Source organism: Helianthus annuus, chromosome 15, assembly GCF_002127325.2.
Source record: "Helianthus annuus cultivar XRQ/B chromosome 15, HanXRQr2.0-SUNRISE, whole genome shotgun sequence".
Taxonomy (NCBI): Eukaryota; Viridiplantae; Streptophyta; class Magnoliopsida; order Asterales; family Asteraceae; genus Helianthus; species Helianthus annuus.
In genome coordinates this window covers 168,960,645-169,032,733 of record NC_035447.2, presented here as the reverse complement: position 1 = coordinate 169,032,733, position 72,089 = coordinate 168,960,645, and the positions used below count along the sequence as shown (strand labels likewise).

General features: G+C 36.7%; 2 protein-coding genes and 2 long non-coding RNA genes across 4 annotated transcripts; 3 read left to right on the top strand and 1 right to left on the bottom strand.

Annotated features, from left to right (window-relative positions):
• The first annotated feature begins 43,363 nt into the window (after positions 1-43,363).
• Positions 43,364-45,986, top strand: LOC110910735. The gene is made up of 3 exons (XR_002576428.2): positions 43,364-43,522; positions 44,185-44,275; positions 45,778-45,986. It is a non-coding gene; the product is annotated as an uncharacterized LOC110910735 (long non-coding RNA).
• A 3,104-nt stretch (positions 45,987-49,090) lies between these two features.
• On the top strand, positions 49,091-51,713 carry LOC110912811. The gene is made up of 3 exons (XR_002578167.2): positions 49,091-49,249; positions 49,912-50,002; positions 51,505-51,713. It is a non-coding gene; the product is annotated as an uncharacterized LOC110912811 (long non-coding RNA).
• A 32-nt stretch (positions 51,714-51,745) lies between these two features.
• LOC110912810 (transposon Ty3-I Gag-Pol polyprotein) lies at positions 51,746-54,484 on the bottom strand. Its single transcript, XM_035984514.1, has 2 exons — positions 52,572-54,484; positions 51,746-52,505 (listed from the first exon to the last, which is right to left on the bottom strand). Exons 1-2 carry the CDS (start codon positions 54,482-54,484, stop codon positions 51,746-51,748), a joined length of 2,673 nt encoding a protein of 890 aa, XP_035840407.1.
• Positions 54,485-67,380: 12,896 nt separating this feature from the next.
• Positions 67,381-71,176, top strand: LOC110912807 (beta-carotene hydroxylase 2, chloroplastic). Its single transcript, XM_022157623.2, has 7 exons — positions 67,381-68,084; positions 68,156-68,215; positions 68,911-68,982; positions 69,393-69,527; positions 69,893-70,018; positions 70,717-70,773; positions 70,857-71,176. The coding sequence occupies exons 1-7, from the start codon at positions 67,614-67,616 to the stop codon at positions 70,932-70,934; spliced, it is 999 nt and encodes a 332-aa protein (XP_022013315.1). The 5' UTR covers positions 67,381-67,613; the 3' UTR covers positions 70,935-71,176.
• The last annotated feature ends 913 nt before the right edge of the window (positions 71,177-72,089 follow it).

The following is a 72,089-nucleotide window of genomic DNA, read 5'->3' as shown; positions in this document are numbered from 1 at the left end:
AGAACGATTACAAGAATACAAGGTTTTCAAAAATAGAATTTCAAGCAATGGTTTCTAAATAGGGAAATTATGAAAACGCAGGGCGTTACAATGTTAACGGGTGTTATTAGGCTAAAGGGTATGGAGAGCCTCATCCCCAAGGGGATGGGCCGCCACGTAGGCTCGGCTTGGAGGGGATGGACCTAGGGGGGATGGGGGATGAGCCCCTTTATATATATATATATATATATATATATATATATATATATATATATATATATATATATATATATATATATATAGAGAGAGAGAGAGAGAGAGAAAGTATAATGTACTTCAAGGCTTAACCTACATTAACATACATGACAAAAAATATAACGTGCGTTATTATCATAGAACGTGCGTGATTATAGTCCCATGCGTGATATAGAACATAGTTCATAAATGTAAAGAGAGTATAAAATATCTATTGGTCATGTGTGTTATACTTTGTGAAAGAAGGGAAATGCTACTCTTGTTTTAAAAAAAGATTTACATACGTTGAACATGGTTGGTTCTTATGAAGTTTCCTTGCCCACACATTTTAAATTAAATTGACGTATTGAATAATGGTTGAAAAGGTTCTAGAAGTAAATGAGTTTGCATCGTTTTAAATGATCTTGCGTTAAAGAGGAAATTCGAAATTTTGAGATTTTTGTGACTGCGTTGATTCTTAAGAAAAGGATTTTGGTATACGATCTTAGTGATTGTTGAAAAAGCGTCTTTAATAAAACACTTTACTGATTTTGAAAGAAATTTTAGTAAATGATCGAATAGCATTGGTAGTATTTGGTAGGTGTGCGTGAAAAAGTTGGTTTGATTCCCAATTGAAAATAGAAAATCTCTAGTTTAAGGACATAAGATGAGCCCTTTTCAATAGTTACGTTGAATACAAAATTTCGTGGGCAATGGATTTATTAAACCAACTAGGTTGATAAGTAGTATTTCGTAAATTTTGAAAATCGAGGAATAAGCGTTTATGGCAAAGGTTAAGAATTTTGTGTGTGTGAGCTATATAAAAAAATAGATTGTAGAATAAGGAATTCGTTCATATAATACAATGCACGTTGAAATAAATAGAGATTTGGCTAATGATAAACGATTTAGATATAAATGTGATCATGTTTACGTAACATAGTCCATTAAGGAAAATATTGGTAACGATCACCTAGGTAAGGGAATCACCCCTAATTCGTTGGCGAGGTCGTTGTAAGATGAGAAAAGGAACGGAGATAGTCGTCAAGGTAAGGGAATCACTCCCATCTTGATGATATGTCTCCATTTATTGTTACAAGGGGTATAAATAAAATTATGTGAAATCATGTATGTAAATAATGTATAAATGTATGATAAAGTATTTGTACGATATATGCGTAAAAGTGAAATTTCAAAAATAATTCGAATTCAAAAAGAGGGAATAGGTGAGACTTGGTCAATGTTTGTTTAAGAAAATGAAATCGATCACATAGCATAAAGGGTCACATAGCATAAAGGGTTCAAGCTTGATTTACATAGCATAAAAGGTTAAGACATCTCATATAGCATAATCATGAGTTTCACATAGCCTAACATGAATAAATGAAAGCATCATAAAATTTAGTTTGTTCACGAGAGGGATTATTATTGTTTGCGATTGCGATAACGTGCAAAATGATTAAAACGACATTTGAAAATGAACGAACGTTCAAGTATAAAATCACGTATAAATTGAGATACATAAAAGAGAGGCTCAATGAAACATTGGATTGTTTCGGGTAGAGAAACGTCGACTATTCCAAAGTGGGTCGAAAGTTCTTTCGAATTAGAGATATTGTGCTTTGGCTTATAAGTAAGATACTCTCGTCGAGAAGCGATTAACGGTATCTTACCCTTCCGGTTACTACACATCTCTAAATGATTGAAACCTTCGGGACTTTGGCGAGAATAAAAATCGAGGAATGGGACTTAATCGACGAGATGCGGGTTTCACCCCTAACTTGACGATTTCGTACCCTAAATGTGGTTGGTACTCGTCGATCAAAAATAAAATTTTGACACTTTGACGAGGGTCCACTAGAGTTGAAATGGAAATTACCATTAAGTTGTGGATGTCACTCCTAGCTTAATGGTGAAATTTCGTGCAAAATAGATTAAAGGTAGGATGAGGGTCGTTTACCAAATTGTGGGTTTCACGCCTATTTTGGTAAATTCTTCTCGTTGATGTTACAAGAGTATAAAAATAGCATAAGTGTATTTGTGTTAGCCTTAGGGAAGGCACATAAATTTAATCAAAAGTATAGCTAGGAAGCATGCATGGTAGAGTACAAAAGTTTTAAACAACAAATAAGAGGCAAAATTTTCCTAGAACTATAGATTAGGGCAAAAGCATGGCAATTTTCCTAATTCCCTAGAGTTATGGCTCTGATACCAATCTGTCACACCCCAACCAATGGCGGAAACATCGGGATGAGACGAACAAACTGCTCAAAACATCATAACACTATGTGACAATATTAATTTAATTCAAAATTTCATTTCAAGACTAAATTTCATACAAGATTCAAATAAAAATAGCAACATTGTTTCAAATTGTAACATAACAACAAAGATAGATTAATCTAGGTGTGTATCTAGTCCACCCTAAATCTTGTTTCGTCTTGCATATCACCTCAATAATTAACCTGCAACAAGTATTAAAATAGAGTTCAATGCAAAAGCAAAGGCGAGTATACAAGTTTGACTACATAGCATAATAGAATAAAAACTCATATCCAACATGTTACATAGCGAATAAATTTACTAGCGATGCAATTTTGGCGTACTATATGATCAAACCCAAGAATACAACGCATAAAATAGCCTAATCCCAATAGTTTAGCGGGGTGGTAATGTTTAACTTAACAATACCCAATAGAATAGCGGGCGGGGCGTTAATCATATAGCGCTATAATTGTTAAGGTGGGCTAGCAAAGTTAATGAGCATATAACGTTCCAAATCGTTCATAGAGCATACAAGCATAGCAAATATTCACAATAGTTTCATGTCACGTTCATAGATAGAGTATGTTTTGTTTAAGCATAAAAGTTGTTTTGAATAGGTATACATGTTGCATCCCAAAGTGTAAAGGGGAAAAAGGGATCGAATATACTCACGGTTTACAAGTCTTGACTTGAAGATCCGAGAGTAAGCTTGGTGGATGATTTAGCTTGGAGCACCTAGTCCTTCTACACGAGGAAACGTAGGTGTGTGAGTTTGGCGTTTACGGAAGATTAGGAATATGGAATAACTTAGCATAAAGAAAATATATATGTATGTAAAAATAATCATCTTTTAAACCTTATAACCATCATATGACACTAGGTAACCACTATGGTTATTTAATGTTTTTCATGGGTAGTATACCCATTAGAATCATATTAAGGTTTAGGTCTTGGATGATGTTCTACTTCTTTAACATGTAAACATAAGTTTAACATCAAAGGTTCGAATGAGTATGTGCTTATACTTAGGTTAAACATTACATATTATTTAGGTCCAATATTCAAGTAGGAGGTAGAAGAATAAATCTCCATTTAGGCACCTCTAGTTACAAGGATGTCATGTATGGGGTAGGAAGACTAAGCTTTCATTTAGGCACCCCTTTGATGTTCACCACTTCACTTGATGTAAAGACAACCAAGGAGGGTCACGAACTAAGGTTTATACAAGTATGTAAAATAAACTAAACTAATAGAAATCATCAAATCATGTGAGGATTGTATGTTTGGACAACCCAAGTTGTTCCATAATCACTCATGCATCAAAGTCTAAGTTTGACATGACTTGTGGGTTAAAACCCTAAACAAAACACCAAGTTTATGAGGTTTAATCCTCTGATTTTTAAGTGTCTCAACCTTGTTTTTAAGCTTAACCAACCACGAGAAGTGTTGTAAGCATTAAGACATAGGTGTGAGATGAGTAGGCTCAAGTTTGATAAGAAATAACAAGTTGTTGATTAATAATAAACAAAACAGAAAGCTTCAGTCCATTTTAGGGCAAATCCAAGCATGATTCTTCCAAGGAAAAACCAAGGATTCAAACCCAATGACATAACAAAGCAATATGAAGAAGAACCAAGTGATTTGGTTGAGAAATGAGCAAGTTACACTCACTTTTGTGAAGATACAAGAATCTGTCTAAAACTCAGATTTACTGCAGATTAAGAGTGATTTTGTGAAGATTAGAGAGTTGTGAAAGTGTCAAATGGGTTGGAGAAGGTGGGTATTTATAATGGAGGAGTTATAAGATGATTGGAGGTGATTAGAGGTGGATTAAAGGTGATTGGGTGGGTTAGATTAATGGGATTTCGTGCATGCAGCTCAAAGAAACACACATTCTGCCGAAACAGGGGCCTAGCGTGACGCCTAGGGCCTTGGCGTCACGCGGCGCCTCACTTTTGATAAGTTCCATTTTGTTGCACTTTGGTCCCTGTAGTTTCTTGTTTGATTTATTTTGATGCCTTTTTGATAGTTTAGGGACTTGTTTGGTCATAAAGGCATAGTATAAGGTGAAATCAAGTACGACGATCATAATCAAAGTATAATTAAGCGTATAAATGTCATAACTAAGTATCGTTCTCGTTCAAAACACGTTCAATGCATAAGTTTAGTTTAATTACAAGTTTAGCACATAGTTTCCAAGAATAACATTCAAGCACAAATTGATTCACCAATCGAACATACGAGCATAATTAGAGTGTGTACAACATAAATGTAACAAAATACAAGTTTCATTAATGATCCAAGTCTCGGTTTAACAATGATTACAAGGAAAGAACGATTACAAGAATACAAGGTTTCCAAAAATAGAATTTCAAGCAATGGTTTCTAAATAGGGAAATTATGAAAACGCAGGGCGTTACAATGTTAACGGGTGTTATTAGGCTAAAGGGTATGGAGAGCCTCATCCCCAAGGGGATGGGCCGCCACGTAGGCTCGGCTTGGAGGGGATGGACCTAGGGGGATGGGGGATGAGCCCCTTTATATATATATATATATATATATATATATATATATATATATATATATATATATATATATATATAGAGAGAGAGAGAGAGAGAGAGAGAGAGATAAAGTATAATGTACTTCAAGGCTTAACCTACATTAACATACATGACAAAAAATATAACGTGCGTTATTATCATAGAACGTGCGTGATTATTGTCCCATGCGTGATTATGTGGTCCCATGCGTGATTATGTGGTCCCATGCGTGATTATACCCCTGATCCAACGGTTACCATTGTCTCCTACGTGATGTATGATAAGGCTTTTTGTATGTTAACCTTACTATATATATATATATATATATATATATATATATATATAGGGAGCCACTAAAATGAAAACCACCCCGAGTTGTAAGAACCGCGAGAACTACACCCCACGGCTGGGCGTTCACCATGATTTTTTTTACAACTAGATGTGTGTATTATAAACACAGCCGTAAAAAAAAATTTAAACGCCGCGGCCGAGGGGGTAGTTTTTTACACCACAAGTTTGGTGAAAAAAAAAAAGAAAAAAGAAAAAAATTAAAAACACCAAACTTGTGGTGTAAAAAACTACCCCCTCGGCCGCGGCGTTTAAAATTTTTTTTTTTTTACGGCTGTGTTTATAATACACACATCTAGTTGCAAAAAAAAATCATGGTGAACGCCCACCCGTGGGGTGTAGTTCTCGCGGTTCTTACAACTCGAGGTGGTTTTCATTCTAGCAGCCCCTATATATATATATATATATATATATATATATATATATATATATATATATGTATGTATAGATGTGTGTGTGTTAGGAGAGAGGAGAAAGGCACGGCACATCCGGCTGTGGGGAGCCGATGTTGCCGAGCCGACCCTATGGGGGCGGTGTGGGGGACCGGCGCCGGTCCTAGCCGGGCCTCAGCCGGCCCCCATACCCTTCAGTCTTAAAATCTCCACTGGTTAACATGTTAACTTAAACGAAAAGAATAAGAAATTAATGTTATTTATCATCAATGTTTATTATTGCTAAAAAGTTAATGAAATATTATTATTATTATTATTTATTTTATATATAATTTAAGTATTTAATATTAGAATAATTAAAAAAATAGCGAGTGAAGTAGAGTTAACAAGGTTAAATCATTTCCTTAAGACGAGGTGTAGTAAAAAAAGGAAAAAAAAAAAAACGGGTGATATGATGCTTATATGAAGTTTAAGAATGGTTAAGGTATACTTCGTTGCCTAATCGAAAGTTTAATAAAGTCTGGAATTGTTAATAAAGTCGGGTCATGTCAGAAATCACACCTCTAGTTTTATATATTTTATTATTTTATTGAAAAATATTATATCATAAACTCTCGAACATTTTTTTGTATTTAATATTTGTATTATATTGATATATATATATTTTATAAACTGTTTTTTTTTTTTTTTTAAATTGCAACACACTCTGAACAATTGTGTTGTTCTACTATTTTACACATTACACAATATTGTCACATGTCCAGCTTTGTAATGATTTTTCTATTACGAAAATTAGGGTGCTGTAATCCTATTTTACAAGGTCTCCATTTAAGTTAACTAATTATGTAATAAAATCAAAATACGGTACCACCTAGTCGCTTTATGTAGTTTTATATCATTCAATCCTTAGTCAATTTCACTCTTATATTGTACTTTAAAATGTAACAGTTTTAGTCAATTTCACTCTTATATTGTACTTTCATATGCATCATATTGTACTTTCATATGTATCAGTTTATACTTTTGTAAAAAAAAATATAGAACTTAATCATGTTTATTCAATAATAATACAATCGCATTAGTAAAACTTACTTATAGGAGTAGTTTATCTTTGAAGATGATGATTAAGCCTTGATTTCAGATATGGTACCTTGTTTTGATGGATCACCTTAGACTATAGGGTGTGGTCATGACCACCATGACCCTTCACATCAGCGTCATGTCACCCAACTCTAATCCATCATCTAATACCAATACCTTAAAGGTGTGGTCATGACCTAAACCACTCATGGCCGGCTCAACCGTTTTAGAGACCCAAAGCGAACCAGAGATCTGGAGCCTACTAAATAAGGTTCTTTTTGTTGGGCTTGTACCAATTGGATTTTGGGCTTCGTATTTAAAAATAACATACGAAAAAAGCGGCCTAACAATGTCTCGAACCATCGCCTTACTTGTAGATAGAGAGAAAGTTTACCACTAAATCAACCTACCATTTTATGTTTACACACCTTAATTTAAATATATATACAAAAACTAGTAGTCTTTTTTAAATTTGGGGTCTTTCTTAAATGGTGGCCCAAAGCCCTTGCTTGGGTTTACTTACCCTTGGGCTGGCCCTGAAACCACTATCTCCTTACTTATTTTAATTTATTTTTAAAGGAATCGGAAATCTTTGAAAATGGGAAAGAGGATCGTGGTTGCCGTGGTTTAACCCACGCGAACCATTGTAGATTAGGCAAGGAGACGGTGTAGCCTTCCATTCATGGTCCTACGTGGAGAATCATGTCCTAACCCACGCCCCACGCCCCTCACCCTTCAACCTTAGAGAGAATTGTCCATGGTCTTTTTAAGGAATTTTTCTACTATTGATCAATACCAAAGATCAATCAATGATAATCATGAATGGTGATCGATATGAAAATTCTATGCATTTTCTTATTAAAAGGTACTTAAATGGAAATTTTAATTGTCTCGTTGAACTAATGAATATTTACAATTACTACCATCAACTAATTGTCGGAGACTAGTTACGTTATATTGATAATGCACTCAAACGATCCGTAAGGCCACATTAACGTTCTAACATTAAAATCCATGTCTATTACTATTCAATCACATCTTGATGTGCAAAACCTTCTATACAATTTTATTTAAAAGCTTAGATTATTATCGAGAAAAATTAATTTCTTACCATCATATTTAAAACACTACATGTTTTAGAAAGGTAAACAAATTGGACACAAAGTGTCTTTATTAGTTAACCTAACCCAACATCTTTTCGATTCGTGCAACCGGTTAATTTGGCCAAAGCTACACGAGATAAACCAGGGGCGCAGCTTTCAAGAGGCCGGGGTTTGGGGGGGGGGGGGTGCGGGACCCCCCAACTTTTCGCTCAGTAGTGTTATGCATGTACGTTTCGTATAGATTTTTTTAGATACATACGTTTTCGACCCCTCCCAAATATTAGGTCCGGTGACTTTCGACCCCCGGTGGAAATTTTCAAGCTTCGTCACCGGATAAAACCACAACCGTTGCGGTTTAATTCCAAACAAAATGAATATACAAAACGCTTTACAAGCCATGAGCTAGTCGTTAATATTCTTTTTTTATATATTCTCCGTTATTCAATAGGTGTGTTACGTGTTCATTTGTGTCATATTCATTACCTAAAAAGGCCATATATATCAAGACCGTTTTACTTAAATAATGGCCAATATTTAATGTAGCATAGTACTTGATAGAAAACAAAGTGGCCTATGAGGTAACTTGTTACCTAACAATTTCATAAACTTTTATTGGTAGTTAGGCATGGATGTGCAATATACACGTTTTTACCCATATTATAGAATTTTATTTTTTAAGATATTAACAACACTATCCTAATTTACTTTTTGATATGATATATATTTGGTTATTTTATTTCATATTATTTTTGTAATTTTATCACACTACGTGGTTAATTACATGGTTAACGGTTTTATATTGGTTTTGAAAACCAAACCGATCTTTAAACATACCTCGAGCCTGTCATTTAGTCTTAGAACACAAAATATATATTAAACGGAAAAAATATATATAATGTAACTTTGAGAGGTCTAGAAATTGAGCCCTTCACTTTGAATGGGAAAACATCTCACATCCGTTGAAAACCTAACCTACAATGATATTTCATTCGATTCAATGCTATCTCGTGCTATTGTTCATCTGACGGATACCTAACCTTCACTTAAACACGAAACGGCTTCTTGGTTCAATCATGACCATATGGTCTATTGACTATCGACTTAATTGGAAGAAGCTAAACAATGAGTCATGTGATTGCCCGTTTTATTAGTTTAAATGGTGTCTCGGTTGATTTCCAGTTTAAATAGAATGCTTTTAACACATAAAAAACACCAGAGAGAATTCTTATTTTTGTGAATAAGGTCTTTTTAATGCTATGAAATTATATTTTGTGAATGTGCTTGCTAATTATATACTTGTATTGAAAATGATGTTTGAAGTATAAGAATGTTATGGCCAATGCGTGTTGGAAGCATTATAGATTAAGAGACAAAAAGCAAAAAGGTCGTGAAATGAAATGAAATTCCACACACAATTAACTAAAGAGACGTGTCCATTTTTTGTAGCATTGATAACCTATCCTAATCTCTCTTTTGACTAATCAAATAAAAATATAATAAAAAAATGTCAAAAGAAAACCTTTGACCCAATTTTGTATCCATGGTTAATTATATTATATTATATTATTATTTAATAGATCACTGTTTAAATTTGAATGAAAATCACGGTTTAAATTTGAATGGTTAATTATAAAAAATGTCTTTTATAAGATTTTGGTATTAGCGTGCGAGACGTAGTATATAGTATTATAGATATATTTTAGAGTTTTCTTTAACCATTAAGTAATTATCTTAAAGTATATAAGAGAAATTTTATTTAAGTGGGTGACCTGCCAGACTAACATGATGGTGTGTGAAGATGTTCTATGTGGTGACACCTCCTCCGCATGCATTCATTCATCGTACCGGTCTAATTCTATCCATAAGTTTCTTTGAGGGGAGGGGGATGGTTTGGTTTTATAAAAGAACCATATAATAAACAACACCAATTAAATTTAAGATGTGTAGAGTGTCTTGGGGTTCTTGAAAACACCTTTGGTTTGGAAAAGAGTAAAATACACGGATAGTCCCTTTGATTTTGTAAAATAACACGTATAGTTTTCAACTTTTAGAAATTACACCGGTTCTTCCTCTGATTTGACAGTTTGTTACTCTGATAGCCTCTGGAGTGGATGGAGGTTAGTTTTCTCAGTTAAGTGGATGTGAAATGACAAAACTACCCTTACTATTAAATATAATAACTTAAGCATTAAAAGAAATATATATCTTTTTATTATTTATTTAATCAAGTGGGGTCCATAATCCGTATCTTCGTCAACCCAACCCAACCCACCCATATCCCCTCCTTTGCCGACAGACCCACCCCACCCTCCTCTGCATACATATCTAGGGAGAGAGAGACAATGTCGCCGACAGAGTGGAAACCGCCAATCAACACTCTTCTCCAGTCTGAGTCGCCGACATCGTCTCGGAAACCGCTAAACGATCCAAAGTAGGGGTGTGAATTTCTGACACAACCCGAAAACCCGACACGAACCTAACACGAAATTCGCGGGTTTAGGTTTAGTTCTAAACGGATTCGGGTCAGTTTCAGGTTGAACCCGCGAACCCGTTTAGGTTAACGGGTCGGGTTTGGGTCAACCTGGTCGGATTGGCGGGTTGACCCGTTTAACACATTTATACTATATTATATCTTTTTACAATATAGTTTATGTCATAAATTAAATGAGGTGTGTATTTTATGCCATGATCAAGAAATTAACATAGATTTTATAATTTAAATATGATATTATTATATACATTTGTGGTTTTAAGTAAATTTTAATTTTAATATATTAATTTCCGAAAAAATAAAAAAATATTTGGGTTGAACGGGTCGTGTTCGGGTCAACCCACGAACTTCAGGTTTGTTTGATTGATTATCATGACATGAACAAGTTTTGCTGGTCATCTATGAGCTCATAGTTTGATTATCATGCATGGGTACAACTATTTCATAAGGCTGCACGGTGTGGGCTTCGGCCTTAGACCGTCCCCCACCGGTGCCGCACCTCCACCCATCTCCCCCCCCCCCCGGGCATCCAAATCGTCGGGATCTTGCAGTTCAAGCCGGTCCACTACAGGACAAACTCCCCTCACACACACATATACATACAAGCTGGGCTCTATAGAAAACTCTATCTTTTTTTAGAAAACTATGCAAACCCATTGTCATCCATTGATTACCTTTCATCTAACTTGATCAATGGCTCTCATAATTTTGGTAACAATTATATTTAAAAGAAATCTTATAATACACATTAGTAAGGGAGAAGGGCATTTAAGGCACTGAAAATCTGACTTTTCTCTTACAACTTTATTTCTCTTACACACACATGTTATCTCGTGTGAAAGAGAAAATGTTTGAAGATTGTTGTTTTAGAGAGAGAACGACGGCAGGATGAAGGTTTTTAGAGAGATGATTTTTTTTGTTTTAGAGAGAGAAACAACAATCTTCATCATGTTCATCTATACACCAAGAACACACATACAAGTGTGTGAGAGAGAAGAAGTTTGAAGTATGTTGTTTTAGAGAGAGAACGATGACACACGCACGAGTGTGTGTGTGAGAAGAAGGTTTGAAGATCTTCTTCATGTTCATCGGACGGTTATAGATCCGGTAAGTGTTCTTGAAATATCATTTCACACTTGATTTTTTGTTGAAATGGTTATTAATATGTTTTTGTGTGCTGAAAGTGTTTTAGTAATGGTTGTTAATATGATTTTGTATTTAAATAAATCAAAAACTTTAGGATGAGATTTTGAACGGGTTTTTTTGTTGGTTTGGTTGCTTGTTAGGGGCTTTTGATCTTAACAATAGCTGTTTTTTGTTGGTTTGGGTTGCTTGTTTGGGCTTTTGATCTGAACAGTAGTTGTTTGGTTGCTTGATTCACAGACTCAGGCCCATAACATATGTTAAGCCCCCCTGTTAGAATGTTATATAACATGTGTTGATTTACAGAAACAAACCCATAAAGATATTCAATTGACAAGCTGGATAGATGTAGGCGAAGTTAATGCGTGTTCTAGTAATGGTTAATGTTCATGTATTTTAAATAAATCCAAAACTTTAGGATGAGATTTTGAACGGGTTTTTTTGTTGGTTTGGTTGCTTGTTTGGGGCTTTTGATCTTAACAATAATTGTTTTTTTGTTGGGTTGCTTGATTTACAGAGACAGACCCATAACATGTGTTAAGCACCTGTTAGAATGATATATAACGTGTGTTGATTTACAGAAACAGATCCATAAAAGATATTCAATTGACAAGCTGGATGGATGTAGGCGACATTAATGCGAGGACACTGAATAAGTCACATCCTTTGGAAAAGAAGTCTTCGTTCATTTATAACATGTGTTGGTGTTCATGCTGTAACAGAACACCATGATGTAACCTGACATGTGTTCATGTATAACATGTGTTAAGCCCCTGTTAGAATGATATATAACGTGTGTTAACCTTTTGTTAATTAAAAAAAACAAGTAATATCTATTTTATTTTTGTTGATGTTTAAAATATCCGATAATGTGGATACTGAGCGTAAAACTTGTACAAGTAATAAATGTACAAGTTAGTATGTAACGTGTAATATGTAACGAGCCATTTATGGTAACACATGTACCGGTAATTTTGGAATATATAATATGAAACGGGTCATTTGTTTTGCACATTTTGGAATGTATAACATGTGTTAAGCCTCTGTTATAATCTTTTTGTAACCTGACATGTATTCATGTATAAGCTAGTGGTTGACAAAACACCATGGATGTGTATATAATGATCTAACATGTGTTACAATTTGTCTGTTCGGAACATGTAATTGCTTAACATGTGACAAGGGTGAAAACAGTCGACGGGGGCGATGAGTTTAATGGTGAGCTTAGTTAATATCGTAATCTTGTAGTAACCCCACTTGTACAATATCGTAATCTTGTTGTAACCCCACTTGTATACATATGATAACATGTAAGCATCCATTATAACCCTACTTGTATTCATGTATATGAAAGTGGTTTGCAAAACACCATGATGTGCATATACTGATCGTAACCCGTGTACAAGTTAATATGGAACATACAAGTTAATATTGTAACACCATATACCTGGGATAACATGTGTTAAGCCTCTGTTATAATCTTGGTTTAACCCAACATGGTGTCATGTATAAGCTAGTGGTTTCCAAAACACCATGATTTGTATATACATACTGTAACATGTGTAACGTGTGTTAAGCCTCTATTATAACGTGTGTTAAGACTTCCAGAATGGATGCATAAACTCCAATAGTAACTTAATAACAACATAGTATACCTGATATAACGTCTGTTAAGCCTCTTTTATAACGTGTGTTAAGACTTCCAGAATGTGTTAAGTCCATACCGTTTTAACATCATGTACTAGACAAAACAATAAGAGTCTCACATTATTACTAGTAAACGAAAATACATAGCACTAAGAAAATGGTGGAGCTTCCTTTGACAGTCTGCCTTAGCTTTTCAGCGGCTACCTTTGCTGCCTTAGCTTTTCAGCGGCTGCCCTTGCTTGTTTGGGTTGGTCTTGAAACGGTTTGTAAACATGTGTTTTCATGTCACACGTAACACGTGTTACGTTATACATGGGTTTCATGTCACATGTGACACATGCATGTCTGAGAAGTTCAAGCTATAACACGTGTTAGTTGTGTTGTGCTGTAACATAAACATGGTCATGATCCTTGAGCATCTGATCCACGTTTGACGAAACCAACGGTCCCGAAAATTGGATCTTAGTTCCCTTGTATCCATCAGCGTCCTAATAACAAAAAGATAAGATAACCGTTAAGTCGTTAATCAAACATAAATATTAACACATTCATAGCCAGATTTTTTTTTTCTCAAATAACATCACAAAAACAGTTACTATTCAGATCAAAAGCCCCAAACAAAGCAACCAAACAAACAAAAAACAGTTACTATTCAGATCAAAAGCCCAAACAAGCAACCAAACCAATCACAACTTTTTAACACAAAAATAAAAACCTGCGAATTACATAAACGTTTACCCCTTTTAAGAACCATTTTAACAAAAAAAAATCATGTTTCATCTCTAAAACAACCATTACACAAAAACCTATTAACAACCATTTTAACAAAAACATCAAGTGTGAAATGATTTTTAAAATAAAATACTCAAGAGATTATTGTTTCTCTCTCTCTCTAAAACATCAACTTTCTCTCTCTAAAACACTTACCAGATCTAGAACCATGTGATGAACACGATGAAGATCTTCAAACTTGCTTCTCTCTATGTGTTCTTGGTGTTCTTGATAAACATGATGAAGATTGTAGAGCAAACCTGGAACATTATCTTCATTGTAGAACACATCATCGTTGTCAAATGAAGATGTTTTGGGTTTTCATGGTCGAGCACATCAGAGTATCCTCCATCTTCCTTTAGATCTACCAATGTTGATGGATGCTCCATAGTGCATTAATGGCGGATCTAGGGTGAAATGAGTGGTTTAAGAAGATTAACATATTTTGAAAAAAAAACTGGTTAATCTAAATCTAATAAAAAACTCCCATTAATGCCACATGGCATTTTCTTATTCAAAATTTCAATTAATGCCACATGGCATTTTCTTATACAAATCACTAATAATAATATGATTATTTAATAAATATCTAATTCTAATTAATGATTATTATTAATAATATTATGCTATTGATATTTATATTAATTAAAATTCAAGATTAATAATTAAAAAAATACTTAAAGTTTTTATTAAAATAATATTTTAACTTTTCTTTTAACGGCGGTTATCTATAATTTTAAAACCTATGATTTTAATACTTTTTAAAATGAATAATTATGCTTAAATTTTTTTCATATGATCTATAATTTTCATATTCCACATATTAGTTGTGGTTTCCGATTTATTGTATTTTACAATAATTTATGCTTTAGGTGAGTACTATGAACTACTCAGTTCAATCACATATTTGTAATAGAATTTTTGTTTCTCTTTTACTGGAAAACGTTTGAATCTTATTTATCATTCTTTTTAGGTTGTAACGGGTTAATGTCAAAACGGGTGATTTTTTACGGGTCAAAAGGATATGAGTCATGTTAGGCAAACGTTTCAACAACTTTTGTGCATTCTATTTTTTTATATATAGACATTTTGTAATGTTTGATGTATTGTTAATGACTAATGAAAACATATTATCAAAAGTATGACATATGATTTCTTTCTAATAAAACAATAGCATTCAAACACTTTTGACACATTTTGTCATTTCAATTTTTTGTTTTTTTAAATGAAATATGTTACTCAGTTGAATCTTTTCGATAAAATACGACTTTAATTGACCGTTTGCGCTATCATATATAAAATGTAATTTATGTTCTATGATGTATTTAGAGATTTATAATATATACATATATATACAAACAGCCCGTGTAATACGCGGGTCTATAGTCTAGTTTGAAATAAAGTAAAGAAAATGGAGGATGATAGGTGTGAATGATGTGATGGGTGATAGTGTCAAATCAGGTTGGTCAAAATATCTTGGGAGTGGGGTATGAATATGTAAATTTACCATTGTGCCCTCAAAAGCTAAAAAAGATATGAAGGTGGCTGGGACACGTGGCAACATGTAGGCCATTAGATGGGTTTGCAAAGTTTTTTAAAAATCAAAGGTTTTCTATGGAGCATTACCCTATATATATATATATATATACACACACACACAGAAACGGGATTGGGAGAAAACACTCAAAAGTGTGAGAACAGTGAGAACGCTTCCTGGCCCAACACATGTCACGCCGGTTAGAAAAGGGCGGAGGGGCTTTTTTGTCCTTTCATCTTCTGTTTTTCCAGTTCCGCTTTTCCCAATATTGTTTTAATTATTGGTTTTTAAGATTTTTTGCGTTAACCAAATTCAATAATTAATGGCGTTTTAATGGTTTCATTGTACCAACATTTTAGCGTTTATGGCGTTTATTCACATCGTATGCCATTGGAACCCAGGGGGCAAGAAATCTATTTCAATGACGTTTTTCAAGGGGTTTAAACAAGATGGCCTATTGTTCTATTATTTTTTATAAACATTTTGGCGTTTGTGGTATCTTAGCGTTTTACTATTGTTAAATTATATTTAAACCACAGGAAAAAAAAATACAATGGAAGAAAATAAAGTAAAAATCCTAATCGGATCTCTTTTCACTATCATCAGTCTCTCTCTTCTTTAATAGTACAAGATCTGTCACCAAATATATGGCGTTTTATGTAAAACTTAACAAACCCATCGGTTTGATTTTTTTGCCTGCTCGTCTGTTGAACTGGCTTTTTTGTGGATGTTTAGGGACATAGATCTATGGCGTGTGAGTGGGTTTTTCGCTTTTTCTTTATCTGGATCTTCATCTTTATAATCAACCCACTCTTCAGTGTCATTGATCTTTTCTCCTCATCCAAACCTTCTTCAAGAACAAAAAAAATACAAAATGTCATATGACTGGCATCAGTATCTTTTTCTTGAAATTTTGTCCATCTCATGCAGCAAAATCTTTCCGAGTTACTCCCCTCTGATAACAATTCATTCAGTTTATTTTTGGCGTTTTACAGTGAGTGGTATTTAGTAGTATTGGCGTTTGTTTTTTTAGGCGAGATTTTACTATAATTAAGTTTGGCGTTTTATATCTAATGGCGTTTTACTTAGTATGGTCTGTGATTTTTGTTTTTGGCGTTTTATTTCATGAGATGGCGTTTTGTGTGGAGTAGTCAAAAGACCCTTTTACCCTTAATGAAGCGCGTCCACGTAATAAAATTGATGTTTTTTACGAAAACGCCACCACGCCAATCTAGTCCATAGATTGTTTTGATCGGACGATCGATAAGCGTTCTCACCGTTCTCACACTTTCTACCGTTTTCTCTAAATCCTGACCCTATATATATACACACACACACACACATATATATATATATATATATATATATATATATATATATATATATACACATATAGGGTTGAGTTCATTTCAGAACTTTCAGAACTCCTAATAAACAATCATTTTATATATAAGTTTTTGTATTTAGGTTCTTTTTATCATCTATTATATGTATTTCTTTGATTACATACATGTTAAAAGTAGTTTACGTATGTTTAATTGCCAAAATTATATATATGTGTCATAACTAATTACATATATGTAAAAAACTAGTTTACTTAGGTGTAATTATAAAATTACATATAAAAAATGATAAAATTACTCGTAACATGTATGTAATCGTAAAAATACACATAATAAATGATAAAATTATCCTAAACATAAAAAAAATATAAATAAAAAGATTGTTTATTAGGAGTTCTGCGAGTTCTGTAAATATTTATGGTTCTGAAATGATTCTGGCCCTACACACACACACACACACACACATATATATATATATATATATATACATATATATTAGGCCCATCCCCCATTTCCTTACCTCCATCCTCTTTGCCCGATCCTCACACCTGATCTACGTGGCGGATCATCCTCCAAGGGAGGACCATCACCATACCGCATAGCCTAAGTAGATGCCTTCATATTAAAGGCCGATTAACCCCGCTGCGAAGCGCGGACGGAAAAAGTTGTTCTTTTGTTTTTTTAATATTGATTGTTTTTTATCAAGTTTTCGTGCTTCTCACGAAATATATGGGTTTTCAAGATAACTTTTCCCTTCCCTGGTTCTTAGTTAATATTAAACTAGTTGATGCCCCGCCCGCGTTGCGGGGCGATGGCCGAATAATTCTCAACCAATTAAAAAAACAGTACTATAGTTTTGTTAGAAAGGAAAACTAAAACGATGAAAAGATCGTAATTTTTTGTCACACCCCAACCGATGGCGGAAACATCGGGATGAGACGAAGTGTGTATAGATTGCTAGAGACTTCATAAAACTATGTGACAATATTTAATTAAACTCAAATTTCATTGCAATTGCTAAATTGTCATACAACATATAAAATGGAAATAACAACATTGTTCAATTTCAACATAACATCAAAAGATAGATAGATTAAAGGTGTGTATCTAGTCCATCCTAAACTTGTTTCATCAATCATCCATACTTCATTAATCAACCTGCAACATGTATTAAAATAGAGTTTCAATGCAAAGGCAATGAGCGAGTATACAAGTTTGTTTACATAGCATAATAGAATAAAAGGCTCAAATCCAACATGATTCGTAATATGTGAATTACTAGCATGCAATTTTGGCATACACTATGATCAAACCCAAGAATCCAACGCATAAAATAACCTAATCCCAATTGATAGCGGGATGGTAAATGTTTAACTTAACAATACCCCAAGTTTAACGGGCGGTGCGTAAATCCTATAGCGCTATAATTGTTAAGGTGGGCTAGCAAAGTTAATGAGCATATACGTTCCAAATCGTTCAAATAGAGCATACAAGAATCATAAGTAAAGCACATTAGTTTCATGTTTGTACAAGGATTGAGTATGTTTAGTTTAGTTTAAAGATGTTTGCATAATTATACATGTTGCATCCCAAAGTGTAAAGGGGAAAAAGGGATCGAGTATACTCACGGTGGTTGCAAGCTTTCCTACTTGAAATCCCGCGAGCGAGTTTGGTGGATGGATTAAGTTGGAGCACCTAGTCCTTCTACACAAGGAAACGTAGGTGTGTGAGTTTGGCGTTCAACGGAAGATTATAAATTTGGAGTTTAACATAACATAAAGTATGATATCAAAATAATCATCTTTAACAGATACTCTTATATGCCACTACGTAACCACTAGGGTTATATTGTATTTCATGGGTAGTATGCCCATTAGAATCATACTTGGAGTGTTAAGTCTTAGATGGTATTCTACTACCTTAACATATAAACACAAGTTTAATATTAAAGGTTCGAATGAGTGTATATATATATATATATATATATATTTAAGTTAAGTATTACATATTATTAAGTTCAATAATTCAAGTAGGAGGTAGAAGATTAAGATCTTCGTTTAGGCACCTCGAGTTATTCATGGATGTCATGTATGGGGTAGGAAGAACATGCTTCCATTTAGGGACCCCTTGAACGTTCACCACTTCACTTGATGTAAAGACAACCAAGGAGGGTCAAGAACTAGGATTAATACAAGTATGTAAATAATCTAAACTAAAAGAAATCATCAAATCATGTGAGGATTTTATGTTGGAACAACCCAAGTTGTTCCACAATCACTCATTCATCAAAGTCTAAGCTTGACATGACTTGTGGGTTAAATACCCTAACAAAACAGAAAGTTTATGAGGTTTAATCCTCTGATTTAAGTGTCTCGACCATGTTTTTAAGCTTAACCAACCATAAGAGAGGTTGTAAGCATTAGGACATTGGTGTGAGATGTGTTAGACACAAGTTGGATGAGAAATAACAAGTTGTTGATTAATAATAAACAAAACAGAAAGTTTCAGTCCATTTTAGGGCAAATCCAAGCATGATTCTTCCAAGGAAAAACCAAGGATTCAAACCCAAGGACATAACAAAGCAATAGGAAGAAGAACCAAGTGATTTGGTTGAGAAATAAGTAAGTTACACTCACTTTTGTAAGTCTTCACGAATCTGTCCAAAACTCAGATTCTCAGCTGATTAGAGAGTAGTTTCGTGAAGATTTAGGAGTTGTGAAAGTGTCAAATGGGTTGGAGAAGGTGGGTATTTATAATGGAAGAGTTAGAAGGTGATTGGAGGTGATTAGAGGTGGATTAAAGGTGATTGGGTGGGTTAGATTAATGGGATTTCGTGCACAACAGCTCAAGAAAACACAATCTGCCGAAACAAGGGCCTCGCGTGACGCGAGGGTCCTAGGCGTCATGCGGCGGGTATGGGTCTCCCAACTTTCGTTTTGTTACACTTTAGTCCCTGAAGTTTGTATTTGGTTCCTTTAGGTGCAAACTTGAGAGTTTAGGGACTTGTTTTGATATAAAAGCATAGTATAAGGTGTAGTTAAGCATGGTGATCATAACCAAAGTATATTTAAGCGTATAAATGTCATAACCAAGTATCATTCTCATTCAAAACACGTTCAAGGCATAAGTTTAGTTTAATTTCAAGTTTAGCACATAGTTTCCAAGAATAACGATTAGACATTGATTGATTCACGAAGTCGAACATACGAGCATACATAGAGTGTGTATAACATAAATGTAACAAAATACAAGCTTCATTAATGATCCAAGTCTTGGTTTGATAATGATTACAAAGAAAGGAACGATTACAAGAACACAAAGTTTCCAAAAATAGAAATACGAACAAAACTTTCTATAAATGGAAAGTACAAAAGAGCAGGGCGTTACAGTCTCCCCTCCTTTAGGAAATTTCGTCCCGAAATTTAGGAAGATGTAGGGAAAAGATGAGGATACTTCGACTTCATATCCTTTTTGAGTTCCCAAGTAAATTCGGCGCCACGTTTTCCTTCCCATCTAACCTTGACGATAGGAATTTTACTGCGCCTTAATAACTTGACTTCTTGTTCTACGATTTCCACCGGCTTTTCCACAAAATGCATAGTATCGTTGATTTGAAGATCTTTGAGAGGAACTTGAAGTCCTTCATCAGCGAGACATTTCTTTAGGTTAGAGACGTGGAACGTTGGATGAACGTTGTTGAGCTCTTGAGGTAAATCGAGTCGATAAGCCACTTTACCAATCCTTTCGAGTATCTTGAAAGGACCAACATAGCGAGGGGCAAGTTTTCCCTTTTTACCAAAACGAACCACTCCTTTCCAAGGGGACACTTTGAGTAGGACAAGGTCCCCAACGTTGAATTCCATTGGTTTGCGTCCTTTGTCAGCATAGCTCTTTTGACGACTTCGAGCCTTGAGTAGATTGTCACGGATTTGAAGAATCTTATCCGTTGCTTCTTGTATGATCTCAGGGCTAGTAAAATGTTTGTCACCAATCTCGTGCCAGCTTAAAGGAGATCGGAATTTGCGACCATACAATGCCTCGAAAGGAGCCATTTGAATACTGGAGTGATAGCTATTGTTGTACGAGAACTCGATCAAAGGTAAATGCACATCCCAACTACCACCAAAGTCGATGACACAAGAACGGAGCATGTCCTCTAGGGTTTGAATAGTACGTTCAGTCTGTCCATCCGATTGAGGATGAAAGGCCGTACTGAGATTTAAATGAGTACCCATAGCGGACTGAAAAGTTTGCCAGAGACGCGAAGTGAATCGACCATCACGATCAGAAATGATGTCGAGGGGAACACCATGATGGCGTATGACTTCATTGGTATAGATACGAGCAAGTCGTTCAACCTTGAAATCCTCGCGAACGGGAATGAATTGAGCGGACTTAGTCAAACGATCAATAACTACCCAAATGCTATCGTAACCAGAAGGTGTACGTGGGAGTTTAGTTATGAAGTCCATCGCAATGCTATCCCATTTCCAAACGGGAATTTCAGGTTGTTCGAGTAGGCCAGAAGGTCGTTGATGCTCGGCTTTGACTTTCGAACAGGTAAGACATTTGGAAACGTACACAGCAATGTCTTTCTTCATACCGGGCCACCAGTAGGATGTACGTAGATTATGGTACATCTTGTCAGCGCCAGGATGAATTGAGTACTTAGATTTGTGTGCTACGTTCATGATGAGGTCACGAAGATTGTCACGATCTGGTATCCAGACACGATCACAACAATAGAGGAGACCATCAGGTTTCGAAGCGAGTTGACTTTCAGATGCTCCACGTATTTCTACAGCCATGGAACCTTCATTGATAGATGAGTACTGCGCTTCACGAATGCGATTGTGATGATCGCTCAAGATATGAAAACAACGAATGACATCTACATGAGCCTTACGACTAAGTGCATCGGCCACGATATTCGCCTTACCAGGGTGGTAGCGAATCTCGCAGTCGTAGTCGTTGAGTAATTCCACCCAACGTCGCTGACGCATATTGAGTTCTTTTTGGTCAAAGATGTGTTGTAGGCTCTTATGGTCAGTGAAAACCACACACTTCGTACCATATAGGTAGTGTCGCCAAATCTTTAACGCAAAAACAACTGCGCCAAGCTCGAGGTCATGGGTAGTATAATTCTTCTCATGTATTTTAAGTTGGCGAGAGGCGTAAGCGATGACTTTGTCTCGTTGCATGAGCACACAACCAAGACCACGATTTGAGGCATCGCAATACACCACGAAATCATCATTCCCATCAGGAAGAGCGAGGATAGGAGCGTTGCAAAGCAAGTCCTTGAGAGTTTGAAAAGATTCCTCTTGCTCAGGACCCCAAGCAAAAGTTTTCTCCTTTTGAGTCAACGAAGTGAGAGGAACGGTGATTTTTGAAAAGTTCGAGATGAATCGACGGTAATAACCCGCCAATCCTAAGAATGAACGGATTTCAGAAGGAGATTTAGGCGCGGTCCAATTCTTCACGGCTTCGATTTTTGAAGGGTCGACATGGATTCCTTTTTCACTAACAACGTGCCCAAGGAACTGAACTTCCTTGATCCAAAACTCGCATTTAGAGAACTTAGCGTATAAACGTTCAGTACGCAAGAGTTCGAGTATAAGGCGGAGATGACGCTCATGATCGGCTCGAGATTTAGAATAAATGAGAATATCATCAATGAAGACGATCACGAAGCGATTCAAGTAAGGCTTACAAATACGATTCATGAGATCCATGAACACAGCGGGTGCGTTGGTCAAACCAAAAGGCATAACCACGAACTCGTAATGTCCATAGCGAGTGCGAAAAGCGGTTTTGGGAACGTCCTCTTCGAGGACTCGAAGTTGGTGATAACCAGAACGAAGATCGATTTTGGAGAAACAGGTAGCGCCTTGAAGTTGGTCAAAGAGATCGTCGATACGTGGAAGAGGATAACGATTCTTAACGGTGAGTTTGTTGAGCTCACGATAGTCGATACACATGCGGAAAGAACCATCTTTCTTTTTAACGAAAAGCACAGGAGCACCCCAAGGAGAGGTACTTGGACGAATGAAACCCTTATTGAGTAGTTCTTGAAGTTGAGAAGACAATTCTTGCATCTCGGAAGGTGCAAGACGATAAGGAGCCTTGGCAACAGGAGTCGCACCAGGTACGAGGTCAATACGAAAATCAACAGATCGAGGAGGAGGAGGACCGGGTAGATCTTCAGGAAAGACGTCAGGGAAGTCGCGCACCACTGGTGTCACGGCCCCTGACCCGGTTTGACCCGTTTCAGGAGCCGCGGGACAGAAAATCCCGTGGTATTTATATTTACAGCGGAAGTCTTAACAGGATCGTTTTTAAACTTGAAACTTTTGCCCGAGTATTATTTATTTACATTTCATGATAAATCCCGTAAATATCATAATTTCATTATTTTACAAACATGTTTATTTAATTGAGCCACTATTTCAAGCTTGATGGTGCTCCATAGCACGTGTACTGAAATCACAGTAGGTCACCTGAAACATGTTGTAAAAAGGTTTTCTCAGCGGGGAAATACTGAGTGAATCATTCATTTTGATAAAAACGACACATAGTTATAAATTACAGCATAAGAGCGATTACTATGGCAGTATCTTAATTAATATCTGGTCTTGCCACCCGTGTGACGATGGTCATACCACTATTGGGTCCAGTCACCCAATTAGTGAAGTTTTGTCACTGTTAGGTCTTATTAGCCTAACCCATGTTAGGGCTTATTGCCTAACGGTGAGAAATTAGTAATGTGCACAATACCCCACTAACCAGCGGTCAAGATAACCACGACTTAATCCCTGTAATTATAACATTTTGAAAATAATTTGAGGTATTGTAAAACAGTTGAGAAAAAGAGAATGACTCACATTGCAGATTTAACGGGTAAGGTATAAGCCTACTGATTAGCCTTGATTAAACCTAATTTAATAATAATGCACACACAATAGGTTAGTAACTAATTCAGCAGTTACGTCAATTCACGAGATCAAACCCTCACAATGATTAACAAGTGCAATACTTAATAATTCAATCGGATTCACAACGAATAACAGAGCATAGTCCGAATCCGAACAGCACTCAGATATTCAAGTTGAAATCACGACGAATAATCAAAGTATTAGCTCAATTTGAGCAGCAGTCAAACAATCGTTGGATAGTTATAATCGATTGGACGTTGAATCGTAATAGCGATCGAGTTATTACCCTGATTGCGGCAGCACCTTGTGATTGTGTGTGTTGTGAACTGATTTGTGTATAACTCGACGTACGTTCAGAGAATTTCCGTCGTTTCAAGCACAGAAATCAAGTGCCAATGTCTGCTATTTATACACGAATTTGGAATCGCTTACGGACCGTAAGCCTAACCCTTTAAGGTCCGTAAAGGGTATAAACCGACTATAGGTTGCCACGCGTGGGACTAGCCTAGCTGAGTCAATGAAATTGACCAATCAGATCTACACAACGTTTAATTTGGATAAACGTCTAACTAGGGTTTACCCCCCTCGAGTTTTAGGGGCCCTGATCCTGATTCCGATTTTCCTGAAAATTTTAGGGCTAGTGCAGATTTAATTGGGTGTCTCAATTAGAGTTTTCTTATTGACTAATTATCATCATAGTTATTGATTTTAGTGACAGTTGTTACATCCTCCCCACCTTAGGAAAAATCTCGTCCTCGAGATTTACTGAAATAGATGAGGGTATTTTCACCTTATTTCTGATTCTAGCTTTTACGTGTATTCTGGTCCTCTTTTGGCTGTGAAAAGCACTTAGTTGTTTTGTGCTTTGAAAAACTTGATCTTCTTATCTTATTTGTAATAGATTCCCTATTATTTTAAAAATTGCCATTTACCTCTTTACCTTGGAGAGGTACTACCAGGGATTTGTCTGATAGACATTTCTTAAGGTTGGATACATGAAACACATCATGTACTCCTGCTAACTATTCTGGTAGTTGTAAACGATAAGCTACTGGTCCTAATCGTTGGATCACTGGGAATGGTTCAACATCTCTTGGACTCAGTTTTCCTTTCTTATCAAATTGTACCACTCCTTTCCAAGGAGATACTTTTAAGAGTACTTTATCTCCTACTTGAGACTCCAACGGCTTTCGTATAACTCTTCTAACTGTCTTCAACCTTTCCTTTGTGATACTAAATATGACAGTCGTAGTCACTTAGGTTGTTCAAATATGTATCTTAAATTCTTATGACCCGTATGGATAGTAAACTTATTTCCATACAGATAATGTTTCCTAATCTTAAGGGTAACTTATGGCTTCTAAGTTTAGGTTTACAAGTGGTATGGCTTTCTTCGTGCTTTTGCAATTGTCTTGATGCATACACAATTACCTTTTTGCGTTGCATTATCATACATCTAAATTCTAGCTTTGAAACATCACCGTATACTTTAAAAACTTCTGTTTCTTCTGGTGAGGCTAGAATTGGAACCTTATGCTTACAGGCTTCTCCTGGTTTAGGGTCTCATTTAATCTTGACTGTTTTAGCTTAGTTAGGGATATATCTATCTGAGAATATTCCTAATAAACTGCCTATAGCATCTGTGTTAATTTACAGAATTCCTAATTTCTCTTTAGGAATTGCGGAATTTTCTATTTAGTAATTTGCCGCTATCTTAGCAGGATCTAAGTGAATTCATTCATGATTCATCATGTGTCCTAATTTTATCTTTGCTTCTCGCAAAATCTTATTTAATCTAACGGAGTTTCCATCTATCGTTTTAACTGTAAAAGTCTGCCTACGGTTGGTTAAGGGTAATTTAAGGGCTTGGCAGAATGAAGTATTTATAAAACTTTGGTTTGCACCAGAGTCAAATAATACTTGCATAAACGTTAGTGAACTAAAACGTACCAACTATGACGTCAGGAATTAGTTCAGCTTCCTGAGTAGTTAATTGAAAAGCTCTTGCGTTTTTCTTGGTAGTCCCTTCTGCAGTCTTTTCGTTTGCTGGATTGCCTAATTTTGGGCAGCTTGTTCTGAAGTGTCCGGGTTCTCCACAATTGTAGCAAGTTATTGCCTTCTTTTTCCTGCAATCCTCTTCTTGATGTCCTGGAATTTTGCAGTAATTGCAGCATCCTCTGCATTTTCCAAAATGCTTCCCTTTGCAGGTATTGCAAAATGGAATAGTGGAAAATCGCCCGTTTTCTCTTTTCTTGAAATTGTTATTAGTGCTCATATGAAATTCTTGGGAAATTTTCTGGGCTAAATCCTTCCTCCTATTTTCTTCCCGAGTGCGTACCAATCCGTCAGTTAGAGTGTTAGCTAATTCTACCGCATCGTCAATCGTGCGGGGTCTCGCAGCTTTGACAATGTCACGAATCTCACTAATCAAACCCCAGATATAGCGAGAGATAAGTACCGGTTCTGGCGAAGCCAAAGTAGGTACAATTCTGGCATACTCAAAGAATTTTGAAGTATACCCTCGACAATCTACATCTACCATTCGGTGACTTAAAAACTTATTCGCCATCTGCTCTTTTTCATATTCGGGACAGAATTTTCTTTCTATTATTTGCTTAAATTCTTCCCAACTCATGGCATAGGCCACGTCACTTCCTTTAGCTTGTAACACTGTATTCCACCATTCTAACGCTTCTTCCTTGAAAAGGTGTGAAGCGTACATAACCTTATCTTCCTCAACACATTTACTTATTCTGATCACTGCCTCGGTTTTCTCTAACCAACGCAGTGCCGCAGTTGCCCCTTCATTGCCTGCGAACTCTACGGGTTTACAGGCAAGGAACTCCTTGTAAGTGCAACCAGGCGTTGCAGCTTTCTTTTTCTTAGAGAGCAGAGCTTGTCGTAATTCCTCATCATGATTAACATGATTATTGCCTCCGTTTACGCTATTACTGAAGTTATTTTCAGAAATACGTTTGCTAGGAACGATTTGCTGTGGTTCTATTGGGTTTTTAACAGCAGCAACGATTGCTGGAATAGCGTTGGCTATCCCTTGAGCTATCATTGTTGGAATAGTGTTAGCTATTCCTTGAGCAACAATATTTTCTATATCCTGCCTAGTCATATATTGATCTCCTGATTGTTGCTCGGATTGATTGACCTCGTTGACAGGTTCATTATTAGTGTTTTCCATTGGATAACTAATTTATAGATAAATAATTAGTATAGAAGTAATTTCAACGTCACCCTTAATTGCACATAATTACGTAAACAGCCAAAAGTTGTAAATTTTCTAAAATTTTCATGGTATTATGCTTCTATATACAACCGTCCCAGTACTTATTTTACACATACTAATTTTACTATTTACTATTATACAATCATTTTTATAAATCTCCTATCTTTTTGTCAAATGATATTCTAGTAATGGTGTTTCCTCTGATCGTATTTCCAGGGGATCTGTTTCTCAATCTCTTGGATCCTATTCCCAACATTTATTAATTCTTTAGTCAAAATGGCGGAGTCTAGCTATATTCTCGGTTACTTATTGGTGGATTTGGTTCTGGATCGTACTGAGGAAAAAGCTTATAGGGATAGTTTTGAATCTGTATTTCATTAGTCAACCATTCGTCTATTCCTAAAGGTTGCGAGTGGATCGAAGGGTTTGAAATAACTGGTTCTACATCTATTACTAGTTGTTTTTCATTAATAGACTTGATAGAATTATAATCTGTCAATGAAAAATCAAATTCTTCCTGGGATGGTAACCCCTCAATTTGCCTAGAGCTTTCCCCGATTTCTATTTTCTTAGGTGTGGGTTTTTCGAGAGGTACAGCGTTAAATTCTATAGGTTCTTCTCTTTCTGCTATATATCTATTGAAATCTCTAGAAACTTCTATTCTTACTGGATAGAGATTTAAATTCTGAAGTGCATCAGACAAGTCACTCATGCTGTTTAACATAACATAGTTACTAAGTCAGAAGTTATAACAAATTAGAAAATTTTGAAATATCATTTACAACTAAAATTTGAAATACCCTAGGTTTTATTTGTAAGTTTATTTACTTACTGAATAAGACTTCTAGACTATGAATAATAAAGGTACTAAAACTTTGGTCTAATTTATTTAAAATTTGTATTAATTGCTATGTTGGCTAGCATATAAAGATCTGCCCTATGCTGTATATAATTAGTCAGATAATAAAACACATAATCATCAAATAACAATTAGAAATTCCTAAGTATTTTTCAATTATTTTAATAGGCTAAAATCAATAGTAAGCTTAAATCAGTGGCTTGATCAGTGGCTCTGATACCACCTTTTTCTGTCACGGCCCCTGACCCGGTTTGACCCGTTTCAGGAGCCGCGGGACAGAAAATCCCGTGGTATTTATATTTACAGCGGAAATCTTAACAGGATCGTTTTTAAACTTGAAAATTTTGCCCGAGTATTATTTATTTACATTTCAGGATAAATCCCGTAAATATCATAATTTCATTATTTTACAAACATGTTAATTTAATTGAGCCACTATTTCAAGCTTGATGGTGCTCCGTAGCACGTGTACTGAAATCACAGTAGGTCACCTGAAACATGTTGTAAAAAGGTTTTGTCAGCGGGGAAATAATGAGTGAATCATTCATTTTGATAAAAACGACACATAGTTATAAATTACAGCATAAGAGCGATAACTATGGCAGTATCTTAATTAATATCTGGTCTTGCCACCCGTGTGACGATGGTCATACCACTATTGGGTCCAGTCACCCAATTAGTGACGTTTTGTCACTGTTAGGTCTTATTAGCCTAACCCATGTTAGGGCTTATTGCCTAACGGTGAGAAATTAGTAATGTGCACAATACCCACTAACCAGTGGTCAAGATAACCACGACTTAATCCCTGTAATTATAACATTTTGAAAATAATTTGAGGTATTGTAAAACAGTTGAGAAAAAGAGAATGACTCACATTGCAGATTTAACGGGCAAGGTATAAGCCTACTGATTAGCCTTGATTAAACCTAATTTAATAATAATGCACACACAATAGGTTAGTAACTAATTCAGCAGTTACGTCAATTCACGAGATCAAACCCTCACAATGATTAACAAGTGCAATACTTAATAATTCAATCGGATTCACAACGAATAACAGAGCATAGTCCGAATTCGAACAGCACTCAGATATTCAAGTTGAAATCACGACGAATAATCAAAGTATTAGCTCAATTTGAGCAGCACTCAGACAATCGTTGGATAGTTATAATCGATCGGACGTTGAATCGTAATAGCGATCGAGTTATTGCCCTGATTGCGGCAGCACCTTGTGATTGTGTGTGTTGTCAACTGATTTGTGTATAACTCGACGTACGTTCAGAGAATTTCCGTCGTTTCAAGCACAGAAATCAAGTGCCAATGTCTGCTATTTATACACGAATTTGGAATCGCTTACGGACCGTAAGCCTAACCCTTTACGGTCCGTAAAGGGTATAAACCGACTATAGGTTGCCACGCGTGGGACTAGCCTAGCTGAGTCAATGAAATTGACCAATCAGATCTACACAACGTTTAATTTGGATAAACGTCTAACTAGGGTTTACCCCCCTCGAGTTTTAGGGGCCCTGATCCTGATTCCGATTTTCCTGAAAATTTTAGGGCTGGTGCAGATTTAATTGGGTGTCTCAATTAGAGTTTTCTTATTGACTAATTATCGTCATAGTTATTGATTTTAGTGACAGTTGTTACAACTGGAACATCACTTAAACTTTTTCCCTTGCCCTTTTCTTCCACAACGTGGGCTAAAAAGGCAAAGTACTGTTTGTGTAAGTACTTGTTCGCTTGTGTGCAGGACATCAACTTTAGTCCCTTTGAAGGTCGGTCTCCATAAACGTGCAAAACGTCACCGGATGGAAGAGGTAGGCGAACGAATTTCTCGTGACAAGCGATTTCAGCATGATTCTTTTGAAGCCAATCCATGCCTATGATGACGTCGAAACTACCCAATTGCATGGGTATAAGATCGATAGAGAAAGCATGCTTGTTAAGAGTAAGACGACAATCGAGGAGAATGGAATCGACTAAGATAGACTTGCCATTGGCGACTTCAACGGAAAATGACTTAGGTAGCTTAGAGCGTGTGCAATTTAACAATGATTCGAATTCTAAGGACACAAAGCTTTTGTCCGCACCAGAATCAAATAGTATCGAAGCATAAAGATGGTTAACAAGAAACGTACTGTTAACGACATCATTGTCGTTGCGCGCTTGATTCGCGTTCAGGTTGAAGCAGCGTCCACGAGGAGGTTGTTGCTGCTCTTGATTCCATTGTGGGCATTGAAGACGAAGATGATTAGCATCCCCACATTTGAAACAAGCTCTAGCGGGTCTTGCGTTTTGAGGAGCAGGTAGGGCTTGCTGAGCTTGCTGAGCTGGTGGTGCTTGTTGTTGTTGATAGCGACAAAAGTTGATAGTATGTCCATAACGGTTGCAATTGTCACAACGACGACACCAGCATTGACGGGATGATGGTAGTTACAAATGGCACACTTGGGGTGAATCCCAGTGTACGACTTTTGGGTGTTATCAGGAGCAACAGGGTTCGGGTTAACAGGCGGCACAATCGCGTTACAAACGGGGTTGGATTGCTTTCGCTTCTTTCCCCTATTGTTATTCGATTGTTGGGTGATTTGATGGGCTGGCTTCGAAGGAACGGGGTTTGCGGCTTGCTTATCGCGAACACGGTTGTTGTTCAAGGACGCGGCCAAACGGTAAATGGCTTCGATGCTATCGATTTTGGCTGCCTCGATTGTATCACGCATGCTAGGGGGCAAACCATTGATATACTTGCTCTTCTGGCGCTCAGGGGTCGAGACAAGGTGAGGGGCTATGAAACTGAGTTGCTTGAAACGGGTGGTATAGGCTAGGTTATCATCTCCCACTTGCTTAAGAGCCCAAAATTCTTCCTCTAGTTTTCGTTGCTCATGAGGCGGGCAAAACTCGTCCATCATCAAAGCTTTGACTTCCTCCCAAGTCAATGCATACGCTAGCTCGTTCGACCGGATGTTTCTTTCGCTCGTCCACCACTCAAGAGCTCGGGCTTGGAATACCCCAGTTGCGTTGCGCGTTTTTAGCTCTTCAGGGCAGTCACTGTTGATGAAAGTGACCTCAATGCTATCGAACCACGCGAGCATGGCGGTCACCCCATCATTGCCAGTGAATGGCTTGGGATTGCAAGACGAGAAGTGTTTAAAGTTGAACGAAGCGGGTTTGCGTGCTTCGACCTTAGAGTCGACGGAAGAGTGAGGAGTTTCAGAAGCTCGAATCTCGGAAATGACTTTGGGGACGACACGCGCAAATTGATCGGCCATGAAAGCCATCATCTTCTTGGTGGAGCGAGACTTTGACTTCTTAGACGCGTTGGAGTGACGAGAAGACATCAAAGATTCAAAAGAACGAATAGGTGAGACTTGGTCATAATGTTTGTTTAAGAAAACGAAATTGATCACATAGCATAAAGGTTCACATAGCATAAAAGGTTCAATTTGATTTACATAGCATAAAATGTCATATAGCATAGAAGGTTCAACTCGAGTTGTATAACATTACGACGTCTCACATAGTATAATCATGGGTTTCACATAGCATAACATGGGTAAGGAAAGCATTGTAAATTTAGTTTGTTCACGAGAGGGATTATTATTGTTTGTGATTGCGATAACGTGCGAAATGATTAAAACGACATTTTGAAATGAACGAACGTTCAAGTATAAAATCACATATAAATTGGGATACATAAAAGAGAGGCTCAATAAAACATTGGATTGTTTCGGGTAGAGAAACGTCGACTATTCCAAAGTGGGTCGAAAGTTCTTTCGAATTAGAGATATTATGCTTTGGCCTATAAGTAAGATACTCTCGTCGAGAAGCGATTAACGGTATCTTACCCTTCCGGTTACTACACATCTCTAAATGATTGAAACATTCGGGACTTTGGCGAGAATAAAAATCGAGGAATGGGACTTAATCGACGAGATGCGGGTTTCACCCCTAACTTGACGATTTCGTACCCTAAATGTGGTTGGTACTCGTCGATCAAAATAAAATTTTGACACTTTGACGAGGGTCCACTACAGTTGAAATGGAAATTACCATTAAGTTGTGGATGTCACTCCTAGCTTAATGGTGGAATTTCGTGCAAAATAGATTAAAGGTAGAACGAGAGTCGTTTACCAAATTGTGGGTTTCACGCCTATTTTGGTAAAGTTGTCTCGTTTGTGTTATAAGAGTATACAAATAAACAAAGTGTATTCATGTTAACCTTAGGAAAGGCATATAAATTTAATCATCAAGAAGTGTAGCTAGGAAGCATGCATGGTAGAGTACAAAAGTTTTAAACAACACATAAGAGGCAAAATTCCTAAAACTATAGATTAGGGCAAAAGCATGGCAATTTTTCCTAATTCCCTATAGTTATGGCTCTGATACCAATCTGTCACACCTCAACAGATGGCGGAAACATCGGGATGAGACGAAGTGTGTATAGATTGCTAGAGACTTCATAACACTATGTGACAATATTTAATTAAACTCAAATTTCATTGCAATTGCTAAATTGTCATACAACATATAAAATGGAAATAACAACATTGTTCAATTTCAACATAACATCAAAAGATAGATAGATTAAAGGTGTGTATCTAGTCCACCCTAAACTTGTTTCATCAATCATCCATACTTCATTAATCAACCTGCAACATGTATTAAAATAGAGTCTCAATGCAAAGGCAATGAGCGAGTATACAAGTTTGTTTACATAGCATAATAGAATAAAAGGCTCAAATAACCTAATCCCAATTGATAGCGGGATGGTAAATGTTTAACTTAACAATACCCCAAGTTTAACGGGCGGTGCGTAAATCCTATAGCGCTATAATTGTTAAGGTGGGCTAGCAAAGTTAATGAGCATATACGTTCCAAATCGTTCAAATAGAGCATACGAGAATCATAAGTAAAGCACATTAGTTTCATGTTTGTACAAGGATTGAGTATGTTTAGTTTAGTTTAAAGATGTTTGCATAATTATACATGTTGCATCCCAAAGTGTAAAGGGGAAAAAGGGATCGAGTATACTCACGGTGGTTGCAAGCTTTCCTACTTGAAATCCCGCGAGCGAGTTTGGTGGATGGATTAAGTTGGAGCACCTAGTCCTTCTACACAAGGAAACGTAGGTGTGTGAGTTTGGCGTTCAACGGAAAATTATAAATTTGGAGTTTTAACATAAAGTATGATATCAAAATAATCATCTTTAACTTATACTCTTATATGACACTACGTAACCACTACGGTTATATTGTATTTCATGGGTAGTATGCCCATTAGAATCATACTTGGAGAGTTAAGTCTTAGATGGTATTCTACTAACTTAACATATAAACACAAGTTTAATATTAAAGGTTCGAATGAGTGTATATATATATATATATAAATATATATTTAAGTTAAGTATTACATATTATTAAGTTCAATAATTCAAGTAGGAGGTAGAAGATTAAGATCTTCGTTTAGGCACCTCGAGTTATTCATGGATGTCATGTATGGGGTAGGAAGAACATGCTTCCATTTAGGGACCCCTTGAACGTTCACCACTTCACTTGATGTAAAGACAACCAAGGAGGGTCAAGAACTAGGATTAATACAAGTAAATAATCTAAACTAAAAGAAATCATCAAATCATGTGAGGATTTTATGTTGGAACAACCCAAGTTGTTCCACAATCACTCATTCATCAAAGTCTAAGCTTGACATGACTTGTGGGTTAAATACCCTAACAAAACAGAAAGTTTATGAGGTTTAGTCCTCTGATTTAAGTGTCTCAACCATGTTTTTAAGCTTAACCAACCATAAGAGAGGTTGTAAGCATTAGGACATTGGTGTGAGATGTGTTAGACACAAGTTGGATGAGAAATAACAAGTTGTTGATTAATAATAAACAAAATAGAAAGTTTCAGTCCATTTTAGGGCAAATCCAAGCATGATTCTTCCAAGGAAAAACCAAGGATTCAAACCCAAGGACATAACAAAGCAATAGGAAGAAGAACCAAGTGATTTGGTTGAGAAATGAGTAAGTTACACTCACTTTTGTAAGTCTTCACGAATCTGTCCAAAACTCAGATTCTCAGCTGATTAGAGAGTAGTTTAGTGAAGATTTAGGAGTTGTGAAAGTGTCAAATGGGTTGGAGAAGGTGGGTATTTATAATGGAAGAGTTAGAAGGTGATTGGAGGTGATTAGAGGTGGATTAAAGGTGATTGGGTGGGTTAGATTAATGGGATTTCGTGCACAACAGCTCAAGAAAACACAATCTGCCGAAACAAGGGCCTCGCGTGACGCGAGGGTCCTAGGCGTCACGCGGCGGGTATGGGTCTCCCAACTTTCGTTTTGTTACACTTTAGTCCCTGAAGTTTGTATTTGGTTCCTTTAGGTGCAAACTTGAGAGTTTAGGGACTTGTTTTGATATAAAAGCATAGTATAAGGTGTAGTTAAGCATGGTGATCATAACCAAAGTATATTTAAGCGTATAAATGTCATAACCAAGTATCATTCTCGTTCAAAACACGTTCAAGGCATAAGTTTAGTTTAATTTCTAGTTTAGCACATAGTTTCCAAGAATAACGATTAGACATTGATCGATTCACGAAGTCGAACATACGAGCATACATAGAGTGTGTATAACATAAATGTAACAAAATACAAGCTTCATTAATGATCCAAGTCTCGGTTTGATAATGATTACAAAGAAAGGAACGATTACAAGAACACAAAGTTTCCAAAAATAGAAATACGAACAAAACTTTCTATAAATGGAAAGTACAAAAGAGCAGGGCGTTACATTTTTAGCGGAGGTAAAATCGTAATTTTTAGCTAGGGTAAAACCATATTTCTATTTTGAACTGGGGAAAAACGTAATTTTGAATTGAGGGTGAGAGCGTAATTTTGAACCGAAGGGAAAATCGTAATTTTTTTACATGCTACAATTCATTCATTATAGAAAAGACAAAAAATAAAGCAAAATAAGTTGTTGTGTATATAAAACCTTATTCAAACGAAATACAGTTTACTTACTGTGTGTATGAAAAGTAATATAAACGGTGCAATTACTTGCATTGCTATGTTGCTACGGGATTTGATGAGCTCGGTACGAACCGGTACGGAAAATACCGTTACCGAAATCCCCAAAAGTGGGTACCGGTACCGAATATACCTGGTACGGTACGGATCGGTACCGGTACTGGTACGAGTGTACGACACCGGCATGTGAGGGTAAAAACAGATGAATACCGGTGTCGAACCGGTACCGAAAATACACCCGGTTTGGTAAATTCGATACCGATACAAGTACCCGATACCAGCTCATTCATTAGTGATGTTACTATCCATTAAATTCAATTTTTATTACTATATTAGTTCAGTGGCGGATCGAGGAATTTTTTCCAAGGGGTTCACTTTTTTAAGTGTTCCAAAATCATATGTCCGAACATAAAAAAATACCGGTCGGTTCGACGGTTCGGGTCGGGTAAGATTCATCACATAATAAAAATACGATACAATAATGAAAAAAAAACATCGTCATGGTAAATTTAAAAAACACGTAACATAAATAAGATGGTCTTTACGGATTAAAAAAAACATACCTACAATTGTTCCCTTCAAGGTTTCATCTTTTGAAAAAGTTGCATTACATTGATCGAAACTTGTTGTAAGAACTCTATTTCAATATATAGCAAATGCATCAAATTAAATTTCATTATAAACTTACATCAAATTAAACTTCATTACAAACTACATCAAACTTGATGTTTTAATTAATCAATCACAATAACAATAGTTATATAAGGTACAACAGATTAAGTGGTTAAGCCGTAGATCTAATTTGTTTTTTGAATTAAGAAAACTGCACAAAATCATGGAAAACGGAGTAGAGCATACTCGAACTCATGACCTCAAGTTAACAAGCGCGCAAACTTACCAGTGGACTAGCTAAATCATTTGTGTATAAGGTTCCCCTACAAAATATTAAGGGGTTCCTTCAGAATTTTGTTTGTTACTTAACACTATAAATTACGAATCGAACGGGTTCCTGGGAACCCCCTAACTGAGAGTAGATCCGCCCCTGTATTAGTTTACTGTTCATTTAGTTCTCTTTTTAATATATAGGACAACTAGATTATACCCCGTGTATTATACGGGTTAAGTAAATAAAAAATCAAATAGTTAATAACGATCATTTAACAATTATAAAACGATATTTTTAAGACGCTTTTCTGATATCCAAACAAAATTTCATGTATGATCAAATCTTGTGATGTTTGTCAAGTTTATAAATATGTAACCATTTGAACCATCGATTAGAAGACAGACTGTATCATCGACTTTCTCACGAGTTTTAGCAGTCATGTGAACATACATTTAATAACCCAAGTTTTATTTAAATAATAGTGGTCTTAATTTATTAGTTCTAAAAAAAATATTGAAATGCCCAGATTAGGCATATAACAATTATCCAATTACATAAACTTATATAAAAAAATAATGTTTCAATTTAAATTAATTAGATAAGTATAAATTATCGATAATTATTAAATTATATAAACTTTAAAATTTAAATATCTGGACGTGAGTTGAATCTTAAAAGAATGGTTGTTTTTGGATAAATTTATTAGTATGATAAATGTAATTTTATTCATCTTGCATTTTAAACATATATTAAATTTAAGAGTAAAATGCACGGATAGTCCCTAGACTTTTGTAAAATAACACCTATAGTCCTCAACTTTTGTAAAATGCACGAAGAAGGCGTGTATCGATGAGGGAGTTGCACGTGGTGAGGGTGAGGGTGGGGTGGTGCCACTTGAGTTAACTTTATCTTTTAATATTTTAATATTTTTTTAATAAAGTAAGGGCATTAAGGTCATTTCACACTCACTTAACTGAGAAAACTAACCCATATCCACTCTAGGGACTATCCAAGTAACAAACTGTCAAACCACAGGGAGCATCGGTGTGATTTCCAAAAGTTGGAAACTATAGGTGTTATTTTACAAAATCACAGGGACTATCCGTGCATTTTACTCTAAATTTAATAATTTAAATTAAATAAAAATTATCTACAATTAAGGAATTAAAATATAATTTTTAACCTAGTAATTAATATAAATAAATAATAAGATATTTTATGGAACTTTATCCGTAATTTTTTAAATGTTTAAATTTGGGTGAAAAAAAATGTGTGAGAGTAATTGTGGTAATGACATGTGTTCCAAATAGGTTTCTTTTATTATAGTAGTTAGATTAGATTAGGTTAGATTAGATTAGATTAAGTAAAGTATTGGAAAATTGCCTATCATCAACGATTCCATATCGTCAGTATTTACCAAGTATTATCACCGAATAACATAAAATCCAGAAGATAAATTTTATAGATATCCATTGCTAGTTCGTTGGTAATCACAAACTACTACTGGTGGTTGGTTTCGACTTGTAGGCAGTCAGTTGCTACCGAAGGGTTGACTTGGTGTCTTGGATTGCCATGGACTTTCTTCCTCTTGATGACTGTTTCAACGATGGTTGTCCGACATAACTTAAGGATAAGATTTTAGAAATATATATTATAATACCACCGAAACCGCATTTTTTTTTGTTGAGAAACTATACCTATAAACAATTATATTTGTTATTAGCCTACTAATTTAATATACTTAGTTGGCATGTTACACGAAAAGGGGAAGAATGACCACGTTATATGTATGATGTATAAGGTACAATGCATGGAACGTACGTATGTAAATGTTGAAACATACGTTTCATGCCCATGTGACCCATATGAGTATCAAAACCATATGCGTATCAAAACCATGTTCATTGTTTCATTTCTTTTGTAGAACATAAAAGAACTTGTGACGTGTGGTGCTTGTTACTCATCAAACCAAACCCCAAAAAGAAGGTAAGTGTCCTATTACTTGGTTTGGTCATGTTATATTATATATTTTACGAATAACAATGTGTAGTATATATGTCAAAGATCAATTTTCATCCCACTGTGGTAAAACTCTAACCCACCTAGAGCAAATTGCACACCTTCGTATTAGAAGGTCATGGGGTTACCTCTTCTCAAACCAATTGATCTAGGAGTTATTGGCATTTGCTACTCAACTACTTAAGTTTTATTACTTAACTAACTTACTTTACTTGATTTTAGGTGTTGTTAGTTGTAACGTTAACTGAATTTGATTAACTTGTTAGAATTTACAATGTTAATATGCTTGTTATGTTTTGAGTTTGAATTTTAATTGAATTTGATAATTTGTTAGAAATTTAGAATGCTCTTTGATTAATTTTTATAACATATAATATAATGTTAGTTTGATTCTTGTGTTTTTTGTTGGTTATTAATTATTTCTACTTTGATTGTTACGAAAATTTGATTTTTCTATTTTCGGAAATATAGAAAGATAAAAAAAAGGGCTTGATGTATGTTTGGAGGAAGCCAACTATTTTTTCTAAAGAACATACCATTAAAAAGGTCAACATGAACGACAATTACATTAACCTATTTTAAAGAACATACCATTAAAAAATGTCAACATGAACGACAATTACATTAACAACGACAATTACATTAACCTAATAATGCCAAGACAAATCATTAATATCTTATATCGACTCTATTATGAGTTTGATTGTTTCACTACCGTGCTAGAACACAAATCCAAAAGTTTGGGAACCGTTATAACAAGGTAACATCCGAGTCAGTGGCGAAGTATAGAAGGGGAAGGGCGCCCGACCCCCCGAACTTTTCGCTCAGTAGTGTTATATATATAGCTTCGTATAGAAATTTTTTGGTATATACGTTTTCGACCCCCTGGTTCTATAAATTTTTTTTGGTATATACGTTTTCGACCCCCCGGTCATTCGGGTCAAGCTTCGCCACTGATCCGAGTTACTTTTGTGTATGGGTAGTTTGAGTTTATGTGATGATTTTGTAAATTAATATATTAAAGATATTAAGGATGGCGGACATGTATCAATATGATTTTGATGATGGTGATAATAATAGAATTAAATATGAGCTCCCCATATACATTGATAACTTGAAAGTTGATAAGAGATTTTTCAAGTTTAATGTTCTATTTACTTATGTAAGATTAATGGTGGAAACAAAGAAGCATCTTCCATATACATTAGTGTAAAATTTATCATTAGTTTTACTTTATTCATTATAATAACAAGTGTTGAGAGATGTTTTTCCGTAATGAAGTATGTGAAGTCTGATCTACACAATTCACCTAGTGATGAATATTTGAATGATGTTTGTAATAGTTATACCAAAAAAAGTTGCTTAGGAATGTTTGTCTTGACGATTCGCTTTTAAAAGACGAAAATCTATAGAGAATAATTGTAATACAATTGTACTTTTGGTATGTCTTTTCTAAAGACGTATTTTTTTTTTTTTTTGGATTTGGTATTATATTTTTATTACATGACCCGACCCGAACCAAATTGTCTAAAATGTGGGATCAAAACCTAAACACAAAATATGAGTGACACGTTTTAAAAAGTTCTTGGGTTCACCACTAACATATCGGTGTGAGAGAAACAATCATAATGTGGAATCCCTCCTAAATAAATACTAGTCTTGTTATGAATCAAGAATACACAGGTACGAGCCTCTGTAGAACCTGTTCAAGTACCATAGGGCATAGACATGACGAAGGGATGAAGGTTCGATCTCTACGATAAGATATTAGGCGCATTTAACATGTGTAGTCTGTGGCCGTTCAAAAAAAAATAAAAAATGAAGAAGTAGAAGATAAATACATGTAATTAAACAATCAAAAATCAACCCTTCAAAATAGGCTAAATACTATCGACCAAAATGACACACAAATTGGCCACTTGCATAAGAAGATACAAACATGGCCACATGACTCACGGACCAGGGCCACCCAGTCTAACCGTCTGGTTGTCAAAATTCAAAAATAAAGGTTAAGAAACGAGAGGAGGGTTGGGACCAAAGGTCTAAACCGGTCCTACAGCAGGAGCATGAGACAACAGTATTTCCTTGATAGCTGCATGAATCCTACCAAATATATTATTGAATTAAATAACATTTTAATAGTTCCAAACAAAATATTTTTCAAATAGATGCATTATGCATAGTAAATGATTTTCCCCACAAATAATACATGTGCACCAGTTGATACTAATTAATATAACCCAGTCAAAATAAATAATATAACCTGAAAAATCAGTGGAATTATATTTAAACAAACAACAAGTTTTAATGTTATTTAAAATAATTTCAATATTATTTTCAGTAAAGTTGTTATAAAAAATAAAATAGCATGTTTTTGTTTTAACTTAAATAAATTTGATCAAATTTTAATCTTAGCAAATTACATGAAAAACATATACCTCATCGAGATTTTAATGGTCATAACAAAGTTGTACATCCCTCTATTGTCAAGGCTTATCCAGGCGCATGTTTAGGCCCACTTTTCTGGTTCAACCCAGTCTTCTTGCTTCGCTTCAAAAGCTCCATCAGACGCATTTTTAGACTAAGTTCCAACGAAATTCCGGTCAAAACCGTTTGAATAGGTTTAAACAAGTTTGAAACAATTATAAGAACCCAAAATAAGCGTGTAAACAACTTAAAACTAGCCCTAAAGTATTGGATCAAAATGTAAATGTCATGATCTTAACAAAAATTACAATAAAATGATTGTCACTTAGCGGACATTTCCATTTAAAGTATGTAATCATTTTTGGTTAGCTTGGAGTTTGAAATGCAATTAAAGATCTTGAATTTAATTGGATCAACTTGCGATAATTGTGTATGGTTCTGGAAATCTTATCAAAGTAACATTTGATTGACAAAGATGAAATATGAAAAGAAGTTCTCATTGACTTCAACTAAGATAACATAGACGAACATCATAAGATGACCATAACTAATAAATTGCAAGAGTTGCACTAGTCAGATTATAGACATGATTTCATGAATGCTTTGGTAAGTATAAAGGAAACAATTATAATCAAGGAGTGTGATAATAGATGGATGAGTGTTTCGAATGTCAAGAAAAGGTTCTTGAACTTAGTGTTAGATATTTTAGTGTAATCGGGGATTGACTTGGTGATCAAAGCGAATAATAATACACATCAAGCAAGTTAGGAGGTGTGGGAGTGCACGCTTGTTTGAGTTATTATTATTCGAAGTGTACGGGCGGAGCCCGTACTCTACGGGGGTTCCAAGGGGGCATCGCCCCCTTGGCGGGGGTCCGGGGGCAACGCCGCTGGGAGCAGGCTCCAAGGGGCAGAGCCCCTGGCTGGGGTCGAGCTATTGGGCAGTTACACCCCAAACTCTCAATTTTGCCACATTTTCGAAATGTTTGAAAATGGCAGTTTTGTCCAAAAAATTGGATTAACTGCCATTGGGCAGTTACACCCCAAACTCTCAATTTTTGTAGATATTTTTTTGGTCACAATTCTGGTTCATCAATTCACAAAAATAACATACACTAGTTCAATTTCTCGAAATCAGAGTTGTATCCGATTGAATTATTCGGGTGAACCACCGAAATAATTTGATCTGAGAGTGATTACACGCCTCTCTGATCGTCCGGTTTCTCAAATTTCCCCAACACTTTGGAGTCACTTCAAGGTTTTATGGTAAAATTAAGTGATACGGAAGCGTCTCGGTAAATCCTAGGCTCAACCCTAGCAACGTCAACGCTTGGCCAACCAAGCCGTTGTCGTCGGATAACCTTCTTCTCGGCCAACCGAGTAAGAAACAAGAAACGATAATTCGTCGTTTAAAGAACTTGTAAATTCATAACCATCCAACTAAAGAGTCTTTACAACTTTAAATAGGAAAAGAAAGAGATAAAAAAGGAAAAGATCAACACAAAATAAGGAAACGAATTGTAAACAAATACGAATGCAATGAAATCTCTTTTAATGGTTGGATTGGATTAATTCCTTGGCCCGCAAGTTAGCCACTTCCACTTGCATCCTCGTCAATTTCCCGAGCCGGTGCGCCAACTGGGCCTAGTTCATCATTATCCGGAACGGTATCATCCTCCCCCTCTAAAAAATGACTCATCACCGAGTCATCATACAAGTCGCCACTTTCCACGTACGGGGACAAATCCGCGACGTTAAATGTTGCGGAAACGCCATAGTGCCCAGGGAGATCAACCTTGTAAGCATTGTCATTTATGCGTTGTAAAATGCGAAACGGTCCATCAGCGCGGTCACGTAACTTTCCGAAACGCCCCGCCGAAAAACGCTCCTTACGTAAGAATATCCAAACAAGATCACCCACATTAAAAACCACTTTCTTCCGATGTTTATTCACGCGAGTTTGGTGCTGAAGATTGTGTTTAGTGATCTACTCCCTTACCTGTGTATGAATAAGTTTAATCTGCTCCGCTTGTGCATTGCCCTCAGCGCTAAAATTGTCAATTCCCGGCAAAGGCGCCAAATCGAGGGGAGTAAAGGGGTTCCGACCATAAACAACCAAGAAAGGACTTTTACCCGTTGAACTATGGGTGGAGCGGTTATATGCGAATTCGGCGTGTGGGAGAGCAAGATCCCACTGCTTTTTATTCTCACCAACCAAACAACGAAGAAGGTTGCCAAGAGTGCGATTGGTGACCTCAGTTTGCCCATCCGTTTGTGGGTGGTGAGACGAACTGGATTGTAACTTAGCGCCCATGCATTTCCACAAAGTGCGCCAAAAGTGGCTCACGAATTTCACATCCCGATCGGACGTGATCGTCTTGGGAATACCATGCAACCTCACAACTTCTGAAAAATATAAACGAGAAACCTGCGACGCATCATAGGTTTTCGTACATGGTAGAAAATGAGCCATCTTGGAAAATCTGTCAACGACAACCATGATCGAGTCTTTTTTTCTCTGTGTACTGGGTAATCCAAGTACAAAATCTAGGGAAACATCCTCCCACGGTGCCGATGGAACCGGTAAAGGCGTGTACAAGCCTTGATTTGTATGATTTGCTTTGCCAACGTGACAAACACGACATCTCTCCAAAACTTTCACGACATCACGAACCAACTTAAGCCAAAAAAATCGCTCGGAGACAAGCGAAGCGGTCTTGTGTAACACCCCGAAAACGAGTTTGGTAATCAAACTTCGTTAATACTAAAAAACGGGTAAAGTACCGTCAGTGGTAAAATTTAACCGGTAAATATTAGGATTTTAAATAATTAATCCTAATATTAAACAAAAAGTCAATAAAAACTTTTAGGAAATAAAAGCTTAGAAGGCCCGAGTTAACGGGACCTAAATTAAACTAAGTCATAAATATTCCCGAACCCGCTAAGCTAACTAGGAATGCTTGACCCGGTTAATAAAAGGGAATATGGATTGTAAATAAGTAGGTTATAATCAACTTAATAACTAACGAAACATGAAGGACCAAAGTTGGATAATTGGAAATAAGGTTTTATTTACTAAAAACAAAAATAAAAACACACCACACCTAGTGTGTGCGTGTGTGAGGTCGACCAGGAGAAAGCTCAGGGAGCTCAAACCCTAACTTCCACAACTTGATCAAATTGAAGCCCAAATCAAGAGCCAAATCACTGCATGAATACAAATTCGTGATCACCTAATCATGGGGATTACAAGGTATGTTGAAATATATGATTTGGTGATACCTTGAGATTGTGATGAACAATCATAATCGAAATTCTGGAATGAATCTTGAATCTATGAGTGTTATTGTGATTATATCTTGGTGTAGAAACAAACCCTAGTAGAAAATTGGATGAATTGTTGTCAAAACTAGGGAATTGGTAATTACCCTATATTGTGATAAGTGGGTTTTATGTTAATATGATGAACACTCATGTTAGAATGTAAGATTGATGAATATTGAGATGATGATATAAGTTCTTGGTGTAGTTCATGAACACTAGACATGAAAGTTTGAATTTTGATGTTAATCTTGGTAAAAAATAACTAGTTGTGAACTAGTTAGCAAATGTGTAGAAGTATGCCTATTAGGTGTTTGATAAAATGCCTAAATGAGAAGTAAAGTGTTGAAATTCAATTAAAACGTGTAATTGGCAAGTTTGACTAATTACATGAGACATGGGATAAAACGGGTTCCAATCATAATGTTGATTTGCCTTGATCGTGCATATTATATGATTAAAGGTAGTTGACTTTAGAAAGTCAAACTAACTAGTGATGAAGTCGAATAATAGTTTCGACAAAGAAAATAAGCAAGGTGGAATAGTCATGATTGTTAATGACTAATCTAACCACCTTGTAAATGTTGAAAATAGTTTGACGCTCAACGAGCTAGGTGAAAGGCTTGGGAAAGGAAGCGGGTCAAACGAATCAAGAATGAAGGAAAAAGCATAACTCGGATGCAAGGTAAGTATAGCTTACACTAGTCTTAGATTGTGTAATATTCCCTTAGCGTATAAATAACGAATGGAATAACTAAACAATTAAAATACGACGTTCCGTCGTGTAGGCGTACGGAACTAGATAATCAAAGATGAAAGAAACCATAATAATGGTTAAAAAGGAAGTAAATTGATAATTCGATCGTATTATGACGAAAGTGGTAATAAAAAGGTTTATAAGTAAAAATGACCGTACCGTGTTAAACGGAGCGAGTCATGTACTTGAGATGATAATAAATATCATCTCAAAAAGACAAACGGTCAATTCGGCCAAACGGGTCAAAAGGTGTAGACATCACCTTTTGACAATATCGACTAATGACCTTTTGTCGAGTTATATGCTTACAGGAATAGAAATCCAATGGATACTCGCATCGCTCTTATTTAGCGAATATAAAGCAAGGTAATAAAATCGGGTCTATTAGTTGATCCGAGCCAGGTACGCTTATTTATGATGTATGTAAAAGTGCTAATTTGGTCGAATGATTGGTGATAGCCCTTCAATGTAAGAAAAGGACCAAAATCGACCAAAACGCCCTTGTAGGCTAAATTGAACAAACAACTCTTAGAGGTTGTTTGAAAAGGAGTCTTATGATTAAACAAAGGTTTAGCACGAGTACGTATAGTGAAAGATGAAATTTTTGGGCCAAAAGACTCCACATGAGTCTTTGCCGTAAAATAATACTTCAAGAGGTATAAATTCGGAACACTTAGATATCTACTTTTAATCCGACACACATTTAGTTGTGAGGAAGAGTACTAGTTAAGAGATATAGATTACAACGCTAGATTAGATTGAAAACGATATTGAGCTTAAAAGTGCTTAAGATATCCTTAACGGGTCAAAATAAGCCTACTAGTGAAAACGGGTTTAATTTGTGTAATAAACCTATGATTAGAACCTAATATGGTATATCACAATTATTTGAGGAGGTGTATGAAATATAGAAATCAAATAAATACGTTTGTTTGATAAAATGCATAACCGGGTTAAAAGTCGGAATAAAGGGTAATAAGCCGAGGATTAAAAGTCTGAAATTTTATTAAGTTGGATGTTGGGTTTTAACTCCATAAGATGGAGGATTTAATTACGGATGCGTAGGAAAAAGAATCGCGTAAAACGGATCAATAACGAAGATGTTATGGCCGTTTCCGTGAAATCGAGTTGAGTCGGAAATGTACAGCAACAGCTGGAGAAACCTGCTGTGAAAAAGGTGGGATGCAGGTGCCACCGTAAATTACGGTTCCACCGTAATTTACGGTGGACCTGAAATGGTTTATGGTGAAACACTCCTGATTTACGGTGGAAACAAATCAAAACAAGGATTACCGTAAATTACGGTGTCCACCGTAATTTACGGTGAACCTTGTGCAAAAATGTGTTTTTGATCAGTTTTGTTTTCCGGACTCGTTTTGATGCGTTTTAAATACCGTATGACTAAAACATTTCATGTTTATGAAATGTAGGTACTCTATGGAATGCCGGAAGACGATCAAGCTCAATGAAGAACCGAACACGATAAAGATACACGCTTCCGCACTTTGCATCGTCATTAATTTTTAAACGATGAATCTGATCACGTTATGTCAAATGACTTATGATTTGTAAAAGTTTTAATTTACTCGGAATTTCCTAATGATACTTAACACTAAATACATGTCGGTATTCGTAATTTATACGAAAACCTTTAAAATAATAACTAGAGTGTTACAAGTTGGTATCAGAGCCTTGGTTTAAGAGATTCAAGTATGGTGGGGAAAACCGTGCTTGGACTTAAACCTTATGCTCTTAACAAAGATTGGTGTTCGGTTCGAGGCTTGATCGCAAATCCGGTAAGTACAAGTACGTGAATAGTTAGTATGCTAAAGTGTTGTAAACAACACATAGGGCTATCGTGTGATACGCGTTACCCCAATTAAAATGACTGAAATAGTTGACGAAAATACGTGCGTTGACGCGTGTAGTAGAAAAAGCCTTGTATTATAATACGGGCGATTATTGAGGTTGACGTTACTAACTTTTGTGAATGTTTTAATTGAAGGACACTCGCGTTTGAAGACGACGAGAGTCAAACGAATTGTGGATATGATGATGGAACGGTCCGAAGTATGACAAGAGGAGCATACTCACCGAGGACTAAATCGTGTAATGACCGCGAAAAAGGTTAATGGCAAAGAACGCCCGTCGGGGAAAACATTACCAGGTGCACATTTTAAATAATAGCATAAATAGTAATATGCAACAATAAGTAGGAACTTGAAAGTTGCATATGTAAATTAAAAAAAAAAAAAAAAAAACTTGGAAAGACCTGAATAGAAAACCTATCCGGGATATTGTTTCCAAGAAAAACAGATAGAGGTATTACTTACATAGGGCGTGATGTGAAAACTGTAAAAAGGTCATGCGTGTCATGTGTTAATCGCTTACTCTGGCCAAGTAAGTAGCGGCATATGATACCATGAACTTCTTATGGCGGACACGTTTACATCCGATGTAGTAAGGGCAGGGTGAATGGGACTAATTAAAAAGTACCCAAATGAATCAGATAAGCAAAATATTTGATAATAATGTAAACGCACAACCAAGTGACGGGAGCGTATTACATTAGGATAATGAGCCCGAGTGAAGGGACAAACAAGCATGTAAAATGATTTAGACAAGTATTGGGAGGGAGTGTACTTACACTCGAACCCAGAAAACATCAAGTATTGGGAGGGAGTGTACTTACACTCGAACCCAGAAAACATCAAGTATTGGGAGGAAGTGTACTTACACTCGAACCCAGAAAACATCAAGTATTGGGAGGGAGTGTACTTACACTCGAACCCAGAAAACATCAAGTATTGGGAGGGAGTGTACTTACACTCGAACCCATAAAACATCAAGTATTGGGAGGGAGTGTACTTACACTCGAACCCATAGAACATCAAGCATGTAAAACGATTTAGACAAATATTGGGAGGGAGTGATACTTGCACTCGAACCCGGAAAAATGCAAATATGTCCCTTAACGGGTCATTTTGTAAAACGTCGAACTTAAAGACAAAGTCAGAATATAAAAATGAAGCGAGGTTTTAATGCATACCGAGAGGGTTGCAATGATAACGACTGCGGTAAAACACCCTGTCGATGGGTAGGAATTAAACACACGCGTAAACCGAGGAACGGGAACTCGGATGGAAAGTCAAAAAGACTCAGGTTTTAGGGTCATAACTAAAAAAAAATGATGACAAGATAATGTAAATAGAGTTGTGAATAATTATGTTCAACTATTTTAAAGTTGAACGGGTCGAATATAATATCATGCCGGACGGCATGAGTAAACACAAGCGGGACAATAGTAACATTAAAAGGAAAAGAACAATGAGCCCGACGATGGGACATAATCAAATACAAATGTATGTAAACTGGATAATGGTGAGTATAAGATAAACCGACGCATAAATGACGTGAGAAGTCATAAAGTCGGAAAATGTGTCCGAAAAGAAACGAATGTAGCCTTAGACTACGGTCAAGGACAAGGATAATGTCTAGACGAAAATAAATGATGTTAAACAAAAACATGGTGCCTTGACACCAAACATGAAATTTTAAGAATGTCATGAACAAGGAACGATCTACGGGATCAATATAACCTTGGGGGTTATAAACAATGGAAAGATCTATGAGGATAAAACGACCCGCGGGTCATGATTAGAAAGAAAGAAATCACAAGGACTTCTCCCTAAAAAGATGAAAGTCTAATCAAAATAGCCCATAAGGCTAAGTGATAGAACCTACGGGTTAATTAGACGAAGCGAGAGGATCAGTTTAAAATCCTCGCATAGAATAAAGACTGTAAAAGAATAAATATTGGACTGTTAATATCCCGGTATGGATAATTGACAAAGGATAAAGAGAAGACTCTAAACTAAAACTTTGGTTTTGGTAAGAAATAACATTTTTACAAATATGAATTCTGATAGACGTATAAATAGTAAACATGAAAGATATAAGTCTTGATACTGACGGGTGCAAGACGATATATTCGAAAAGTGACATTTTCGGAAATAAAAGTTGATATAAAATTTGGCATGACGTGACGTGATCACGGACAAGAAGTATAATGTGAAGCAGAATCACATTAGAACCGAGTGATGAATATTGCTAAGTTAATTAAGCTGGTAGAAATAACGAGATTACGTTATTTCAAGTTGCACTATGTCGTATGAGATACGTAGACAATTAGTAAACAAAAAAAAAAAAAAAAGAGAGATGTTACCATACTTTTCTGGTAATACTAACAATTGGTTAAAAGTATAAGAGATGTTCAAAAGATTTCTCGGATCAAATACATTGAGTTGGAACTCAATGAATTAAGTGAGAACAGGTTTCGAGGACGAAACCTCTTTAAGGGGGGTAGACTTGTAACACCCCGAAAACGAGTTTGGTAATCAAACTTCGTTAATACTAAAAAACGGGTAAAGTACCGTCAGTGGTAAAATTTAACCGGTAAATATTAGGATTTTAAATAATTAATCCTAATATTAAACAAAAAGTCAATAAAAACTTTTAGGAAATAAAAGCTTAGAAGGCCCGAGTTAACGGGACCTAAATTAAACTAAGTCATAAATATTCCCGAACCCGCTAAGCTAACTAGGAATGCTTGACCCGGTTAATAAAAGGGAATATGGATTGTAAATAAGTAGGTTATAATCAACTTAATAACTAACGAAACATGAAGGATCAAAGTTGGATAATTGGAAATAAGGTTTTATTTACTAAAAACAAAAATAAAAACACACCACACCTAGTGTGTGCGTGTGTGAGGTCGACCAGGAGAAAGCTCAGGGAGCTCAAACCCTAACTTCCACAACTTGATCAAATTGAAGCCCAAATCAAGAGCCAAATCACTGCATGAATACAAATTCGTGATCACCTAATCATGGGGATTACAAGGTATGTTGAAATATATGATTTGGTGATACCTTGAGATTATGATGAACAATCATAATCGAAATTCTGGAATGAATCTTGAATCTATGAGTGTTATTGTGATTATATCTTGGTGTAGAAACAAACCCTAGTAGAAAATTGGATGAATTGTTGTCAAAACTAGGGAATTGGTAATTACCCTATATTGTGATAAGTGGGTTTTATGTTAATATGATGAACACTCATGTTAGAATGTAAGATTGATGAATATTGAGATGATGATATAAGTTCTTGGTGTAGTTCATGAACACTAGACATGAAAGTTTGAATTTTGATGTTAATCTTGGTAAAAAATAACTAGTTGTGAACTAGTTAGCAAATGTGTAGAAGTATGCCTATTAGGTGTTTGATAAAATGCCTAAATGAGAAGTAAAGTGTTGAAATTCAATTAAAACGTGTAATTGGCAAGTTTGACTAATTACATGAGACATGGGATAAAACGGGTTCCAATCATAATGTTGATTTGCCTTGATCGTGCATATTATATGATTAAAGGTAGTTGACTTTAGAAAGTCAAACTAACTAGTGATGAAGTCGAATAATAGTTTCGACAAAGAAAATAAGCAAGGTGGAATAGTCATGATTGTTAATGACTAATCTAACCACCTTGTAAATGTTGAAAATAGTTTGACGCTCAACGAGCTAGGTGAAAGGCTTGGGAAAGGAAGCGGGTCAAACGAATCAAGAATGAAGGAAAAAGCATAACTCGGATGCAAGGTAAGTATAGCTTACACTAGTCTTAGATTGTGTAATATTCCCTTAGCGTATAAATAACGAATGGAATAACTAAACAATTAAAATACGACGTTCCGTCGTGTAGGCGTACGGAACTAGATAATCAAAGATGAAAGAAACCATAATAATGGTTAAAAAGGAAGTAAATTGATAATTCGATCGTATTATGACGAAAGTGGTAATAAAAAGGTTTATAAGTAAAAATGACCGTACCGTGTTAAACGGAGCGAGTCATGTACTTGAGATGATAATAAATATCATCTCAAAAAGACAAACGGTCAATTCGGCCAAACGGGTCAAAAGGTGTAGACATCACCTTTTGACAATATCGACTAATGACCTTTTGTCGAGTTATATGCTTACAGGAATAGAAATCCAATGGATACTCGCATCGCTCTTATTTAGCGAATATAAAGCAAGGTAATAAAATCGGGTCTATTAGTTGATCCGAGCCAGGTACGCTTATTTATGATGTATGTAAAAGTGCTAATTTGGTCGAATGATTGGTGATAGCCCTTCAATGTAAGAAAAGGACCAAAATCGACCAAAACGCCCTTGTAGGCTAAATTGAACAAACAACTCTTAGAGGTTGTTTGAAAAGGAGTCTTATGATTAAACAAAGGTTTAGCACGAGTACGTATAGTGAAAGATGAAATTTTTGGGCCAAAAGACTCCACATGAGTCTTTGCCGTAAAATAATACTTCAAGAGGTATAAATTCGGAACACTTAGATATCTACTTTTAATCCGACACACATTTAGTTGTGAGGAAGAGTACTAGTTAAGAGATATAGATTACAACGCTAGATTAGATTGAAAACGATATTGAGCTTAAAAGTGCTTAAGATATCCTTAACGGGTCAAAATAAGCCTACTAGTGAAAACGGGTTTAATTTGTGTAATAAACCTATGATTAGAACCTAATATGGTATATCACAATTATTTGAGGAGGTGTATGAAATATAGAAATCAAATAAATACGTTTGTTTGATAAAATGCATAACCGGGTTAAAAGTCGGAATAAAGGGTAATAAGCCGAGGATTAAAAGTCTGAAATTTTATTAAGTTGGATGTTGGGTTTTAACTCCATAAGATGGAGGATTTAATTACGGATGCGTAGGAAAAAGAATCGCGTAAAACGGATCAATAACGAAGATGTTATGGCCGTTTCCGTGAAATCGAGTTGAGTCGGAAATGTACAGCAACAGCTGGAGAAACCTGCTGTGAAAAAGGTGGGATGCAGGTGCCACCGTAAATTACGGTTCCACCGTAATTTACGGTGGACCTGAAATGGTTTATGGTGAAACACTCCTGATTTACGGTGGAAACAAATCAAAACAAGGATTACCGTAAATTACGGTGTCCACCGTAATTTACGGTGAACCTTGTGCAAAAATGTGTTTTTGATCAGTTTTGTTTTCCGGACTCGTTTTGATGCGTTTTAAATACCGTATGACTAAAACATTTCATGTTTATGAAATGTAGGTACTCTATGGAATGCCGGAAGACGATCAAGCTCAATGAAGAACCGAACACGATAAAGATACACGCTTCCGCACTTTGCATCGTCATTAATTTTTAAACGATGAATCTGATCACGTTATGTCAAATGACTTATGATTTGTAAAAGTTTTAATTTACTCGGAATTTCCTAATGATACTTAACACTAAATACATGTCGGTATTCGTAATTTATACGAAAACCTTTAAAATAATAACTAGAGTGTTACATCTTGTCTCGACCAAAATGACCTGCCAATGCGCCTTGGTGGCACTCGAGAATAACCGCCTCTCGTAAAGAAGACAATGGAATACACAGACGATTACCTTTGAACAAAAACCCGTCCCGCCGTACAAAATCGCGAAACGGTGCCGCCGAGCACTTGTCCCACACTAACTTGAAATCGGGGTCGTCTTGATAAAGAGGCTGCACGGACTCGAAACCTGCAACATGAACTGTGGAGGAGATGAAGAGGGCTGGACGGCGGCTTAATGCATCTGCCACCGTATTTGACGCGCCCGCCTTGTGTCGAATAACAAAATTAAAATCTTGTAGGAGTTCGACCCACTTGGCATGCCGTGGGTTTAGTTTTGCTTGCCCCTGTATAAATTTCAAAGCTTGGTGATCGGAGTATAAAATAAATTCATTCGGTAATAAATAGTGCCTCCAATACTCTAAACTTCTGACGATCAAATAGAATTCTTTATCGTAGGTGCTGTACCGTTGTCGGGTCTCATTGAATTTTTCGCTGAAGAAGGCAATTGGTCGGTTGAGTTGGCTAAGGACGCCCCCAATGCCCAACCCCGAGGCATCACACTCTACTTGGAATACCTGTTCGAAATTTGGAAGTGCCAAGACAGGTGCTCCAGTGACCACTGTTTTGAGTTTCGAGAATGCGATTTCAGCTGCGGGTGTCCATACGAACTGAGAGCTTTTTAAACAATCCGTTAAGGGTGCGACGATGGTGCTAAAATTGCGGATGAACCTGCGATAAAAAGAAGCTAAACCATGAAAGCTTCACTTGTCATGCAAGGATGTGGGGGTCGGCCACCATGTAATTGCTTCAATTTTCGAGTGATCCATTCGAATACCGGACCCAGAGACCAAATAACCCAAAAACAGAACTTCCGAGGCTAAGAAATGACACTTCTTCTTGTTAGCATATAGTTTCTGTTCTCGTAAGACCATAAAAATATCTCGAAGGTGTACAAGGTGTTGTGCCACATCCTTGCTAAATACCAAGATGTCGTCAAAGTATACGACCACACACTTGCCAATAAACGACCGGAAGATATGGTTCATCAAACGCATGAATGTACTGGGTGCATTAGATAGGCCGAAAGGCATGACCATCCATTCATATAGCCCATCCCGAGTTTTGAAAGCAGTTTTCCACTCATCTCCGGCTCGCATACGTATCTGGTGATATCCACTACAAAGATCAAGTTTGGTGAAAACTGTAGCACCGTGCAAATGATCAAGTAAGTCGTCGAAACGAGGGATCGGGAAGCGGTATTTAATTGTCATTTTATTCACAGCACGACTATCGATGCACATACGAAACGTGCCATTTGGTTTGGGCACTAATAAAGCCGGAACCGCGCAAGGACTCATGCTTTCTCTGATTAGGCCTTTCTCAAGTAACTCCGTCACTTGCCGTTGTAACTCAGAAAATTCTTTAGGGTTCATTCGGTAAGCCGGCTTATTCGGAATGCTCGCGCCGGGAACAAAGTCAATACAATGTTGTATTTCCCGCATAAGGGGGAGACCTGCTGGAATATCATCGAGAAAAATATCAGAAAACTCATGAAGTAAGGGTAGTACCTCGCTTGGTGGGGTAGGCGACACCGGATTTTTCTCGATAATGACGAGACTGAAAACTGGGGCAGCAACGGTGCGAGCAAGACCAACAAATTCTGACTTGTTTATGGTGGGGACCTCCGGCTTCTCGTCGCGCGGGTTAAGGGGTGCTAATGTGATGTGTAACCCGTCTTTCTTGAACATGTAGGTGTTTCTGAACCCGTCATGTTTGGCTCTTCTATCATACAACCATGGACGCCCCAATAGAAGATGACATGCATCCATTGGAACCACTTCACACCAAATCTCATCTGTGTATTTATTACCGATTGAAAACTGCACCAAACATCGTTGAGTAACTTTAACTAGGTTCCCCTTTTTTAACCACGTGATTTGGTACGGATTCGGGTGCTCCTGGGTTTGGAGTCCCAGTTTTTCAACCATTGTATGGGCCACTATGTTCTCGCAGCTTCCGCCGTCAATTATGACCATGCAAACTCGTCCCTTAGCTGTACACTTTGTCCGAAAAATGTTGTGTCGAAGCCACTTAGTGTCGTCATCGGTGTCGCTTACAGGGATGCTCAAAACCCGGCGTGAGATGAGGGCCTCGCCGCGATCGGGGTAAACGATTTCGGTTGTATCTTCTTCCTTGTCAGTATCGTATGTTGGGTCGGTTTCATCAACAAAAGCTACAAGTTGCTTATTGGGGCAATCACGCTTCAAGTGACCTATACCTTGGCACTTAAAGCACCGGAGGGGAGCGGATGATTGAGTGGCCACCGGTATTGTCGTAGGTGGGTTCGGGTTTGTTGGAGTGGCGCGGGTTGGTGTCGTTTGGGTGCGGGTAGGTGGAACAAACCGGGTGGGTTGTTTACTTTTCCGAGCGAGTTGCTGTTCGACCCGGAGTGCAAGGCGGCAGACATCATTAAAGGAATAGTATTGCATTAAGGATACGGTGTCAGATATCTCCGGGCGTAAGACTCCCAAAAACCGAGCAATAACCTGTTCATCGGCTTCCTCCGCTTGACAACGCAAACGCATGCGTTCAAACTCTTCAATGAGTTCTGTAACTGATAAGGACCCTTGTTTTAAATTATGATAATCTAGATAAGCATCTTGTTTAAATGTTACTGGTAGAAATTTGGCTTTCATGAGTTGTTTCATTTTTTCCCAACTCTCGACTTTGTGTTTTCCTTGACTGTAACGTCGAGTTTGCACATGATCCCACCACAAAGATGTGTGTTTTTTTAATTTAATGGCAACAAGTTTTACCTTTAGGTTGTCGGGAATATCACGAAGATCGAAGATGCGCTCCACAGTTTGAAGCCAATCTAAAAAATCATCAGGTTGTAACTGACCTTCAAACTCCGGGATTTCGGTTCGCAAACCCAAGGACCGTATGTGGTCAATCGGCTGTGGGGGGTGCACCCGTGGTGATCGGGGTTGCCTGAGGGGCGGGGCAAAAAAATTTTCAAACTCACCGTCGTCGTCCTCGTATTCATAGCCAACTGAGATTTCTGTTGGCGGCGATTCCTCCCGACCATTTTGAGATTCCTGGGCTCTGGTACCACTTGATACGGAAGCGTCTCGGTAAATCCTAGGCTCAACCCTAGCGGCGTCAATGCTTGGCCAACCAAGCCGTTGTCGTCGGATAACCTTCTTCTCGGCCAACCGAGTAAGAAACAAGAAACGATAATTTGTCGTTTAAAGAACTTGTAAATTCATAACCATCCAACCAAAGAGTCTTTACAACTTTAAATAGGAAAAGAAAGAGATAAAAAAGGAAAAGATCAACACAAAATAAGGAAACGAATTGTAAACTAATACGAATGCAATCAAATCTCTTTTAATGGTTGGATTGGATTAATTCCTTGGCCCGCAAGTTAGCCACTTCCACTTGCATCCTCGTCGATTTCCCGAGCCGGTGCGCCAACTGGGCCTAGCCCATCATGATCCGGAACGGTATCATTGAGTCCCCGTTATATCAAAACAGAGGAAATCTATATAGGTACAGAGATATTATTGAACTACTAAATCAATAAATGGAATGTTTATACAAGGGTAATTACTTAGGGAGTCTTGCAAGATTAATTGTATGTATACTCAAAAGTATACAAGGGTATGATATCGTATTGTGGGACAGTAAGAGTAGAACTCGTAGAGAATCATTGTCTGAAAGTCAGATAATACTTCAACGATTATTTGAATTGATAAAATAATGGTTTTACAAATTTCAATGAATACGTGAAATCTTGAAACTGGAAGACGTAATGATCAATACATATAAAATCTTATTTTGGCTCACCCGTAGGCTAAATCGATCTTCTCAAATATTTTGAGCACATGCAATGATTTAGTAAGGCCAAACTAGATATAAGATTTGCTTAGTATTTGGGTGTTGTTGAACAATACAATATCTATATAAACAACTGAAATTAAGGGGTTAATGTTCAGATTGCTAATGATTGTTGCGTTCAAGTTTTAGCACATTTAAATATCCATGAATAAGTAATTATTCTAAACATCCATAGTCGATCAAAATTTAGGGGAATAAAGTCTTAATTAAGAATATTGTGAAGTGTTGGTTGGTTCATTGAATGAAGTACAGTCTTTAAAGAAGGTTTAAGGAGTTGAGGCCAAGGTCTAGATAATCATTGGGAATGATTAAAGGATTTAACCCGCTTCGAGATTATTTCATGGATCATAGTCATAATTAGTTCTTGAAAAATGGTGTTGTCTTTGTATCTTCTGACCTGAGATACATGTAAACTAATGTTTATCGCGGGTTGTCCTTTGACATTCACCTTACCCTTGTTAGTAACTTGGAGTAATAAGGACATTGATTGGGGATAGATTTGAAGTTCAGTGGAAGTTGTATATGTATATGAAATTCTGCTCTCTTACTTTTGCGAGAACTTGACATATTGGGCCCCTCGTTGATTCATAGTTGTATTAAATGCATGGTCGTGCTCAAATTGGAAGTTTGTAAAATCATTTGAATCTAGCAGATTCTCAGAAAATAGTCGTTTATAAGTCGGCTGTGAGCGGCCTCATGATCTCTTAGCAATGGAGCACGTCTTGTTAATGTTTCAGACGTTTTGGCATGATCGATTAAAAGATGTACGATTGCTCAAACCGCAACAATAATCAAATCTTTCATATTTCGATTAGGTGGAGAATCGGGTGGGAGATCCATGATGAGAATATGGTTTAGGGTGAAATTTGGATGAAATAGAGAAATGGTTTGAATTGTTGTGTGAGACTTGGATGAGAAATGGTGGTATATATATAGTAATTTAATGTTTCAGAAATTAATATTTTTTATTTAAATTCAAACCCCACTACAACGGTCAACCCCAACCACCCCCAAATGGTCCTTTTATCCTGGTTAACCGCACTCGCCAACGGTCACCAAGAGCCTCACTGTAACGCCTTGCATTTTCATGCTTATCTTGTGGAATTCTTACACCACACTTGGTCCCAACTAAACTCATGTTGTGGGGCTTGTGTTATGGTGAATCTCCAGAAGATTAGAGGTTCAAAACCTCACTTGGTTGCTGCTCCAAAGGTTCCAAACAACCTACAAGTGATGGAACCATCCAAGCTTTTAACCTTCAATGTTGAAAGACTTGATTTTTGGCTAGGTGTGAAAAATGGAAGCTTTGGCTTTCCAACTATGATTCCACCACTTCACTTAGTTAGTTAATCCATTTTCTTTAACCTAAGTCATCAAGTAAACTTTCTAGCAACAAAGTGTCCAAACTATACCAAGTCTTCAAACATTTGCCATGATTGGAATGCAATAGTCTAGTTTGAGTTTCACTTGGTTACTTTATGATTTAGATGATACACTTTCATTTTTCCTATTCATGACCAACCGAAATTATCAACTAAGTTGATGATTTTGTGCTTTGGTGAATCATATAATAAGGTTTAATGGATGAAAATCATCCTACCTCCTTGCTTGACCTTTACATGACATCTCTTGACCATAAGAATAAAATACATAATATATATATATATATATATATATATTAGAATCCTAACTACCTAACCCTAAACATTAACAATTCATGGATTGATGTTAAGAGTTATGGTTGTATTATCTTAGATTAAAATTCCTCTATAACAACCCTCCAAAATATTTTCGACGCTCTAAAATATATTAAAATACCCCAATATATCCTAAAATACACCCCATATGTGTAAACCGAGCCCAAAAATACAATATATAATTAAAATTAAATAAAAATCAAGTGTCGCTCGCGGGCTGCGTAAACCCTTAGGGCCTCTTACGCGGGGCGCGACAGCTTGAAGTCAAGGCGAGCCCCTGAGACGCCACGTGTCATGATCGTGTCGGACCTATACCGACGAATCAGCAACCCTAGCTGTAACAACCGGCACGTTCGTGCATTGTTACTACTCGTTATACTCATTACGCCTAGCACCAAAGATTCGGATCATAATGTGCCTATATCGCATACGTCGCTATATCGCAGTATATTTCGCATATTTTCGCATACATTATCGCTATCACATCACAATTGCACTGCTGACAACCACGATGATGTCGAGTGAGGACCAATTCTACCCTCCTTGATAGCCGTGACGCGTCGCAATGCAACGCAATACTCGAAAAACGCACTCGCAAGCACACATAACTCGATTATCGCAGGATTTGGAATATGGATATGTATATACGACCCAATGTGACTAAATATAATAAATATATGAAAATGCGGATGAAAATGTGTACCCAAACTATCGCAATGCTTAACGATCGAAACGGAACGCCAAAACTCAGCTCACCGGATGTGTTTGATCAAATGGCACTTCGATCGAATGGCCATCCGATCGGACAGCCATCCGATCCAACACACTACACCACCTCCTCTCCTCTCCCCTTCCTTGCCTATAAATACCCCACTTGTCACATCAACAACAGTTGATGTGACAGCTCTCACTCGACCAGAACGCTTTGGGGCTATTTTCTCTCGATTTCTTGCGATTGTTGTAAGTTTTCAACTTAAATCTTGTACTTCTAAGATCTACACGCACTTCTTCATCTTTTTTCACCATCAAATCTCACTTTTTCACCATTAAATCTCCGGATTTGAGCCGTTCTAAGATGATGTCATCATGGAGTTCTTAGGAACAACGAAGGGTGACCCCATCTCACCAAGAACAGTCCAGATCTAATAGATTCCATGGTGAATAAACACAAATCTCGCCTAAATCTAAGGCGAATCTAAGTTTTTCAAGCTTTTCTTCAAACCTTCTTAACTTTTTACTCAAAACCGATAGAAACAGGGCTCGTACAGACCTTCTACTCTTTTTCTAGTGAAGTGTCGGTTTGAGAACTGGTTACTATCAATGAGATGATCGGCTTGTCGTGTTAAACACGAATAACCATCGAGAATAGTTAACTGATTGGACGGTGTGATTCCCATCTGAACCGGTGACTCGGACCTGGTGGAGTTCCATTGTTTAGCTCGTAGTCGAAACGTCTCGATCAAATCTCAAAAACTTAACGAAATAGCCAAGATGTAAAACGATAAGATTGCGGGACGGGTTACCGTCCAATCGGACTGCCACCCGATCGACCTGCAATCCGGTCGGGTTGCACTTGGGGTCAAGACTTAAACAAATTTTCAAACATTCAAGGACCTGAACAACGAATGGATTGCCGTCCGATCGGATTTCCATCTGATCGAACGACCATCTGATCGGCTGACTTTTGGGTCCTCAACACTTAAACGTTTTACAAATCCTCATCATACATCAGTTCCAACGGATTGTCACCCGATCGGATTTCCACCCGATCGAGCGACCAGTCTGTTGTGAACTTATCATCAACCAAAGTGCCTTGCCAGTCGGATCACCGTCCGATCGAACATCCACCCAATCGAGTTGCCACCCGATCGACCGGGCGTTCGATCGACCGACCTGAAAGGTTGAGATACTTCTCTGTTTTCAAAATGCTACAACGAAAACTTCAAAAGGCAAACCATCATACACAAACACATCTTTCCCAACGAGGTAGAAATCCAATCGAATGGTCACCCACTCGGATGACCATCCGAACGGATTGTCACCCGATCGACCAGCCACTCGATCGGATTGCCATCCGATTGGAGTACTGTCTGATCCTTTGACACCTTGCCCCGTTTCACGCACTGTTCAACGCTTACGCTACCGATCTGTAATCAGGATAATCTCACACGCACTCCCTTCAATCCAACCAAGTTGCTGCTAGCTGAGTACCGACTGTGAGTATACTTGAACCCCTTTTTATCGCATTTTGGGTATAACATACGATCCTATTAAATCGAAATTATCAAAACGAATTATTCAATCAAACCATTTATCATTTGCGAATAACTGTTATGCATATTTACACGTGATGCTAGTTACATATGTGTTAGGACTTATACTCGCGAGGTCTCGCCTTAACTAGTATAGTACTATAGCACCCGACGGGGTCTAGTTAGGATGAATAGCAATCGCAATCGCAGCTCGAGTGACTTAGCTGGTAGTATCTGTCCTTTGCATGTATGATGAAGTATCCCGTTTATGTATTTGGTAATTCGCAGCACTTTTATCTATTTTATGCTACTCTATCAAAACTTGTATACTCGCCAATACTTTTGTATTGACGTTGTTTTAACGTGTGTTGCAGGTTTAGTCGCAGTCTACATCAAAATCAAGTTAGGAAGTCTAGAAACTCATCTAAAATCTATGTCGTCGGATTTGTATTGTTCAAGAGAACAAGAAATCTGTGATACCTTAGGTGATTGTATTGTTTATTAGTATGGGATAATGAACGCATTAAATAATGTCGCAATATAGTTGTTATGGATTCTCTTGAGCAATCTGATTCGCCCAGTGCCGCGCCCTAATGATTCCGGCATCGGTTGGGGTGTGACACTAGCAGCTACACCCCTACTACGCGGGCCGCGTAAGCCTCAACCTAATCTTACGTGGGCCGCGAGGAAACTCAATATCAGCCCTATAAATAGCAGGCATCGGCAATTCATTCGAATTCATTCACATTTCTTTCTCTCTCGAAATTACCTATAGTATAAGCTATTTCCGGGTATTATACCCCCTAATTAATGAAGTTCTGCTTCGTTGTAAGTATCATAACCCCGATTACGTATTAGATACGCTGCGTGATTGATCCAGGGTTCCGTAACGACTGTCGTGGTTCTGCCCGACGTAGTCGTTGGCATGCCGTCTCGGGGAGGGTATCGTTAATATAAATATTGGGTTATTATACTAACACGTATGCATTTGTATAATTTATAGAAAATCACCAGGAAACCCTTAAAGAAATCCTAAGACAGCAATGTGAGTAATCTCCTTTTTGTTAATTGTTTTTACAAAACCTCACATAATTAATATTACATTTAAGCAGTTATTGAGTATTTGTATTCTACAATTATCGTCGGTATGTTGGGGTTTCGTATACAAAATTTGTTACTACCTTGTGAGGAGTAACATGACCACAAGTCGGGTTGACAGTACCGTGGGTGGTAATTGAATAGATGGAAACAAATATAATTGCACGACCGCCCTCAATACTGTACAATGGTCTTTATTAAACTTGATTAAACTGGGATTCACTCACCAGTATTTCCCACTGACAAAATGTTTTTAAACGTGTTTCAAGTAACAAAATGTGAAAGCCAAATAGAAGCCAGCTGGACAGCACTGAATGCTTGGAAAAGTGGCAATAAAGTTACCTAAAAATAAAGAGATGTTTTATTTAATAAAATAAGGTTTATCCCTATGAAAATGTGTGTGCTTGAAACTTGGGATTTTCCCATGTATTTGATATATTAAAAGCGTGGTATTTTACTCTGATAAAATATTTCCTAACTACGGTCCTGATGTAACTTACACTGCCAAAATGGATAAAATACAGATACCACCCAAATTGGCCGTGGCCGCCCGTTCCCGGGTTGTTAGGGGACGGGGGTTGCGACATCCTCACATTTGGATTTCCAATAGGTGAACTTGTGCCTATGAAAAACACGGAATCATGGTGTCCAATATGAGTGTTTTAACAAGATAACCTTTACTTAATTTCATACTTAATCATAATCCGCATACACATTCCTAATCTAACTCAATACCGAACTCCATAAGTCACACGCCTTCGTTTCTCCTTGTAGGGTGACCTCGGCATTCCCTAAATTCTCAAGACTCTTCACTCACGTTTTTGTAAGCTTTTGTAAACCGTGAGTATACATGACCCCTTTTCTTTTAATCCCACTTTGGGTGTAACATATGTAAACTATCCAAATTCACACTTATACATGCAATCACACTATTCAATCAACCAATCCAATTATACATGCTATGATGATATGCTTAGGATGCACACATGCTAGAAGACATTGTCGCACTATACTTGTCATTAACTTCGCGAGCCTACCTTAACATGTATAGCCGCCATAGGAGTAGCACACCACCCGTTTGTTGGGTAATTGTTAGACAATCAATCGTATAACGGTCTTGTTCATTGCGATGACAAGATTACGCTAGTGGACACTTTGGATTGATTTGTATTTGTTGCATGCTAGCTCCATATTTTATGCTTTACTATACACTTATGCCATGTTGGATTGAAACAATCGTTTATTACGTATGCTAGCACCAAACTTGTATACTCGCCAATGCTTTATATGTGACCGTTACTTTAACATATGTTGCAGGAAATTGATGATGTGACTTTTTAAGAAATCAACAAGTTTGGACTTAGAAATGCTCCATTTTAATTTATGTATTTTCATTTATGTCGTTACGATCGAACATGCAAGTTGTTGTGTTTTCCATTTTTGAACAATGTATTTCCATTATCAGGAAATGAAATTCGAATTATTTATATATTGTCACAATTCGTAAGTTAAGAAGTCTCGAACAATCTCGTTTTCATCACACTCCGATATTTCTGCTATCGGTTGGGGTGTGACACTCATGCCCATTATTGGGCTGGTAAGGGTGCCTTTGGCGCCCCTCGTTAATGGGCCAGGGCGGTGTTTACTTAGTTAACGCGTTGAGGTGGCACCTCCCCATTATTCCACAACGACTAGCCTTAGGTTTGTTGGGGAATTTTCAGAAACCGGACGATCAGAGAGGCGTGTAATCACTCTCAGATCAAATTATTTCGGTGGTTCACCCGAATAATTCAATCGGATACAACTCTGATTTCGAGAAATTGAACTAGCGTATATTCTTTGTGTGAATTGATGAACCAGAAAAATTGTGATCAAAAAATTGAATACGAAATTAGGTTTTTTGGGGTGTAACTGCCCAATGGCAGTTAATCCAATTTTTGGACAAAACTGCCATTTTCAAACATTTCGAAAATGTGGCAAAATTCCGAAAATTAAAATTTCTGTCACATTTTTCAAACAGCTCGACCCCAGCCAGGGGTTCTGCCCCTTGGACCCCGCCAGGGGCTGCCGCCCCTTGGACCCTGCTCCCAGGGGCGCTGCCCCCGGACCCCCGCCAAGGGGGCACTGCCCCCTTGGAACCCCCGTAGAGTACGGGCTCCGCCCGTACACTTCGAATAATAATAACTCAAACAAGCGTGCACTCCCGCACCTCCTAATTTGCTTGATGTGTATTATTATTCGCTTTGATCACCAAGTCAATCCCCGATTACACTAAAATATCTAAGAAGGTTTGTGTTTTGGAATCGTATCATTTGTTTTGAAATTAGGTTGTTTTCGTTGTCTTCAAGCTACTATCTTACTAGTTGTTTTAATTAAAGTTTGGCCGTTCAATAAACAAAAAGAAAAAAAAAATCCAGACCTAAATAACTAAAGCTACTAATCCACTAATCCTTACACACGACTTGCAAAAATATCAAATAGGTAAAGCTAGTATAGGAAGATTATCCCGATTGTACATTTCTTTAATTCATTGAAAACAACAAAACCTAACCGAAAATAACTAAAGCTACTAATCTACTAATCATTAATACGACTTTAAAAATATGAAATAGGTGGATAAGAACCAAACACGAAACTAACTTAAAGCCTAAATTAGGTCGAAACTAATTTGATGTAAGAAAAATAAATCAAAATTGCCTTGTTTCACTCGTATGTAATATGATTAATTTAAAAAAAAAAATTAATAAAATCTAACATAGAAGATATGTATATCTGGGTTAACCGTTAACCCAAAAATGCAAAAGATACTAGGTGCGTATAATTGGTTGTGTTCGTAGATTGGCAGGTTTAACCCGACACAAACTTAAAAATCTGACACATATTCGAACACAGCTTGAAACCGAAAATTGTGCCAGATATATGAATCCGAATACAATACGAATATTCACATGTTGACCAAGCATCACTTGTTTAATCTAAATTTTTATAATTTTCTTTTACTTATCATTAAAATTTCCTTTTATTTATTATTAGTTCTCCAAGTTTATGTTTTCACAGCAAAAAATAAAAATGTGTACAAAGTAATTACATTTTAATTATAAAACTTTATTTTAATTTCTCTAAATTTTAGATTTTATTATGAAATACCCAACCAAATTTAATCACAATACACATATTAAGAAAATAAAATTAAAAATCATATCAACCAATAAACCAATTAGCATAAAACCAACCTATTTAACTAAACATGTTTTAGAGATTCCACCTAAAGTCATCCAAACTTATTAATATTGTTATACATCTTAAAGAACAAAGTCGGTGGGTTTCCACCGTCTTTGCCTCCTCCCCTTAAAATTTCATAAAGTTGCAGTATAAGTCCCTTACTTTTAATAACCTCAAAATTTTAGAAAATAATAATTTTAGTCCCTATATGGCTATACTGCTATTTTATTTTACGAGTTTTCTGAATTAATTCTTTAGATTTCTAATATTCCAATTTACCCTTATACTATATATAATATACGTTTTTAACCTATTATTTTCTTCAATAACTTTCGTTCACTAATTTCGTTTTTAAAGAACTAATTTGTCGCTAACATCCTTGAGTTTCTAAGTTTCAAGTTTACCCCTTTCATTCATTTACTTTAAAAAAATAATATTTTTATTTACGTGTCAGTATTACTTTGAGTTGGTTTACGTTTAGACGCAAACGTTTTTAGTTTTTAAGTTTCGAGCTTACCCCTTTTGTTACTTTACTTTAAAGAATTAATATTTTTTATGTACGTGTTGGTATAAATTCAAGTTGGTTTATGTTAGATGTAAACCTTTCTTTTGGAAATGAGTCAACTCAAATATAATATGTTGTCGTATTTATTTTATGTACGCAGCTGGTGTACGTTTTGACGTAAATTTTGTTCCAGTACAAGCGGGCTTAAATATAATACATTATCATTTGACGGTATATACTCGAGTTACTCTATGTTTCAACCTCACGCGACTCAAGATAAGTAAAATCTCAATTATATTATTATTATTATTATTATTATTATTATTATTATTATTATTATTATATATCAATACTAAAGCCTAAAGTTGTTGATGTTTACACCTCCCAACTTTGGTCCTTTCACTTTACAAAACACTTATGGTTACCCTTAATGTGAATGTGTTTTCTTTTTTCCTTTTGTGGTTTCTGTTCATGCTTTATGTTTCTTTGGTGTGTTACATTATAACTGTACGACATAAATTCGATTTACATTACGTTTTGATTCAACCACAATACTTATATAGGTTACACAAGGTTAAACCGAGTACGTTGAAACATATGTTTTTATATGGTAAACACATGACATAACGCTTGGATAATCTATTTGATGTTTGCAACGGCTCGCAGCGCATCGTCCGCGGGTCATATTACTAGTATTATATTAATTAATTCATAATAATAGGGGGAATTGTGATTTTTTTTTTGTCTTTTGTGTGTGTTTTTTTATGGTAAATTTAAAGATTTTTTATTTTTGCAATAAAACTTTGATTTTTTATAATTTTATCACAAAAGTTACAAGAGTTTAGTTCTTTTTATTAGTTTTTGTTTTACATTTTTCTCCTGGTTTGATCGTCGTTCGGTTGCTACTTAGTGTTTGATGGTTACATTTGATCCCTCAGATTTTTTTTCGTTCGGTTGCTACTTAGCACGGTGTTTGGTGGTCACATTTAGTCCTTGAGGTTTTTTTACTCCCCCGGCTTGGTGTTAAAAATTCATGTTTGAATTTACGCTTTTTCTCAATTTTGGTTTTGGTCGGTTACTACTTAGCATGGTCTTACAACTTGCAACCCTGCAACGTTAATATCATGATTTTACACCCCTCACACCACAATATGATGGGTTTTAAGGTTGGTGGGTGTGGTTTAAAGCCTCTAGGGGCTTTATTACGCTACGTAGATTTTCAGATAAAAATGGCGCCCCTATTAACAATTATGTTGACCAAATGCCTCGATCCACACAAAATTCATCCGTTAACGTGCTGGCGGGGGTGGATGGCGCCCCCTTGTTAACGATGGTGGTGTGGTTAATAACGCTCTGAGATGCTAAAATGGCTGACATGATGGGATAGCGCTAAACCACACCCTATCGCCTAAGATTAGTTTGTAATAAACTCAAAACTCAAAAATGCCCGGATAGTCCCTGTGGTTTCGCCTTTTTTCACCTATAGTCCCCAACTTTCTAAAATTACCTGAATAGTCCCCAAGTTTTCAATTTTCGTTCCCGGATAGTCCCTGGTGTAGATGGAGGTTACTTTTCTCAGTTAAGTTGGAGTAAAATGACTGTAATGCCCTTACTATTAAAAAACAACAAATAAAGCATTAAAAGAATAAAAAAAATGCATGTGGGCCCTACCTACCCACCCCACCCCAGCCTATCTTCTTCCCCATTCTCTCCTTGACCTGCAACAAAACATCAAATAACCATTCAGTCATCGGAGATTCACTCCGACCGGCGACAAGCTACGGCCACACCTCAGGCCGATCGGCACACCCCTTTTCTTACCCTTTTTCTTACCCTGTTTCACACCCGCACACCCCTCTTTCTCGTACACCATTTCCCCCAAGTTCCCTGTACCCTCTAGACAACACACACATACAAACTCAACCTTAAAATGCTAGAGAGAGAGAGAGAGAGAGAAGGGACGACGCAGAGATGGGAGCATCAACGGTGGTGGTGGCAGCGCGCGGCGGTAGTGTCGGACCATAGCAGTGACTTAAGCTGGTGATGGTGGTGTCTCCGGTTAGCGGCAGAGGTGGTGGCTAGTGAATCCGAGTCTCGGTTACCCATATTCTTGTCGATTGCTCATGAATTAAGGTTTGAATAATTGGTGATTTAAGGTTTGACTAATTGTTACGAACTACACTGTTGTAAGGGTTAATGAAGATAATGTTGTTACGAACTATACTGTTGTAAGACTAGAAAATCAACTCACCCTCAAATTATCTCAGCTTAGATATGTATTCGTCTGAAACCGGGGAATGGGTTGATTATAGATTGCCTTGTCCAAATCCAATTGCATTCCCGAAGCACGGTGCAGGTCCTATAAGCTTTAATGGGATTCTTCACTGGTTTATTAATGATCATGGTATGGTTGCATTTGATCCTTATAAGGATCCCAAATCTAATTGATGATTTAGTTCTGATGAAAATATGTTCTTTTCTTGTAATAATTCATCTTCTTTATTTCTAATTGATTCATAAGGTGTTCATGATGTATTGTGATTAAATATGTTGACAACTCGATCAAATGATTTTGATTCATTGATTCGATGAAAAAATGGTTATTTGATGTTTTGTTGTAGGTTAGGGAGAGAATGGAGAAGAAGAGGTGGGGTGGGTAAGTGGGGCCCACATGTATTTTTTTTATTCTTTTAATGTTTATTTGTTATTTTTTAATAGTAAGGGCATTATAGTCATTTTACACCAACTTAACTGAGAAAAGTAACCTTCATCCATGCCAGGGACTATCCGGGAACGAAAATTGAAAACTTGGGGACTATTCAGGTAATTTTAGAAAGTTGGGGACTATAGGTGAAAAAAGGCGAAACCACAGGGACTATCCGGGCATTTTTCTCTTAATAATTTAATATTGTTTCACAAATTCAGACCCCCATACAAAAGAAAGTAGTGCAATCAAGTTGTTGGTGTGGGTATATATGGGCCCTTCACCACACACAACTTAACATGTGGTCTACATCCACTCACCACCATCACCCCCTCTCACCGCCTTCACTTTTCTATACATATTCTTCAAACCCATCTATCCTTCACCCCCAATTCTCTCCTCCCACAACCACCAGACCACCACACACAAACCACCACTTTGACCTCCAATTCCACACCAATGGCGGCAACATATGCCGTCTCCTGCAGCTCTAGACCTTTCTGTTTACACCGTTTCGGTCAAAAATCGGCCTCCACAACCACCCAATTACCCTTCTCGTATCGAAATTTCGACCCACTTGTTCGCTCTAGGCGAACACCTACTTTGACCATATGTTTTGTTAGGGCAGACCAAAAGTTTGATGCTCTTGAAAACAACTCTAGTAATAGTACTAGCAGTACTGGTACCAGTAGTAGTACTACTAATAATAATAATAGTCCTGGCCCCGGTGGTCAAGGCCAGGGCCAGGATTCTTCGCCACCGGAATTGATAATTCCGGTGCTGAATAGGAATAGTAGTGCGGTGGAGGAGAAAATGAAGAGGAAGAAATCTGAGCGGTTTACTTACCTTGTGGCTGCTATTATGTCTACATTTGGAATCACTTCTCTGGCTGTTATGGCTGTTTATTACCGGTTTTCGTGGCAAATGGAGGTTTGTTTTGTTGGGTTTACAGATTATGGAAATTACTGTTTTGAGGGAAACTGAATTGGTTGTTGGTACAGGGTGGAGAGATTCCTTATGTGGAGATGTTTGGTACATTCGCTCTTTCTGTTGGTGCTGCGGTACCCACTAATCTCTCTATGTGTGTGTGTATATATATTCTTTTTAACAACAAAGTATCTCATGTGTAAATCCATCTGATCGAGGCTACATTTAAGGTTGACTTCTCGACTGCTATGAGACCATGTCCCCCTATGTGTCGGAACCGGATGAAATCCGTAAACCCTCGCCTACCGTCAGGTTCGAACCCGGGATTAAATCCATGATTCGTCCCTTGACCCAGATGTCCCTCGAAAATAGCTCAAGCGGGAATCGAACTTACGTCTCCACTGGTGTTTATTTGTTCTCTAAAACATGCAACTTGCACACCTTTTGTAACATACTTTTGGTGACGGAAGCGAAACGTATTTATTGGGTCATCATGAGGCTCTCTTCTTTGTCGACTATAATTAGAGTGTCTAAATTGTGTTTATTCTATAAAAATCTTGAATTTTGTATATAAAAATACAACAAATTCATGTGGCCGGGGGTTAGCAACTCTCTTGACCCTCTCTGGTTCTGGCTCCTACATACTTATAAATCTACACCGATGTTCATCGTACGACTAGAATCCTCATTTCTAGAGGAATTCTTTTACTAAACACGTTGATACTGCTAGGCTACTGGCTTTTGGTGTGTGTTTATATAGAAATGTGTATATGTATATGTTTGGTTGAAATTTGGGTGTATATAAAAATAGTTGAATTGGTTAATGCAGGTAGGAATGGAGTATTGGGCAAGATGGGCTCATGAAGCACTATGGCATGCTTCTTTGTGGCACATGCATGAGGTAATTAACAAATCCCCAAATCTGCAAAACCGAAATTGATTTTGTCTTTGACTCCAAATCTCTACAATTTATTTTTTTAATTACTATTTTCACATGGAAATTTAGGACAAAAGATTTTGTCTTTGACTCCAAATCTCTACAGTTTATTTTTTAATTAATATTTTCACATGGAAATTTAGGTCAAAATTACAATCCCCTAAAAAGTTGCCCCTATCATGGGATCCAAGTCAACAAATTAGTCATAATTTGTATAATTTAATCAGTTAATTAGTTTCTTTTCGGGATTTCCAGCTTCTTGTTGTTCTTTGTCTATATTTTATATATATTTTTAAAGTTTTTTGCCTTTTAAAAAAGGTTGATTATATTCTGATCTTCAATAATCATGAATTCGGGTCCGTTTAATCTTGCAGTCACACCATAAACCACGAGAAGGTCCGTTCGAGCTCAACGACGTGTTCGCGATTATAAACGCTGTTCCAGCGATTGCGTTGCTGAATTATGGGTTCTTTCACAAAGGCATAGTTCCCGGTCTCTGTTTCGGCGCAGTGAGTTTCTTATTCTCAACCTTGCGACTTTCCGAGTCAGTGACAGATCCATGATTTTTTACAATCGGCGCTTACCCAAACTTTTAAGAGGGCGCTTAAGATTTTTGCCTAAAAATAATACTAGTTTATTTTTCCAAGGGGCGGATGCCCCTTTTAAGTGAGTGGGTACGCCGGTACGCCAATCCAACAACCGGGTTAAACACCCGGTTGTTTAAAAACATTACGTTTGTTCGAGATTGTTCTCGTAAATAGGGTTTTTGTCTGCGTATCAAAACGGATAGATGAGTGATTACAACGTAAGAGTATGAAAAAACAAATAAAATAAAATAAAAAAATAAAGAGATGTGGTGGTGGTGAAACTGTAGGGGCTGGGGATCACGGTGTTTGGAATGGCGTACATGTTCGTCCACGACGGTTTGGTTCACAAAAGATTCCAAGTGGGTCCCATTGCAAATGTTCCTTACCTGCGAAGGGTTGCAGCCGCTCATCAGGTAACATGTGGTCTCTGTTCCTTCACAAACCTTATTAAATTTCTCATCTCTAAATATAACTTCATTTATTACAACTTTTTTTTTTAAAATTGTCTTTTTTTTTTCTAAGATAAGAGAGGTATGAAGATAAATCTTTATATATCATGTATTAAGTATTAGTAGTATGGTTGTAAAAATCTCGTCTAGCCTCCGATTAATCGCTAGTCCTCAGTTCACCGATTAATTTTCATCTAATCGACCAATTAATCACTAGACGATCAACAGTGGTCAAATTTGATCCTAATCGGCTAAAAATCGGTGGCAGTTTAGTGTTTCCGGCAACATTCTGACCAAAACATCTAAATTCTGGGCAGATTCCGTCCACAACCTGTAAATTTTGGCAAATACTCATATCTACTTCAAAATACATGTCAAAGAAGATGCAAAAACATGTCTATTTAAAAAACTTACACATAAAAATGTAGAAACCCAATCCGATTAATCTCTATTAATCCCGATTAATCCGTTATATATAAGTTACAAATGGAAATATGTATTAATGTTCTAATAGATCTTAAGTCCGCAAGTAAAATCGGGTTTAATTAACTATACTAAACTAGTTGTAGTCGGTTAAACGTTGTGTGCACTTTTTTTTAATTGTTTTAGGAATAACCGGGTTGAAAAAATTTAATTAACAAAGAATTTGTGGGCATTTTCAGTTGCATCACACAGAGAAATTTAATGGAGTTCCTTATGGCTTGTTCTTGGGACCTAAGGTACCTTATCACTCTGTTCTACAATCATTAAAATTATTTATTTTTTTAGAATAATAAAAAATTAAGCATGATTTGTTATGCAGGAGCTTGAAGAAGTGGGGGGAATGGAGGAATTGGAGAAGGAAATCCAAAGAAGAATTAAGTTGTATAATAATAAATGAACTTATATAAATAAATTTATATTTATATCTTTTTATTTTGTTACTTGTTAAGCATAGGAAAGTATAAAAAAAGAGGGGAAAAAAGAGAGAATTTCCTATAAAAAAAGGAAAAAAAGATGGAATTTTGAAAAAAAAAAAGTAGGTTTCAAATACGTGTGTAAACTAATTTACTTTATTCAATTAGTGTTTTTACACGCTACTCGCTAGATGACGGGATTTTAATGTTAGAGATTGTTTTGTTTCTGTTTTGTTGTCTTTTTCCTTTCTGGTTCCTTGTTGGGTTTTAAAGCTATGCTGGCCCTGTTCTACATATATTAGAATCTTTCCGCCGTTAAAAAAAAGGATTTAGTTAAATTATTCTGTCAAATACAATATAAAGTATTCAACCACACGTGAACTTTTCTTACACGTATGAACTACTCTTATGTCTTCAATTCGCTAACGTATGGTTTGATGTAAAACATACGTTTCAACAAACGTGAAAAACATTAGTCTTTTGTTATGGTTTTGTCCACATGCTTTTTTTTTTTGAACGGCTTGTCCACATGCATTTTAACTGGACGGTTGAATCAAATTTCATTTAGAAAAGAGTAAATTACAAAAATCGTCCTTTATTTATGCTACTTATTGCAAATTGTGTCCTTTATCTTTAATAAATACAAAAACCATACTCGATATTTGCAAACACTTGCACATTATGTCCGTTAGTGGAAACTGTCATTTGTCTTTCATAAATAGAAAAACCGTACTCGATGTTTGCAAACTCTTGCACATTATGTCCTTTAGCCCTAACCCAGTTAGTTTTTATGGTTAAATATGACCAAATGAACCCCACATGAGGGTGTTTTGGTCATTTTACCCTAAATACTAAAATAAATAATCAAAGAAATTATATATAACTTACATATACATACACTCACATAAACACCTCTCCCCCCCCTCTCACAACACACACACACCAACTCTCGCTCTCTCTTTAATTCTCGGACCACCACCAGACCGACCACCACCTTCATACACCTCACCAGACCGACCACCACCGCCATACACCTCACCGGACCATTGCCACCACCTGCACACACCCCATCGGACCACCACCACCTCCACACCCACAGCACCACCACCACCGCATGACCAAATCAAGATTATTCGGTA

Bases quoted from the DNA above. Each gene is read 5' to 3' on its own strand.
- LOC110912807 (XM_022157623.2), top strand. From the start codon at position 67,614: ATGGCGGCAACATATGCCGTCTCCTGCAGCTCTAGACCTTTCTGTTTA. The intron at 68,983-69,392 runs GTAATTAACAAA...TTAATCTTGCAG, and splicing joins CTTTGTGGCACATGCATGAG to TCACACCATAAACCACGAGA. The intron at 70,774-70,856 runs GTACCTTATCAC...TTTGTTATGCAG, and splicing joins GCTTGTTCTTGGGACCTAAG to GAGCTTGAAGAAGTGGGGGG.
- LOC110912810 (XM_035984514.1), bottom strand. From the start codon at position 54,484: ATGAAACAACTCATGAAAGCCAAATTTCTACCAGTAACATTTAAACAA. The intron at 52,506-52,571 runs GTGGCCGACCCC...TTTTTATCGCAG, and splicing joins AAAATTGAAGCAATTACATG to GTTCATCCGCAATTTTAGCA.